The sequence below is a fragment of the Parambassis ranga genome, chromosome 18, assembly GCF_900634625.1.
Source record: "Parambassis ranga chromosome 18, fParRan2.1, whole genome shotgun sequence".
Lineage (NCBI taxonomy): Eukaryota > Metazoa > Chordata > Actinopteri > Ambassidae > Parambassis > Parambassis ranga.
This window is the reverse complement of record NC_041038.1, coordinates 9,238,309-9,289,978: the sequence shown is the minus strand read 5'-3', so window position 1 is coordinate 9,289,978 and position 51,670 is coordinate 9,238,309. Positions and strand designations below refer to the sequence as shown.

Here is a 51,670-nt window from a genome sequence, read left to right as displayed (position 1 = left end):
CTGTATGTTACTTTGAAATGTCATTTATTCTATGTTGAAACAAGGAAATTAAATTATAAATTATTTCAGCACTTTTCAACCTTTGTTTTTACTACGCCTGATTCAAACCAGAAAATAATCACTTTACTTGCTGCTCTGCAGTTCCACAGGGTGCCCTCCAGCATTTACTGCCAGTGACATTACTGCCATATGTCTAAAAAGCAGTGATGTCACAGGCAAACAAGTTCAGAGGGACCCCCTGCAGAAATACAGAACATATACGTAATATTTACATAATATATTTAACAGTGATTCCCATACATAGACCAATGCGTGGCGGCCCGCTATACAATAAACAATCACCGCCACATATTGATCCTGTGTTAAAATATAACTATCCTTCCGTTCATTCAACTCCACTCAACACACTCTCCTTCTCATTCTCGTTCACACACACACACTGACAGCTGATTCGCCCACTCCTCTCCATGTGTAATGCCTGATGCCTATAGACTACTGAAGGAAAACCTGAAACAGTAGGATATTTACACAGAGATGGTGGGTGATATCTGAAGTTCACTCAGTGTTATTGATAATAGAACATCCCGCACCCTAATTAAGCATAGGCAGAGTTGGTAATTTGGTATTTGTGGTTCTTCTAGGTTTAACATGTGTCATTAGATAAGCATACAGGTGTATATTTACACTATAGCAGTTTCTGAAAGTGTGTGTTTGAATTCCACGTCCTGCCAATTTCTACTCTGTCCGTGGGAAACACTGATTTATATATATATCCCAAATTGGTTTTACTTTCTATCAATTCATATTTTTTTTTACTAGGTGTTGCACTACAAAGCACTGAACCAAGTATCTGAGGTGCAGGCTCACCAAACATGCAGTCCTGCAGCAAGGTTTCCTTGAAGGGCCTCTTCTGTCCCTTTACCTTCCAATTGAATAGGCAGGCTAGCAGATAGCATTCTCCGGATCATGCTGTCTGAGTTGGTCCCTCCAACTACTGGTAAATGGGAAATCTTAACAGATATTAAAGAGGATTGTTAGTGCTACGTGAGCCGCCGTTATAAGCTTAATTTTACAATATTTGTCACACTAAATAAATAAATTTAATGCCTCCATACCTACAATTCCAGGCATTTTATATTTAAAAACTAAATTTACAACCTAAAACATTTTAAGGATGGCAACCCTACAAATGGATATGCATACAGAAATGAAACCTTAACAGATTAGGGGAAAAAAAGTGGTTAATGTAAAAATCCTTCACCATCTTTCGGCGGACTGATTCATCCTTCAGTGCATCTTCAACCTCATTAAACTGCTCCTCGTTGGTGAGTGGCAACATAACAGGTACGTTTCTCTGTGACTCAGGTCCAGCTCCATGAACATTCAATGTGGCGTTAATTTTTGCTTCACCTCCACAAGTAGCTCAGCAAGCATTGTGGTCATTTTGTTGGCTGGTCAACAGTTCTAGCTGTTGCAAGCTATATGCCTTTAATTACTGTCTACAGTGTTATTGTAAGGCAGGACCAATAATGTCCCATAGAGACACTGGCTCACAGTAACACAGACCTGAGTGAGCACATGAATGTAAGACTTATGTAATCATTACAAAGGTCAGATGACTGCAACTCTGCTGCCGCAAAAGCCTAAAGTGGTGGAAGACAAACCATTAGAATAGAATAGAATAGAATAGAATAGAATAGAATAGAATAGAATAGAATAGGAAACCCCTCAGAGTGCTACCTCTTCCCCAAGATGAAAAGAAAGGAGTGGTCACCAAGTTTTACTGAATGTTCCCACCTCCACAGTGTTCTTGTCATTTCCAGGACAAAACTAAAACTAAAACAAACGCAGACAGTCCCTGAGAGACAGACAGACAGAGAGAGAGACTGATAGAGGGCTGTTTAGTTTGGGGATTACCGTCAGAGTGCTACGTCACCCACTTACTCACAGCAGGGGGTCAGGCACGTTGTCGTTGTGTGTGTGTGTGTGTGTGTGAGGTCACACAGAATGAGTCACGGTTGCTTTTGTTTAGTTTCATCATTGTGCGCTCGTTGAGTCATGTGTTGTGTTTGGCAGATATTCAGCGTGTCTGGCAGGTTCTCAGATCTCCTCCTCCTTCCTCACACCCTGACTTTAAAGGTCCGAGCAGCTCACTTCTCACTTCATTCAAACTTGGTGCTGAGACAACATCAGGATGTGCTCAGAGCTCGAGTGCGGAATTTGTTACTGGACCTACAACGCAGGTCGGCGGTGTCCCCGGGAGCTCCGCTGCAAACACAGCTTCTGTGAGAGCTGCCTCCTGGCCCTGTCCAGGACCCAAGGACCCGGCGAGGCTTATCTGGGAGAAGACAGATTAATCGTCTGCCCGCTGTGTCGACACACCACATCCATCTCCGGAGAGGGGCCGATGAGAGCCGAACTGAGGGTGGATGAGTGCGTCCTGGAGCGCCTGCTTCAAGCGGGACTCCTCGATAAAGAAGAGGGAGAGGAGGAGGAGGAGGACGGACCAACTAAGGGGTGTGACGGCAAGGAAGAGGAGGAAGAGGGGACGCGTCCTGAGACACCAGCCGAGGAAAGCGACTCTACCGCGGCTCCTAGAGGCGGCAGGCTCCGGAGAACCTGGAGCAAAGTTTGGAAGAAGATAATTGGCAAGAACGCACGACAAAGAGAAGAAAGTAAGTCAACTGTTCTGCATGAAGTGGCTCATGCTGTAAACAATCTGAGAATGACACAATAAGAAGGAAATATATATATATATATATATATATATATATATATATATATCTCATCAAAAGTATCATCAGAAGTACATATCAATTCAATTATATATAATACAGTCAGGCTGTATTATATATAATTGAATTGATATATACTTGATGACCTGATGATATATATATATATATATATCATATATCATCAGGCTTCTACTCTGAAGAGCTTAGAATCTGTATTTACATATCTCAAACAGTCGTCCCTTTGTGGTCTAAAAAGCAGCTTCAGTGTCTCACTGACTGACATCTAACTTGTTTTCCTGTCCTTTCACAGACTGTATGCGCAGCGACGAGCTGAGGAGCTTCGCCTTGATGTCCAGCTACATGTTTTGAGTGCCCTCCTGCCCCCAACATATCCTGGACAATGTGATAATATACCACTAAATGATGATGACGATGAAATCAAGACACATGGATTCACATGTTGACAATGACATTCAACAATGACAGCTGTTGCACATTCATAAGAAAAAGCCATATCAGCCTGCTTTTATATTTGTATATTTATTTTCTACCTGACTGTATTTATTTTGTAATATTTTGATATGTATTTGTAGAAAAATAAAAGACTTGTTGTTTTAACTTGCTGTGGTGTTTGGTGTGCCTGCGTGCTGAAGCGTGGGGCCTGTCAGGATCACTCCAGGAAGTAGTTTACATAAGTCCAGGTGAACAGGATTGCTTCCAATCAGACTCACAAGCAGCAGAAGCAGCAGCAAGCAGCAGAGCAGGGAGCTCCTTCCTGAATGCACAACAGGGACTCACAACAACACCTCTGTAGCTAATTCTAAGCTGTCAGTCAGCCATGTTGAGGTAAACGGCACATTTTGTGCAGATAAAAATTTGAAAAGCAATTGATTGCACTGATTACTCCAGCAGTGGATCCTTCTCCCTGCAGACTCTTTGTGCTGATCTGTGCAGCTGTCATGTGGTTCGTCATGTGCTCGGATGCTATGAGAGGTGAGCTGACTGTCTTTGCCAGGCAAATATTGCCTCCGTCTGCAGTTTTGCTGAGTTAATGCTTATTTAAAATGTGTCAAAGAGAGAATGATGGATTTGTTTCCATAAAGCAGTGACAACATTTTCTTTGACGAGACAGTAGTCGTAGATTCCGGACAACAATATAAGTTTATATGTCTTTGTCCTTTCTGTTTCACCTGCAGCCGCTCCCATCATGACTCAAGAGCACACTGTCCTGACACGACTGCGCACTCCTTACACCCCACAGCCTCCTTTCTCTATTGGTCTGCCGTCAACAGAAACAAGCGGAAGAACTCTGTCAATCACTGATCGTCAGTCAAACCCGGATCCCACGCAGTATCAAGTGATAAAGGTGCGGAGAGGTCACAGTGCAGGTAGAGCAAGGCCAGCAAGCAGCATTTTCACTGCTCAGCCCCAGCCCAGACAACAGAAAGACAATGAGCACTCTTATTATTCACACTCAGGGATTAGAAAGTCGTCTCAGAAAATAAGCTCTTCACAAATTTGGCAACATCAGAAATCCCCAAATGAAGGAGTACCTAGAAGGGACTCTCCAAATGAAAACAAATCATTTTATTCTTCCCTGCCTGCTGGAAGCTGGAGGACTCCTCTCACACCAAGAGGCAGCTATAAAGAGACGAATCGGCTCCCTGCAGCCGTGTCGTGGAGCACTTCCAGTGGGATCCAATCAAGCGCATTTCCCAGCTTCAATCCTCCAACTTCAATCAGCAACAGAGTGGAGGTCGCACACAGAAACCCAGGAAAAAGGACACCATCCATCAGAGATTTCTCCCACAGACCACGGAAAAAGGTGCACTCATACATCTTCAAGGACTCCCAGACTTCAGTAAGTGGGCTGAGCAATGTCGCCACAATGACACATAAGCAAAGGCAGGATAGTGTCTATCAGCTCTATCCAGGTCAGGCACAAAGTTTCAACAGATATCAGCCCCCTTTAAAGCATTCTTCTCCTGTACAAGGCAAGAACATAGAAGATTCTGCTCTCACATCTGTTCTAGGAGGCATCAAACCAGACCAATCCACAAAGAGCATCTTTGGGTTCAAGGAGTTTAAAAGTTCTCCAAGGAAAGCTGTGACAGAGCCCTCCGCTTCCAAACAGAGGTCCACCTCTCGACGATACAGCTTCCTTAAAGGAAAGGATTATCTGTTTAAAATTGCAAATAAGTTTCCATCTTTATCACCAAAATACAGCTTTGGACGGAGAGAAAGGCCGGCTGCTACCACACCTGGCACCTTAACCAAAACTGTTTCACCTTCCACAACAAGCTTTAAGGAGGAAAATGACACCAGCACAGACGGAAACACAGACCATGGAATAAATGACCTGACAAGATTTAACACTGAACCACTAGGTGGCACCAAAGCAGAGAAATCTGACACACTCCAGGAAGGATTTGACCTCATGAGCTTGCAGACGCAGGGACCACAAAATGTCGATGTAGTAGGTAAAAGAGAAGAACTTAAACCTCTTCTAAAGTCTAGAGGAAGCACTGAGTCCATCAGCAGACTCAAACCTCACCAACAGACACACCAAACACACGCAGAGCAACAGTCACTCGCAGTATCATCATCTCACAAATCAGCAGAGGGCCTGAAAGCTGCACCAACATCCGAGCTGCTCAACCAAACCAAACTGGTTTCCCTGAGGGCGAACCTGTTCAACACATCCACAAGCACCATGGTGAGAGGCAGGCGTGTCAAAGCAAAACACAGCACCATCAAAACTGCCGCCGCTCCTACCAACATCACTGGATACACCATCAGGAGACTGCCAAAGCTCCGTGCCAGGGTCAAAGCTGTCGCATACGCTGATATACTGGGAAGTGCTTCGTTCAGTGGTGTCAGAGCTACAAGCCAGACGCCAATCACAGATAAGGAGAGTTCTCCAGCTACCACCAAACAACCTGATCATGGTGGGAAACACACAAGCATGAGTTCTGAAGATGAGACGGAGGAATTCATTAACGCTGAGGAAAACCAGTTCGATAAAAGGGCTGAAATGAAAACATCTGATTTATTTCTAGATAATGAAGGAAGTGGAGGTTTTAACATGTCTGATGTTCTATCAACCAGAAGTCAAGAGCTTGGTGAAGATCTACTAGAGCTAAATTACCTTCGCACATCCACAGGGAACGTCTCCTTCAAGTCAGTGTGGCTGTCTCAGACAGAAAAACAATAGAGATGTGCAGAAATGTCAATAAAAGCTGGGAAAGTGCATGGAATGTTCTTGAGTTCACTGTACTGTTTGTGCCCCAGAAATGGCAGCAAATGTTTTTAAGATGTTGAGAGAATAACAATAATGTTAATCAAAAATTGTAAATATTTAAAAACAAAGCTTTAGAGTGCAGTCTGTCCTGAAATAACCTTCTTTCATTCACTGTGGTAAAAGCATTGATTTGGCATGACGGGCACATTACTGGAACGCTGGGAATGACACTGGGAATGACACTGGGAATGTTGCTGTAAATTAAACGTTTTCCATTGAAAGACACCCCCTCCAGCTTCGACCTCAGGTCTCCTCACTCTGCTGGAAGAAAATTATGATGAGCAGGAGGTCAAATGTGCGTTTAAGCTTCCACCTCATTTGCTGAACCATTAGCATAATAAAACACCAAGTATGACAGAGAGGGGAGAAAAACGGAGCAAGGTCATCCTTGAGGCTTTTTATAAAGCGATTGTATTCCCATTTCTTGTGTCCTCGTTCCCATGCAGACAGCGGCCGCTGACACAGATTTTCCATCGCCTCTCTTGAGCGTACAAGCTCAGCATGCTGGTCTCCAGGTTCAGATGGAAAAACTCCCTTTGATACGCAGCATAATTGAAGAAAACAGGTCATTATGTGGTTTGTTTGTCTTGATTGAATTCATAAAGAAAATGCAGGCACTGATGGAATTAGTGCAATCACAAGAATGTGCTCGTCATATGTGGCTAATCTATTGGAATACTGTAGGATAGTGACCTGAGCTGCACAGATCCTCCACTAGATGGCGTGATGCATCAATTTTTTTTTATTACTCCACAGCAGCCTGTAAAACTGAACTGCACAATTATTGTTATGGATTCTGTTCACTTATTGTTCGCTATATTGCTTACAATCAGCCAATCAGGTGTTGAGCGTCAGGGGCACCGGGTCCATGCTAAACCCTTCACAACAGGCCCCATTCACACCCCCTCTGACCTTTCACCTTTTCCCCACTCCACCTAAATACCAGCACCATGCTTGACCTCAGTGTAAAGGGCCTCAAAGCAAGGAGAAAGTAGGATTTTTTTTAAAGGGGATCTGCCAGTTAAACACACTGGATTAACAGTAGCAATACCCGTGGAAAGAGGGGCCATTCACTTTCTCATAGAGCTGAAAGGCATTAAGGTGATGTGATGTTTGATGTTTCTATGTGCACAGGCATGTCGAGGCGTTGGCCTGTCGGCTTCTTCAAAACAGTCCACCACCACCACCCCCTTTGTTGTGTGTCAGGTTCACACAATCCCTTCTTTTCCAAATGTGCATACATACACCAGTGCCTGTAATATTCCCTGAGTGTGTGTGTGTGTGTGTGTGTGTGAGAGAGAGAGGGAGAGAGGGATCGCAGACAGCATGGTGTTCTCTTGCAATAGCTGGCCCTCCCCTCCCTCTCCTACTGTGAGGGGAATTCTGTACCATGTGTCTGCGGTTTTCAGGGAGCTTTCAAGGAAAATAAAGCACAGAGGCCTCATAGTCCCCCCCACACACACACACACCCACCCACCCCCTGCCACCAGCACCACTACCACCTTCACCCGCCTCCTCTTTCTTCTTCTTCTTCTTCCCCTTCTTGTTTTACCACTCACATGTGGCACTTTTCTTGACCTTCAGCTTTTGCTAAATTTTGAGCTAATTTCACCCATTGATGCACAGACGATTACAAAAAAAAAATAAAAAATCACGACAAACACGAGGCTGGACAGAGAAAACTGTTAGCGTTGGTTGGTGGTTGGGGGGAGAGGAGGGAGGGAGGGAAGCAGAGACAGAGAAAGGCTTTTTGTTTGGCTAAGTACACTATGTGAAAGAGGGGGCGGTGAGGAAGAGAGAGCTGGAAATACATTAGAAAATGGTTGTGTCGGCTGTGGCATTTGTGGCTCAGATGACTTCACATGCCTCCACCATCAGATCCACTCACTTTGACTGCGACTGTGTGTCTGTGTGAACTAACTTTATTCAGTCTGCCGTGATTATATTTTCCTATATGGAAGGTCTTTGAAGGGGGGGGGGAGAAAGGGAGTAGCTTGCCGTGTTCCTTTAGGTTTATAGCCTTATTTATGTGGTCTATTGTGCCTAATTGCAAAAGAAAAACAGTGGGAAAAAAATCTGGCTCTACACTCGAAAACATGTGAATGATGGGAAGGAAGTACTTTAAACAAGGAATGGTGCAGATATTGACATTCCCACATCTGCTATGGGAACAAAAGCTACGTCCGTGTCCTACATCTAGCGTGCTTCCTGTGGCCTGCGCTGCGGAGGAAGTCATAAAGACAGGAAGACTTCCTGTATTGTTGCCAACATGCAGCGGCATGAACCGTACATGATCTGCATGGCCGGTGGAAGCGGTGATGTAAAGCAATAAAAATAGCACTCTCAGCCCCATCAAAGAGGCCAACACACACATCTGACTGGAAATTTATACCACTCCTTTGTACCAGTGCTTTTCACAGCTCAGAGCTCTGTGTTTTCACCGTGTTTAGCAGATGTGTAAAGGCTCCCAAGTGGAGCTATAACTAAGCTGGTTTTGCACAATCGCTCACACGCTTCCTTTTGCAGTGTCTTATGCAACACACTAAAGGTTTAATGAATTTGTCTTAGGTACAGACTAAAAGCTTTTCCAAAGACAGATATGGAAATGTAGCTAAAAGCTGGGTGCAATGATTCCCATTCAAACTTGAATTTAATTAAAAATTGTGAAAACATACCAAATGATGACATTGACAGTGGCAACCTCCACGGATGACGGAAGTCGTGTCCAACTCTCCAGCAGAAAAACGCGTTTACAACCTAAACGGTTAAAGTCTGTATTGAAAAGTTTCTTTTTTGTGACAACCCTACTCAGTTTAATTGTATTTATAATGGCCTACCTGACATACTGACAGGTGGGTGTGGGCTCATCATGCAGGCTTTCTGCTGACTGAACCCCTATCTCAGCTGTTTGCCTGTATTTGGATTAAACAGGAGCTTAGTCAGACTATGACGCAGCCAACAAAGGTGACATCACATACGATTTGTACATAGATGTCTGCAGTTGAAACTTTGGAAAGCCTGCAAAAAGAAAGCCTCGCAACCAAAAAAACAATGGCTACAGGTCAGAAGCAGGAAATCATGGATACATCGTCGTCTGGCCCAAAAAAAAGCAGAGAGACCATCTGGGCTGTTGTTAGCACGCAGTTCACAAACCAGCGTCTGTGGACATGGCGCATGATGACTTGAACATCTTTGAAGGTTCAATTATTTATGAATGACGTACAGGTTTTAGAGATACCTGCTGCCACACAGAAGATGTGCTCCTGCACATTCTGCTGGTGGTACAATAAAACAGTACGGCTCCACTGTAAATGCTACAGTGACCTGAGCTCATTTTAAGTGTTGTGTAGCTGAAATCCCAAAATTAGGCAAAAATAGGAAACCAGGCTGCCCCTCTGTGTCAGCCTCTCCTTTAAGTTTATTCCAAAACCTCAAACTTCAGCTTTATAGTCTCAGTTGTATCAGCACATATCTGAGCACATGCTGAGGTTCACACTACATTCTTGACCTTTGAAACCTCAGTTTGAAATCCACAGTCTCACCACATAGTCCTTTATTGACTTCTCTGAAGTTATGATCACATCAGATGATCATCAGCTGAAAGAGTTGACCCAGTTGGAATGGAAAGTTCAGGTTTTCTTCTCTACAGTAGGCCTTGTTTGAACAATTCACGCCATGTGCAGACTGCTGTGGTGTTGAAATGAACAGCCTATAGGCTATTTCTGCTTGCAGGTGTATGTAGGTGTGAATCCTTACACTGAATACATCACAAACACACACCGTCCACCTGCTCTTTTTTTATTTTATTTTTTTAGATGTTGTCACTAAATCCGAGGTGGGCATTTTGACTGGGTGTTGCCATGACAACCAGATCGCACATCTCCTTATCAAGGCTGATAGAGCTCTGCATATCTGGCATGGCATGGCTTGGCTTGTCCGTTCAAATATTAAAGGGGCAGTTTGTAAAATAAATAAATAAATAAATAAAACTAAAGTAAAGTTCTGCCTTTCCCCAGAAGGGGTCACTGTTGAGCCAGATTCATTGTAATGAGCTATGAATGGTATAAATTTATTTAGAATACACACACGAACACGCACTAGCTATTGACGTCAGCCCTCAGATGGTCAGCAGAGCTAAAGGTTTTTTAACCTAGCATGCCCCTCTAGTGGTAAAAAGAGGTTTTGCATGACAAAAAATGTACGAAGTGTCCCTTTATTTTAATCAAATGTGAGTTTTTTTTGCTTCAAGCAGAAATACATGATGGGAAGAAGGATGCGTCAGTGCTCAGACCAGCAAGCAAGAAGTCAGACGTAGGGTTTAAAACTCCTTTGGGAGTCACTTTGTTTAAGATGCATGTGAACAAATGTTGAAGAAAGACCAGTCTGAATGGGACACTGTGGCTTTCAGTTTCCTTCAGGTGTGGGTGTGGGGGCTCGGTGTGTCACACAGGTGCTAAGCAAGCTTATTATTGTCCTCAGTAACCTTATTTTTACTCAATGAGGGGGAAGTGAGAGCGTCTCTCTGCAGGTGCAGGCCTGCATGGTGTATGTGTACCTATGTGTGTGTCCTCATCTCATTTCTATTAATTCCTGCACAGACGCACAATCGCACACCCGGCTCGGGTTGAGTTACTTGGCCATCTGTGGGACAAGGATGATACAAGATCCCGCACATGTTCACAATGAGACAAGAGAGAAGTGCAGATTTATCAAGGCCCAGGGAAAAAAAAAAGTATTTAATTAAAGCGAGTGTTGAGTGAGAGGGTCGTATCAAATCAGACAGAGGGAGGTCTTTGAGCTCGCCCAGCAAACACCATGTTGGTCAAATTCCCGGTAAAACGAGAGATTAACTCCACAGGCTGGCTGCCAAACTGGAGTGCAAACGATCTTATCAATGGGAGTGGTGAACACAGCTACAAAGGCTTCTGTGGATAACAATCAGGCAGTTTTCTTTTTCCACATTACAGTGTGACATCTGCGCTGTGGTGGCAGCCAGGGTGACACAGGCATGAGCAAATTCTTCTTCCCACTTTGTTTCAAGAGTCACTTTATCGTAATTACATGACTCACAAAAGAAGCTGCAAACCTTGTTTGTTGTTTGAATTTTTTTTTCTCTTTCTCAAGCAATAGAAGTGTCTACATCAATGGCAAATCTCACAATATTCCCATTCGGTACCATCACTCAGGGGAAAAACAAAAAAAAAAGGAGGAAAACAACAACAACAGCAGCAGCAGCAGCATTTTCCTGCACATTTTAGAAACATAAAACAATGAATGAAATCATACAGCCACTCACACTCACAGTGAACCCCCCCCTTGTTTTTGTTTTTTTTAGTTCGCCCGAGCTCTCAACTCATGATGTTCGCCCCACAGGCGAAGGACTGCCAGGTGGTTGTGGAGGCGCTCGGAGCGTGAAGAAGAAGAAGAGGAAGGGGGCTCTAAATGGCAGGATAACAACATCTGCTCATCGGGATTGTAAGCAAGTCTGTTTGTGCGCTACAAGTACCTTCAAGCATTTGTGTTTTGGCTGAAACGTGCTATATAACATCTTCACTCATCATCATCATCATCATCATATGTTTGCCTGCGAGACTGCTGAATCCGGTTTCAAGCCCCAGTTGTTTTTAACGCCACTGTTAGGAGCAATTCCAACTGCAGATCCCAATCTGCTCATAATAAAGCTGCATTGTTATGCTCTAACACCCCCCCCCAAAAAAAAAAAATGAGCTTTGTCATGTGACCAGAACCAGAATGAGAAAGTTCATGAACTTCCCAAAGCAGGCAGACAGGCAGACAAACACATGAGTAGAATTTGCAGCTACACACAGACACGTGTATTCAGACATCAGGTTTGTGTTGTTTCATGGAGGCCTTTTCTTCCTTTCTTCATGCTTTTCTTTTTTGTTTTTTTTTTATTTAATCCTCTGGTCAAAGTCACAGGCAAGGTTAAAGCATACGCAAGTCTTCGCCTTTATCTCTGAGAGTCACATAAGCAGACTGGTGAGGCGAGATATGTCACAGTCCTTCCCCCCACGCTGCAGAAGAAAAACATTGCGGGGGACAATAACAGATTACATTTATTTTAAAACTAAACAAAAAGCACTGAGTCCAGATTCTTCTTGAGGTGCTGTCGGAGAGTTTTTTTTTGTTTATTCATTGTTGTTGTTTTTTTTTTTGTTTTGGCACTGACGACCCTGCAAGTCGTCCATTACCGGTAGAGAGAAACAGTCCAGAGCCCTGAAGATTAGGGGCCACGGCTGTCGGTCAAGTCGTCTAACGGATCATTGCCTCACCGCACAAACATAAAAACAAGTCATTTTATGAGAACTGTACAGCCAAAAGAGACAAAAATATACACACAAAAATAGTCTAGATATATACTCTGCTGGGGCGACTGTATTAGTGCTAGCTGCTGGGATGGGGCATAGAGCGACGGACGAGTAGGACAGACAGGCACTTAAGTGCTGATGCATAGCGAGGGTTACAGTAGTAGGAGCTAGAGCCAAAGACGGAAAGGAGAAAAGGATTTCAGTCTGTAGCACTTTTTACTTTAACTATGTGAAAAGTTAAAAACATTGAATGTTTGGTACTGTATAAAATCATTTGATCGTGATGGAACTGACCCCGTTTCCCGTGCTTAGAAGCAGCAGTGTGCTGACTGCTACAAAGCTAGTATTAATTAGCATGGCTATTGATAGGGTCTCTGTCCTTAACTGTATGTACTGTATGTTTGTTTAGCATCCTGAGACGAAGGGGATTAAGTGAGACACAAGTGTCTGGAGCTAATAGCACTAATGGGATTGCTTAGCTCTATATCAGGGGTCTAACCCTGCGCTGTGGTCAGCAGGACGGTGAATTTACATCCTGGCCCGATGCTAATATGTTAATCTGATCTAGCTGGCCTCAGCTAACTAGCTAAAAAGCAACAAGCTAGTTTTACTCAATGCTACAAGTGCCTTTTATTTCAAACATGTGCGTTTAATACTTCATTTATGGCTCATTAAATGTTAGTAAGCGAATGAAAATCAGAAGAAAGAAGAGAGAAAACGCAACACCGTAAGCTAACAGGAGCTATGCTAATATTTCTCACAGTAGAAAGGAAGGCTAGCAGAATGCTAGCACCATTATCAATGATGGAAATGCTGCGTTCATGTCCCATCAGATGTCATTACAAGTTCTAGACTTGTAAATAAATTATCAGTAGTAGATTTTTTTTTTTTTTACAAATTGGTGTGCACACGCACATTAGCATCATGATTTTTAACTTTATCCTGGTTTGAATCATATTTAGGATATTTCTAACTTTATTAATACAACTGTTACAAATTGTCATTTTATCACTAACATCCATTGAATGCGACATGAACGCAGCAAACACCGCCTCACACCTCCTCACTTTCATCTCCTTGCTGCATGTTTACATCATATTAAGCCATAAAAATACAACCAAAAGCCTCAGTGAGCTGAAGATCTTTGTAAAATGGCTACAATCTGAAAATGAGGCACTTTCTGACCAGATATATATATATATAATTCTACATTTTTTTTTTTTTTTTTTTTACAGCCGCCATTTAATTCTTTGTTGTTTTTTTTTTTTCCCAATACGAAAAACAAAATGATAAAAACACAAAAAAAAAAACAACAACACACACTTTTCTCCATGTTCATACCCTCCTCTGATTGGCTTTCACTCCAGGAATGAGAGCAGCAAATAGCTTTTTAAGAATGTCATTTGGCACACATCCCCATTGGTTTCTACAACCAACTGGAAGAAAGCGAACAGAGAAAGAGAGAGGAAGAAAAAAAAAAAAATGTTTCCGTCAGTCTCTGTCAAAGTGCTTCGAGGCTGCAGCCCATCCAGCTTCTCTCTCTCTCTCTCCCCGTGTGATTGGCTGTCACAGAAGGAACAGGCGGAGCTCTGAAGCCCTCTGAGTGGTACCAGATTGTTTTCCCAAGGACGGCACACCGACATCAGCACTCTGGAAGACACACACACAGAGAGAGAAGCGGCGTGGTTAGATGCAGAATAAACAATAACCCAGATATGAAGAAGAAATAAATATTAGGACATGTATATACAGTGTTTCTATCTTATCGAGTTAATTATCGTGTAATGTGACATATCAGTGTGTGTGTGTGTGTATCGGGCCTAGAGCACACAGTGACCCTACCATGAACAACAGGAGTATACGATTTGCAGTGAGATTCAGACAGGAAGAGAGTGATAAAGAGAACACAGCAGGGAGAGGGAGAAAGTGAGGACACCTATTGCTACAGGCGAACAGTCAAGTGTGTGTGTGTGTGTGTGTGGCAGCACAGATCCTGTTCCACGTCACACGTTTTCTTTTCCTGGCAATTCATGCACACTGCATCCTGTTGAACCTTTGAGGACACAGGTATGTGTAAAAATATCACTGCCGCAATAATTCAAATGTCACTTCAAAATGTCACACAGCTGATAGGCTTTGCAGGGATGTGGACTTGATGATGATTCTACTCCTCTGAGCAGTAGAGGCAGCAGTAGAATCACTTGGCATCACACAGTCATCTGTCTGCCTGCCTGACTGTCCGTATACTTATTTTATTTTCACTTGTCCTCACTGTGGAGCGTGTGCCGACTTTAGTGTTTCCATTCTTTTTTTGAGCTTCTCTTTTTTAGATAACCAGTCATATGTGCAAAAATCATCACCCTGGTAACCAAGACAATGGAGAGGTATCTGCTGTATAGAGGCTGCATTCTTTGAAGGACACAGTGTGCGGAGGCTGCACCGACGGGCCTTAAACGGGATGGTCTGTTCTGTGGAAGACTTCCTGTTTATAATAAAAAAGTGCTGCCCCCGTCACCAGTCAACATAAACTTCAGCTGTTGTCTGTCTGGGGTCCAACTATCACAAGTGCAAAATGACTCCTAGGATAGTTAGGTGCATCCTTTAATGGGAAAAGAAGCCATTAATATCACTACAATTAGGATGAAAGCTCATATTGGAGATCCGAATGTTGGAGCGTGTTGTCTTACTTTGAGGCACTCCTTAAAGGTATGGTAGGAGATTTTGAAAACCCAGTGAGAGTCAGCCAGATTTCGAAAGTAAACACACGCCCCTTTTTCTCGGAGCTCACCCCGAAGCCACGCCTCCCAATCACATGGACGCGCATCACCTGAAGATGAGCTGCAGGTCTGTGACTTCAGCCATCATGCACGTACCTCTCTGGTGCACACAGAGCAGGAAGAGAGTGACAACCAGCCAATATTCCGCGCAGGGTCCACCCAGAGGATTGGCTGATGTTTTTAGCGTTTTTTAGCTTCCACAGATGATTCATATTCTTTGTTTTAATGCGAAACTGCCGAACTAATTGGTTGCTATCTGATTGTAAAGAGAAGTTACACTAATTTAACAAAAAGTGCATCAGAATGAAATCACCTACCCCACCTTTAATACATTAACCAGTGCAGAAAATTAGTTGACAGTTTGCATGGATGTCATGCTAAGCTAAGCACATCAGCACTAATACCTGTTTGAGTTCATTAACCAAGCTACAGAGTAGACAACAATGATCTCATCAGTGCCATAAATAATGCATAATATGTCATATATAAGCTTTAAATTCTCAAATCAACCAATCAGAATGTGGCCTCGTACAGCCTGACAAACTGTATTAGACCCAGCTGATATGCAATTAACCTTTTAGACTGTGGTTATCACATAGTGTTTCCAGATTAATGTATTGTTGAGCATAATTACTGCCTACAGTCTGTAAAGGTCTGCTGTGTCGCTGTGAAAAATGCTAAAGTGGCTTCTTTCAGTTTGGACTGAAGAAAAAAAAAAGGGGATCATGATGACCATTAAGTTTAGCAGATGCCCTTCAAACTGGGTTATGTTGTGTTAAATATGATGACTCACACTGAAGGCACTCAGGCTGACAAAACAACCAGCGCACAGATCTAGAACAGAGAGCAGGCTCAGAGAGAGTCTTTCCCTCAAATTTCCCAGCAGTGCTCGGACTCTCTAATTGCATGAGGGTACTCTATATTTACGTCCCTCCCTATTTTCCCCCAGTTTGCCTTCTTCCTGGTGCAGTGAGCTATATTTAGCCCCACAACCAGCCTCCCCCCCTCCTCAGCAAAGACGGTGCCCGCCAGCCGGCCACGGCGGCCTAAAACAAAGCGAAGCAGCCTGAAAGCGGCAACAAAAAAACAAGCCATCCAACCGAAGGATCCAGAGGAGACAGGCTGGACACGCACTGCTGCTGCTTTGCCATGGACACACAAACTCTCCTCCTCCAACATGGAGGAAGATGCTATAATTATGTGGATGACATTCACTTAATAATCACCTTTCTCCGAAGCAGACGTAAAATTATACACAGAATTATACGAAATGCTTTAACCTCAGTGAACTGATCCACACATGTGATCTGTCCTCTTCTGGCGGCACTAATCAGATTCTGGCTACCCCATCCATCGGGCCTGACCCTCCCGTCAACGTTTTGTGCATCGATCTCATTCATTTCCTTGCATTGCTTCTCCATCTGAGCGGCAAATCAATACAACAATGACTACAGTAGCGATTGTGCGAGTGTATGTGTGTGTTTCTCTTCCCCTTTCTCCCCCAGACTGTTTAAATCAAGAGGTTAGACGAGGCTATCTGCCTCCGCACTCTGTGTCTGGCCAATAACTGTTCTCTAGCTGCCTGTGTGTGTGTGTGTGTGTCTGTGTGTGTGTAATTAGGAGAGTCTGGGTCTATGTGATGTCTCAATCGAGTGCTGCCTAAAATTGAAAGCCACCCTGTTCTCCGGCCGTAAATCGAGCGTGTCAGCCTGTCATTTTCATGCCGCCCAGGCTCCCACAAGACACAGGGCCGGTCTGAGCAACACTACGTGAGTCACTGAGGCCACCGCCGGTCAGTCGGTTTGTCTTAAATCATATTTTACTTTAAAGAGAAATTGGGCAGAACCACACTAGAGGTACTACTGTATGTTAACAGTAAACGGAAAAAGAGGGATAAAAATACCAGTAATGTTGGTTGATGCCAAAAAGATGAATGAGAATCCCCTGAAATCTTATCTTTTTACAAGCATCTCACAAGCCCCGAGGGCGGAAAATTCTCCTCTTTGCGCAAGATACTCTACGACTAGCCAACCTTTAACCCACACACTGCATGAAGAAGCAAAGAATTTTCTTCTGGAGACGATTAAAGAATTAAAAATGACAAAATCTCTGCAAGTTTTTTCCACAGTGGCAGCAACTTTTCATGCCAGCAACTTTAGCTCCTGAAATCCATGCAGTACTGTTATTATTCCTTTTAAATCATTCATCCTACGAGCCGGGCAAGAGAACATGAGCTGAGATCCAGCGTCAAGACAGCTGCCGATGGGACGGAATGAAAACTGTCAGAGTGAAGCAGCGGGGCAGCTCCTGTGTCACCTCATTTAATTTCTTCCAGTGACGCCAGAAAGTCTGTCAGCGATGAACATATATAACGTTTGACCACAGTGTCTGATTTCACACTGCAAATTTTGTTACTCCACCCAAAAAAAAAAAATGTATATGAGCGTATCAAACACGGGCCTCCTATGGGCTTCAAAGGTGGATTTAAAGTTTGGAAATTGCTTCTTCATGGAGAGCAGCAGCTGCAGTGGGCTCGGTTTCACAATAGATCCAGTGGTGACCCAGTTTCACAACCCCTGCGGCACTGCTACATATAAATAATGCTGATCACATTCTAAACATCATTTTCTGTTGGAGGCATTTTAAGCAGGTTTCTGTGTTAATTTTCATTTTTCAGTGGTTGAATAAACCAAAACAATATCTCATTGTAACTCCTCCTAAAATCTGTCCAAACTGTGCGGTCAAAGGACCGACGAGGGTTAGGTATCGCCTAGTGCAGCAGTGTAATGAGAAGCCATGCAAGCAGATAATTGGGCCCAGCACCAAGCCTTGAGAAGAAGACTGGGTCTTTCATGTCACACTGGAGAGTGGATGGACTCCCGTAACCCCGCAAAGCCCAACGTGTTGGATTGACACAACGCAGCCTGCAAGTGCTGTGATTGGTTGGCTTGCAAGTAGCAACATATTTCGGACTAGGAGCTCCTGCGCCGGCATTTTTAAAAACTTTTTGTTTACTACAAACGTGAGTATGGACGATAAGGATATTCCAAAAAAACAACAAGATTAGCGCTCTCTCGACTGCCACTGTTTACTGAAACAGGAAGTGGCCGAAGCTAAACAATCGACAAGAACACAATCCAACTCATCTGATCGCTCTAGCGGCGAATTGCACCACAACAGGAAACCGACGCAATAGTGACGCAGAAGTCATTTCATGAAGTTCGTGTCGGGGCATCATTTCGACACACCGGTATAAACCAGGCTTTAGTCCAGAAGCACATAGCAGCTGGTGTTAGCTGCACCAACATCTACTGGTTATTACTTTATTGCTGGATAACCTGCCTTTTTCACAGCCTTGACTGATGTTAACATGATTTAGCAAAGCATCAACAACATGTTTTTCCAGTGTGTTACATCTTTTTGTGTCAGCACTTTTAGAATAAAATGATCAGATGTGACGGCAATAAGAGACGATGATCGACAAAAACCACACACACAAAAAACAAACAAACAAAGAAATGTTCAGCACTTCACTCCTGGCTAAAGTGAGCAGAATGTGTGCCAATTTGGAACTCTCTTATTTCACTGTAGACAGCGATCACTATCAGGAGCTACTATAATCTACTATAATCCCACTGCAGCACTTTCCCCATGTAAAGACTGAAGCTGCAGTTCAATCTTTCTAAAGCCAACTTTAATGTCTATAAGGACGCATGATAACACTTTGGGTGGAACACTCCTGTTCCAAGGCTGGTGATTCAAAGAAAGCACTGAACCATTGAATTTCCTCTGATGATATAACAGTGCTGTTTATTTAACCTATATTTACAGTTAATCAAAACCTTTCTGTTTCTGTGAATTGACAGAACATTTGACAGACGAGTGCTGGAAATAATCACAACCACTTTAAGGCATTAGATTCATTGTCATCTTAAACATCCCTCTTATGATAACAGTGAACGCAGCACATTTGCCTTTTATATCGAGCAGTAAATGTCCATATATTACAGCGTGCAGCTGGCAGAACAGGTTATGTGGTGTTGAAAGACAAGTGGTGTGTATGTGTGTGTGTGCTTACTCACACCCACTCCATCCCGTGTTTTACCCTGCCGCCGTCAATCACACTTGCAGCAGCTATTTAACCAAGAGTGTGTGGATGTATGCAACACATATATGTAGCACAATGTGCAGGGGTGTACGGTTACAAGGCCTACATGGAAAAAGGATTCTCACACACACACAAAAATGCTAGAACAAGGCGTTAAGATATCTGAAAAGAGAAAACATGGCTACAGGTGTTTTTTTGAGATGACTGGATAATGATCAACAGACAAAGAGGCAGCAGATAGTTTTCATAATGCAGCGACACACTGGGAGAGAGAGTGGGTGTGGAATGTGTGGGGACAGGAAGAGACAAGGCAGCGCTGCAGAGTCAGGGGGGGGAAAGCAAATTTGTGGGAGAAGCGCACTCACTGCCCCGTGTGCAGCTTCACATGCAAGTATTTTTAGATCATCCGCGAACAATATCTGAACAATCGGTTTGTTATCCCGTCGTCGGGTTATCAGCAGTGAGAGCAACTTATGCAAATTGAAGCGACTCGGGAAAATGAAATCAAGCTTTGATGAAGACGGATATACACACAGCTGTAACTATCCCTTCATATCCACTTGGGGAGCCCGCCATCTTGCACCCTCATCTTTCTACAGTAGCCCAGAATGCACAAAAAGAAGCAATATAGGGCCTTAAGTGTTGAAGCTATTGACAGTAAAAACTATGGACAGAGCTTCCGTGACATCACCCGTTTGTTTCTGAAGAGCCGTTTTGAGGCTCGGTGGGAGGCTCCGGGACGTGATGACCGCCGCCAAGTTGGCAGCGTCACGTCCGCCAAAACTCCAAATATGGACAAAGAGGGGGAGCACGAGCGGGGTTTAGGGGCGCGGGCGATCGTGGAAGCAGGAAACTCATGCTGTGATACGTCAACTGTCTGTCACTCAAGCGGCAACGCCCATAATTATGCATAATTTTAAGTCCGAATACCATTGAAATGAGTGAGTTGTAAAAAAATTCACCCCCTGTACAATCGACACCAGAAGAGAACCTATCATCTGAGACCAGAGTGGTTTTTTGTACCAGGCTGTAAACATGTTCTTTTCTGCTGTGAAGTCGGCCATTTTAACATGGGAGTCTATGGGAAATGACTCGCTTTTGGAGCCAGCCCCCAGTGGTTGCGGCGTGAATTACAAGTTTTGACACTTCCGCATGGGCTTCAAGTTTGAGCCCCGAAGGTTGCCGCTTGGTTGAAGTATGAGGAATTCAGTTAGTTGCAATCTGCAAACTCACCAACAGATGTCACTATATCCTCCATGCTGCTCCTTTATGTCTTTGAACACACAATAATCTCCAATAACATAATATATTGTCCAGAAATAGAAACTGTGTCAGTTCAAATAGTCTGTTATTATGGGAACAACCTACTGAGTCAGAGTGTGCACTATAGCTGCATATTAACCTTTGACCAAACTACTGCAGATAAGAGGCCAATACAAGAGGTCTGTTAAAGTAAGAGTGTGTGAGGTTTAGTGACAACTTGTAGTGAGGCTGCAGATTGCAAATGAATATCAACATCTTTGTCCATCCTGAGCTATGGAGGAAACAAGGCAGCACAACACTGGGGAAGAGGAACTGCTCCCTTTCTTTAGGCCCCAAAGGTCATAACATAAAAAGACAAACTGGACATTTTTGGAGTAAAACAGGCACATCTGCAAAGCCAGCATTGGTTGTAAATATAGCATTTAGTGTGGACATCCCTGTGTGACAGAAGTCTGACATGGAACATCCTGTCTCTGGATGGGGCACACCACACAAGAGTAAAAGCTGGCAGGGCAAAAAAAATAAAAAAATCTGGGGGGACGAGCTGTCGTTCATTTCCTCTCTTCTCTTTCTCTCTCACTAACGCACACACACACACACACACACTTGGATTCGGTGGAGTGATAGCATTAGCAGGTGGAGTACTCGTTTCTGAGTAGGGCTTTTCCCAGAATGCCGGTGGCTCTGGTTCTGTTGACGCGGTCTGCGACAAACAAAAAAAAAAAAAAAAACAGAAGAAGCAAGAAGCTGTTGCACCATCTTTAACAAAGGCAGCTGAGCAGCGGGGCTGCTGTTGAGACACTCTTTTCTTTTGTTGCTTCACTTTGTCAATTCACAGGGTTAATTCTTGTGTTCTGAATTGGAACTTTAACAGTTAAGGTTTTAGCGTAATGCTAACATATTCTGACAATATGGCATCTGTGGGGGCAGCTTGCATGGAGATTTCTCATCTTCTCATCTGATTGATTGGGATGTGATGATCCTCATCCTGTTGTTCCAAACTGACTCCATGTTGTTTGACTGTCTGAGTGTTTCGCAGTCTGAGGGGTCAGAGAATGGCTCCGAGTGGGCTGACTGGATTGCATTTGCTGTCCCGTGTGTTTAGAAAGTGATGCCAATCAGAGTTTCACAGTGCATCTCAGTGCGTGTGTGTGTGTGTGTGTGTGTTCATGTGACACTCCGTGCCCTGTGTGCCAGTCTGATGATAAATTGTGTAATTATTAATAGAGACGCCCCTGCCGATCCTACAGCAACAGCTCCCGCTGGTTTTAGGTTACTACTTGTTGCTTTATTAAGACCAGTGCACTATGTTTAGGCGGTGGAACAACCTGGAGTGTGACTGTATATGATTATGTAGTGCAAACACTGAAAAGGAGTGCGATTGACTGTGCAGGCATGCACATGAGTGTAGGTGTGGTATGTGTGTGTGACTTGTGGGTAGACAGCAGACTTGGACAACGTGCCTCACAGCAAATATTTATCTACAAACCTTCTTGAGGTTCTGCTAGCGACGCTTCTCATCTCCACAGGAGGAAAAAAAAATGTAGTAAAAGAATCCTCTCCTTCTACTCTTCCATCTCCATTTTGGGTCCAGCCACCTTGTCCCACTTTATCCCTGAACATTTAATACATTCAGCTTGACGTTTGCCTTCCCTGAGCCAATACAGAATTGCAGATGAAACCAGAGTTAAAATGAGAAGCTGGTCAAGAAACATGAGTTCTAATGAATGCAGATCCATGTCAGCTGAATGTGTATATAAGCTTGCTCACACATCAGCCCCCATAACAATGCATATAGTGACACTATGTCAGCATGTCTGCCAACATTCTCCCCTATGGAATATTGACTAATTCACTGAGAGAGTCATTGTATTCCATGTATGAGCACACACAGAAACACAACGACTGGACTCATTCACTGTTGAGCCATAATTAAAACCCCTACACAGCCCTCATAGTCATCTAACTTCACATCCAATCCAATGTGCTGGTTCATAGATCCAAGAAAAGGGTAGCACTGAATGCATGGTGTAATGCTGTAATGTAAAAGTATCTGATTTGCAGACAAAGGCAAAAACCACAGGAATGGAGCTGTGCCTGTTAAATATGTGTACACATTATGTTTCAGTGTATGCAGGGTCAATCCACTACTCTACAGGCAAGTAACTAGAACCTAACATGAGGTTGATGTAAACGCTGCAGCCACCACCATGAGTCATTCTGCACAGAGCTGTATCTAGGAGTCAAATGTCTGTTGGAGTCAAATGTAATTCAGTTTACTAATTAGGGTACAGACTTTTAGAGGATTTCTTGCAATGCACAGGCTTCTACCATCCTCTAACACCAGGAGACGCCTAAGGCTGGAGGCGATTCGAGCTTAACTAGCAGATCATCATGCAGGCTGGTTGTTGGATGAGTTTTATACTAGACACAAACACAGGTTTAGATCATTTTTGAATGTTTGAAACCATTGTAAGAGAAAAATTGTTCAATTTCTCCTTATATGTGAATAAATTGAATTCAACATGAAGGCCTCAGATGAAGGGAAAATGCTCGTGTGTGTGTAATGTATGAGTCAAGGGGCCGCGAGCCATTTGGAAATGTGCTCGTGTGGAGCAGTGCTGGGCAGCAAGGAACAGTGGTGGCTGGATTACTACAGCCTGTAAGTGAACAGGTGCAGGCACACAAACTATACTATAGAGAGTGACTACACAGCCATGATTCACAGCTATACCTTTACACGTAAGTATGATCCCTGTGGACAGTGCTCATGTCATATAATATAAATGAGCAGCGACCTGACGCAGTAGCTGTGTGTGTGTGTTGTTTTGCACAGCAGGCGGCGATTAATATTCAGGTTCTGCTAAAGCTCTAAAAGCCTTCAGCTCCACCGTCATCTGCTCATTCAGACACAAGGTCTAATGACGCTCACACACCTGCAAACAGCCCCGTGCAACGTGGCACACGTGCGCAAAAAAAACTCACACCACACTTCCTCCATCTCCCCTGGATGACAACCGGCCATGAATACAAACAAATCTATTAAGGGCTAATGATTTTCAGTGGGAGTGCAAATAGTACTTGCGCATATAGAGACTGTGTTACTTCTCAATCATCCGTCCTCAGCTCCTCCATCCTCCTGATCGTCCACGTGTATTTTGTACTTGTTTGTTCTCGACCAGGTATGACTAATGAGTAAACAGGAGCACATTTCATTTCCTCTGCACAGCCAAATCAAGGCTTTTAATGCCCCGGTTAGGTGCTGTGACGCTAGCAGAGGAGAAGAACATTGTGTTAACGGACATGGAGGTGTGTGTGTGAGGGGAGATGGGTATTTGTAGATGCTACAGACGGTGTGAGAAAGAACATTAAGTTTGCACAAAGCTGCGCTCATGGTGAACATCACTCAGCCAGCAGCACATTGAGTCCACCTGGATGAAGTGGATTAAAAATGGATACATGCATGCATGTAGACATTCAACAAAACCGTCTTGACACACGCTGCGGTGCTAGTTTGTGCCGGACGGGTGTGGTTTCCACATCATTTAAATCTGGCGCAAGAGAACGCACATGGAAGGGAAACAAATCCAGGCAAACTCAAAGACTTAAAGCCTGCCAACACCTCTAAGTTGTCCAAGGACGGAATTCAAGTTTGGCATTGCTGACAATCAAATACACCCCAGGCTTATATGATTTATATATGCGCTTAACTAGAATTACCCTGCCTTGTTTATTCCCACTACTACCTGTCAAAGTCTGATCATCAGCTGACTGGGATTTAATTTAATCCCTGCTGCCAGCGAGCAGTGTAAACAGTTCTCCTGATGGAGCACATAAAGCCACATTTTGCTCAGCTCAAAACTCGAGCGTTGATGTCGATTTACTGCTAATAAATATTTTTTCCCCTTTCTTAATTATTCGCGAAACAATCATCAAAAGCTGGCAAACAATTACTGAAAGTGTTCCCTAAACCTGTCCAATGACAAGTCACGGCAGGCTTGTTGAATGTTTGATTTCTCTACATACTAGACGATCCACTGAAGGTACATTTTGTCTTTAAAAAGAGTAAACCAAATTAAAGTAGCTTAAATCATCAATACGTTAACGGTAGTTATGTATTGCAGAAGTACAGAAAGACACAAAGCAGCTAGCAGAGGCTCGTGCTCTCTGTAATACCACTTTCTGCCACAAGATGGTATAGTGAGTCAATGTAGCATCTTGCTTTCCCAATCAAATGCCAATTTTTTAATCCATCTACCAAGCTAACGCTAGCTGCTGCAGTCTAGAGTTTTGCTAACTTATGGATGTGACAGCTATGAGTGACAGGTGGGCGCTGACAAATACTCCATGTCGAAGTTAAAGAAAGCATGGCTAAAATTTAATTGGCTAATGATGCAACACTACAAATTAAACAACTGAAGCAAGCCATTCTGTGTACCTAGTGGCCTCTGCAACACACACAAATCTGCAATCATTTGGGCAATCAAAAAAAAAAAAAAACCTGCAGAGAAAATCGGTTTGATCTCTCAGGCCCAGTTATGTAGCTGATGCCGAGGTGACGTAGGGGTGAGGCAGCACTCTAAAGGTTAATGACCATTCTCAAGCCAATAATGGCAGCAATAAGCAAACATCTGTGCTCCTTCATTCGATCTGATGAGTTACATAAGGCCGCTCCAGGGACTGTTTGTTCTTTCTCTCAGGCGCGTCTTACAGAAAATGTAAATGCCCTAGAGACAGGGAAGTGTTCAGGTCGGGGGGGCCCGGATGTTGAGCAAACCTCAACATGTGGAAGGAACTGAGAGTAAAAAATCCACATGTCCAGGATGGGACGTTGAGGTGGTCGTTAGTCTGATATGAAAACTGACAGTTTGGCTTCCTGATCACAACGAACAGAGCTGCAAAGTGCGTTGACCCTTGTCTTGTGTGTCATGATTAGGCAACGTATGTGTGTTTAGCCTATAGATTCCCTCCAGGCAGTCAAAGTTGAGCAATCCATACAGAAGAGCTTCTGTGATCTGCAGTTCTTAAGATCACAGTTTCCAAACTCTCCTCTGCAGAAAAGCTTTCCAGGCTCTGTGTGGCAGGAGCACGGCGCTCAAACTGCCAATAAAAATCCACATTTTCACTTATTTACTTAGGCTTTATTTAATAGGGAATAAAGAAGGAACAGCATGTTGACTTCAGGTTACTGCTGTCATAAAATAACCAGCTCCACTCCTCTGGTCCGGAGACATAACTGCAAACAAACCATTACTGGTCAGCTGCTTGAAGACCTCGCCAGCATTTCTTTTAGTTATAGCACCTTAAATTAGACATTTCTTATTTTAAAATGTAAGATTTACACTCAACCAGAAATGCTTATAGTGTTTCAATAGCTCTTCCAGTTAGCTATATCACTGTAAATGAGGACAGATAATGAATAGTTAATTAAAAATGTTAGGTTTGTATTTAATCTAGTAAAAAAACCCATTTGCATGTCAGAGATTATGAATTTTCAAAAGAGGGAGTGGGGGAATGTTGTAACTCTAGTATAATCTCTGTTTGCAATCTTCCATGTACATTTTGTTCTTCAAACACAGACAGCTGTCAAGCTTAAAGTAGCTGCCGTTGGTGCGGCAACTAAATGACTCAATAAATACAGAAACAGCTTTCATCTGATGAGAATATAGGAGCACGTACTAGCAGCAGAAATACATAAAGAAAGAACGACATCAAAATAACCAGTTGAATTTCGTTTTGGCAGCAGGTGCACAGGATTGAACACACAAGGAATCAATACAGTGCGTAGGACAATAATGTACAACTTTGTTTAAAAGCTGCTACTCAGAATCAGTCACCTGCTTCAACATGGCTTAATTGGATACAATTCAAAGAGTGTAATCACAGTGAGGCAAAGCTCAGGTGAGGAAAAAAAAAAACAGATTTTGCAGCGACTGAGAATAACTTGACCCTCCCTGCATGAGTCTTAACTTGATTCTGACCCTGCTGATCACTTCAGCTGACCCCCGGATAAACTCTGACCTCCTCCCCCCCTCCCTCCACCCTTATCAGTGCAGCTTAGGTCACGGCATACACAAATATGTACTGAACACACACACAAATAACCAGTATTATACCCAGACAGGAGTCCACACACAAACACGGTCTCCATGTGAGAAGTGGCTCGTTAGTAGACGCTAATCAGCTTAGTGCTCTCCAACACCCACCGGCACTAAGCTCTTTACAGACAAACCCAGTTAGAGAAGTAGCAGCTGAGCGATGGCCACGGCGCCGAATCTAACGAGACACATACACTGTGGGAGACACACAGATCATGGTGGAGACATGGGTCGAAACACTGCTGCGGTGCTGACATCAACACAATCACCTGCGATGTGTGTGTGTGGTAGAAATTTATATGGCAGACAGAGAGACCAGGAAACACAACTCTGAGTGAGAAGAACGCAGAAACTGGCACACAAAAAACTTAAATGCCTTCCTGGGAGAGTGTGTGAGGAGGGAGGGAGGGAGGGAGACAAATAAGAATGAGTGAAAGGAGGGAAACACTCCCTCCTCCTCCTCCTCCTCCTCCTCCTCCTCCTCCTATGCACTCAGTAACCCCAGTAGGTTGGTGGGTGGTTGCGCCGTTCTTTTAGGCAGCGCCCGACCCGCTCCGAGCCCAGCATACATCCCATACCACAGCGCACAATCAGCGCTCTGTAGCCAGGATCACACTCGTACAGGGAGCTGGCATGCTGCCAAGCACACACACACACAGGCATGTATACACACAGACACACACACAGAAAAGTAAAGTCTGTCGGCTGAACCTGAAGAAACTCAAAAGACTAATCAATCACTGAGTACATGCAACACTTTCCCACAGCGCTATGTGACTGAAATGACTTGAAATCAAGAGAATTCACCATATAACTGTGTGGCTCCATGAACGCTCCTGAATGTGGGTCTGCAGCACTGTCTACTGCTGAGATTAGATTAGAAAATAAATACAAATAAATTATTCAAATTCAAATTGAATCATCATTATGAACAGCCCCCCCCCCTGAAAATCACAAGCAGGCATCATCCTAATTCTTCTTCTTCTTCTGCTAGAACTGGACAAACAGTTTCAAAGGTGTGGTTCAAGTGCTAAAGGTCAGCTGAGTTGATTGGTCGACATGAGCAAAGGAAACTTCTGTTCGGATCTCAAGTGAAGTTTAATAAACACACAATTATTGTGTTTCGCCGTAGGTGTAAAAGGAGGCTCTACTTAAAACTCTATGAAAACAGTTTAAGGTTTAATAAGGCGGCAGCTCCCAGGCCTGAGAAATGAAGCTTGCCCACCTCAGCTCTATTTGCACTCCTCCTCTTTGCTTGTAGTTTATAAAGCTGCCAGACTGTCGGAGCCTCCCACAGGGACTCAAAAACGTGATATGATGAAAGGTTCATCCATTTGCTATTAATGTGCTCCATCTAAAATCCACATATACAAACAAATTGACTAGAAAAAGCTCTGTACACGCGGACCTGCTTTAAAACTTCACATCGCATCATGTGCTGTGTATGATATCTGACGGACGGCCTTGGTCCGCAAGGACTCAAACACCTTGTTCACAAACAGCGCTCACACACACACACTCACACACACCCCGACTAGGTGGAACATGACTGTGAGAAAGAAAAATAAAAGTCTGGTGTGGAATAAAAGGAGAGAGAGCAAACAAAAAGTCCAGTGGGAGAAAAGAGAAAAGACAGGAAGAGGAGGAGAAGAAAGAGGTCTGGAGAGCAGAGGAGGGGGGAATGGCGTGGCAGAGGGGCTTTGTTCGAAACAGTATGAGCAAAACAGTATTGACAAAAGGGAAGAGGTGTGTGTGTGTGTGTGTGTGTAGAAAGAGAGAGAGAGTGTGTGTGTGTGTGTGTGAGAGAGAGAGAGAGAGAGAGAGAGACCACAGCCAGGTCAGTGAAGGTTATTTTGGCCATAGTTGAGAAGCTTTTGATTGATCCCTGCTTCCTGAAGGGTGATTGGCTCAGATGATCTGTTTAGAGCTTTTCCTATTAAGAGCAAGGCAGTCCTGAGACGTGTGTGTGTGTGTGTGTGTGTGTGTGTGTGTGTGTGTGTGTGTAATTTATGTGTTTTTTCATGCATATGTGCAAACCAAACAAACTTATTTTTTGTGTAACTATAGAGCTGTGAAGTAAAGCATTCACAGGTGTGCCAATCAAACGCTCCTCTGTCAAACCCAATGACAGGTTCAATGGTGAAAGTCCTCAGAGCGCACACACACACACATTCATTCACACATACACACACTTCGTCTGTCCGGCGGCGCCTCTTTGACTGACCGAGCTGCCAATACAATTCACTCCCCTGCCTCTCTGCTCTTCTGTGTGCCAAATGCATGTGAATGAGGCACTAGTCAGTCAAAACATGACTAGCGTACAGAGCCATTAGTCGAGGTTTTACTATCTAATTACCATTCGCCTGGCTGGGTAGCTCACCACTAACGCACACACATACAAAAAAAGAACCACAATTGAGGTCCTATCTATCAAGAAGCCCTTGACCACCAGCCGGGCCAGTTCGTGTAAGAAATTCACAGCATCTTCTGGTGTGATTGATCTGAGAAGATCTCCAGCATCACACAGACTTTTCTCACAGAGTATTTCTGTTCAGTTTGTTCCCATAAAATCCTCCCAAACACCTCAAATCTTTGTTTCAAGCAGCGAGTTTCCATTATTCAAATGTGGTGCTGGATAGCCGTCTGCTTGGTAACGTTGATGCAGATATGTTGTGCTGGTGTTGCACTTTGACAAAAGCCTTTTTGTTGTTGTTGTGTGGTGTCCTTGTGGGAGATGGATGCACCTGTATGCGCTACTGTTTTATTTTAAGCTACCTACAATGTGTCAGTATCTATATATCAGGAACAATATTGCTGCAGAAAAGTTCAGTAGTGGAGGGTCTATTTACACCCAGATGAGAACAGTCACATTGCAGGTGCTCTCAAAAGCCAGGTGAGGTTGTACAATGAGCAACAAAGGCCAAACATTCTTGGGAGTCTGAAGCATGGGCCAGACACAGTTTTCACCCAGGTGATTGCATCCCATTAAGAAGCTTTTCTGTCAGGTGAAAATAGCATTGTTGGCAAGACAGACCTCGTCTCTGGCAGTCTGAAATAGTCACATTACATATCCCTCTAAGCAACAAATAGGATTATTATTCTATATGGCGTAACAACTATTTGTGTAAATAGCTTTTCACTATAAGCTCACATGCAAATAGCCACATTAGCTACACATGTTCTGCTTTTCTTTACCACAGTACAGCATTTCTGGCTACAGGTACCCGTCATACAACACACTATGGTAAGATTGACCTCAACCTATTCTCTCACTCAGTCCGAAAGCCCCTCATCATCAAACACCACCTGTGCTGAATTAACCTATTATTTGATCTGTGACCTCACAGGAAGTTTGTACATGTGTGTGTGAATACAGCAAGTGATAAGGAATCGATGGATCAGGTGGTGCTGTTTGCATGTGAGCAGTAAGTGATACTTGTAAAGTGCAACAAAGGATGGATGTGTTACATTCAGGCCCGGAAACGAGATATGATTGTATTACTGGAATTACACACAGACACACACACAGGCACAGACGCACACACCTTGTCTTATCAACTGATCTAACTTCTGCTTCATGTGATGAGCTCAAGAATGAAGACACTCAGGTCTGCTGCTCTCACTGTGACCTCGTGAATAGTCTGTAAAGTCACGGTCATTCATGACCCACGTGTCATTTTTTGGACTCTATCAGCAAGATCACACAGAGCTGGATCCAGCTGTGTGTGTGTGTGTGTGTGTGCTTTTAAAAATATGGTATGTGGTGGGTGCTGAGTAGCAAAGCCTGGTCAAGGTCTTGGGAGGAGAAGCTACTCAAAAACAAAACCAGGCAGATCATAATGTTGTAGGCACAGAGGGAGAGAAAGCAGTGAACAAATACGACACACACCTCCCACTTTTGAAACAGTTCTAATTGTATAATGTCTGTTTTTCCACCTTGAGCCACATAAATTAACTCAATCCATAACTGTGAGTCATCATCTCTCAACAGCTCATTTACACTCCTCCTTTTCTCTACCCTCACTCTGTCTGTGGCCTAGAAAAAAAAACATGAAAAGCATCCTCATTCGTTCTCCACACTTTCAGTGTTTGAGAGTCAACAGTGCTTTTTGAAAAGGCGTTTTGATGTCAGCAGAAATTAGGCAAATATCATGAAAGCAAATATGCACGAGGGACAGTAAATATTACACGGGCACGCACGTCATCATCAGAAGAAATTTCCATCCAAAGAGAAAAGACATATTTACAGTGCAGTCATCAGTGGTACAATTCAGTTTAGTTAGCAGAAGGGTGTGTATGATGGTTCAACAAGTGTGCAGACAGACACACACACACACACACACACACACACACACACACACACACACACACACACACAGAGTAGAGATTTAGTCTCTATTCATCCTGCAGAACCAAATCCTCCCATTTCCTATCCAGCCTCACACTGCACTCAATGGAAGAATGGAATGGATAGTCTGTGGCAGAGTGGACCTCAGGCAATGACACACACACACACACAAAACTCATAACAATTCATCCTATAAAGCAGTGACACCATTAATGGTCAGGTACATATAAACGTTTAAGGAAAATTAAAAACCTGAATTTTCTCTTGCACCTGTTTTCCAGGTGGCTCTCTGTAAATTTATCACATTATTATTATTGCAGTGAATTTCCATGATGGCTCCAGATGTGGGAGATTTGTCCGCCAGCAGACTTCCCAGCTGAGATTTGTACACTCGCTGGCCTGTACCGCAGCGCACTGAATTCTGCATAGCGAATGTGAGTGACAGTCACAAAGCTGTGTGTGTGTGTGTTCACCTCAGATTGCCCTCGGATTCACCTCATTAGACAGGGGCAAGGGGCTGTAATGAGACGATGCTGCATCACATGACCAGCGCTCATCGTGAGTGGGAATAAGAAGACCTAGGCCTTCGAGTCCTCATGGCGGGACGGACATAGAACCATCAACACTCCCTCCAAAACCCAAACGGAGGAGGAGAGATGTTGCCGAGTGTGGTGCGAGTTCGGTGACCTCCTGAACAGACCACCCAAACACAGAAAACCGGACTTCAGAGAAGGACACATCCTTGCTTTTTAACAAAAACAAACCGCCATCTTTGTGAGAAGAAAAGGAATCATTTTAAATAAACACAGAAACGTGGAGTAAAATAAGTCTCCGCTGTCCTCATATGACTGTGTGTCCTTTTTCTGCATCGTCCCATAGGGGCCAAACAGTTGTGTAATGCTGCAATTAAGCAAATGAAGGAAAGTTGAGCTTGCAGCGTGTAGAAATTCAATCTAATTTCCAGCTTTACATGGATTATATAATCATAAAAAGCAGGGGTGTACCTCCCACTTAGTCCTGTTTTTCATATCCATACAGTCCATTATACAATAGAGGGAAATCTTGGAGGCTAATTAGCAGCTAAAATCTGATATTATGAAATTGCTGTAACTAAAAGCGCTGCTTGATCTCAGAGGGGTCACACTAAATAAATAAACGCTAATCTAATGTACAACTGGCTGCTGAAAATAACCGTCCAAATTCCTGAAATGGTCCGAGAAATGCAGAGGTCGCAAAGCTACCTTGGATTTAGCCTTCTGAACACATCTGTGTGCGTTTACACCATGCATAAACACAAGCATAGCTATGTGTGTGTCAGTATGCAGCAGCTCAGTCTGACTCCAGCACAAATGAGGTAAAAAAACAAAAAAAAAAAGAAAAGCAGATAAACAAGTGTGAGCACACACACACACACACACACACACACACACACACACACACACACACACACGTGTCCTGAGCCTCACCCTCTTTGGGGGTCATGTCCCATCCACGTGGTTGTGTTTTATGTAACACTACTAGAGCCGTCAGTCTAACCTAGTGTTGGCTTGGATTACACACCCAGCCAGACGAGCCAGTCAGACACAGGAACACTGCTGTGAACGTACAGTATGTTTTGTTTGTTGTACGGTCAGACTCATTAAAATATTTGTTGTCTGTTAATGATTAAATGAGACAATTATTAACATATTTTTATATCGGTGATCCTCTTTTATTGACTACAATGACACAATAGTCACAGGAGTGATTGAAAAGTTTGTGGCCTAAGTCAATTTTGGTTCCCTACGATGTTTATTAGGTATCATCACAGTCAAAATAGTGACCAGTGTATAACATGTGCTCACTTATCTAACTGGTTAGTTATGTATGAGCTTTGCCCAATTGGGCAACATTAAGCATGTAAACTGCATCACCTCTCTGACATGGTCATCAAATTCAGAATCATAACCAGTACAATATGTGCTGCTGGTTGCAGCTCAAGAGACTGTGTTTATGCTAAATACTATGCTAAAGATACACTTGCGTTTTTGCCCATAAGAAACTTCACCCTTAAAGGGGAAGTGGTGCGTTCCTGGAAGGAATTTTAAGAGCTGTGATTTATTTTGAGACTGGCATAAAGGTCCCCCAACAGATGGTAAAGAAATACAATAATTAGCTGGTGAGGGAAAACTGGTAGTAAAAATTCTCTCACATGCTTTTCTAGGAGGGGACTGTGGGAGTGGGCAGATTTCATTAAAATTAACATTTTGTCCCCACAAATCCTGACCACATCATAAAGCTTTGTTGCACTCGGTCAAACGGATCCACTGCGAAACATTACAGTCGCTTCTCATAAAGAAGCAGCACAGGCGCTCACATTGTCTGCATAAATGTTTGCTACAAAGCCAAAAATGCTAATTAGTTGCAATTGATTTTATTCGATTTTTTCTTCTAAGAGACTGGATGTGTGTGTGTTTTCCCCTCATTATCTCAATCACGAAGTTATTTTTAAACACACTACATATTACATAACCGCCCTCCAATGGGATTGTTTCTGGCACATGTCCCACTACTGATGTTCAATCTTTGGCCCGCGGTACCACAAAGACCTCACCCCTGGGACATACACAGCCTTTTCCTATACAAGCTGCATGTTAGTGCATGTTAGTGGAGGACAAAAAAAAAACCCTGTAATTACAGTGGATCAGAACTCTTAAAAAACACACACACACACGCTGGATCTACGCAGACAAGATAATTAATCGTTTTCTAAACTGTGTTTTTGTGTCGCAGAGGATAGGTCTTTTTTTTATTTTTCTATTTTTGAAAGTGTTTAAAACACAATGTGGAAAGAGGGAGGAGAGCAGGAGGCATGAAGGCAGCAAGGTTTTCATGAAAAAACGCTGAACAATAGTATGTGTAGTGAACAAGAAGGGAGGGGAAGAATTCCAAACATCCATCAGCGGAGATGTCAGACTAGGACAAAAAGAAAAACAAAGATGCAAACACAGTGATAAAAAAAAAAGAATAGAGAAAGAGAGAGAGAGAGTGATAGAAATGAAATTATAGAGAGTGTAAGAGAAAAAAAAATTAAGGAGAGTTCACTAGTCTTGGGGCTTGGCCCTGCTGAGGCCCGCCAGCCCACCGCGGGCAAAAACACCCGAACAAAAGGATCATTTATTGGAGGAGGAAAGAGGGAGGGGGGCCGAATGGAGGGATGAAAGGAGGGGGAACACTGTACAGAGGCATTTGAGAGCTGTGTGAGTGAAACACTGGCCCCATCTCAACATTCACAGCCAATGTGTAACAGTCTCCCCCACGCTGCCCTGCTGACGTTCTCAGCAGCCAGAGCCCATATGGTCCCACTGTGGTAGCCTGCTAGCATTTCTATTTAAAATACACCCCTGCCTTCCACCAACATGGCCTCCTTGAACCCCCCCCCCCCCCACCACCACCACCACCAATAAAACCAACACAGTGATGTATGGATGCAGACTGATGGTTCATTTCCATCTATGAAAACCAACTGTTGAGCTAAGCCATGCTCCGCTCACCACAACATCCCAGGATGAACTTCTTGCTAATGCCCTAAAATTCTTCATCAAATCCAAATGCTCGATGAAACCACACAAACCCAGAGAGGTTTAAGTCTAACACAACCTACGGCGCAAATCATGTGGAAGCAAGCGAGGGTCACATAAACAACGAGGCTTGGCAGGATGCATTCATCACAAGAGCCCCACTGTGGAAGGTTAAGCAAGACTACTGAGGGTTTTACTGATGCATATAAATCCACATCTCCATTTAAACGCTGCTCTATCTGCTCAAACTGCAGGCGTCGATTTCTTAACGGGCCAATTTAGTGCAGACAGCGGTTCAAAGAGAATGTTATTCTATGAGGAAACGTCTCACAGTGAGTGAGTTGGGAGGCATTGTTTAGTTGCGGTGGTCCCCCACAGCCAGAAAATTGCTGCGCACAGTAGGAAAAAATGTAAATAGACTGAAAATTCATCATCCAGCCTTACTGACCTCCACTCTTAACCAAAGAAAACATAGACAGCGCAGCAGATATGGATAAATAAAACACTATCTTTAATTGCCTGCACTTTATTATTTAGAGGAAAATGCTCTCAGCGGCTAATTTGAACACCCAAAGCTTCAATTAACTACAGTACAAATCATAACAAAAAGCCTTATTTGCATTATTTCGTTTATAATTCCGGGAACTCATAAAAAAAAAAATCCTAAATATTTTCCTTGTGCACTCCTTTTTTTCTCTTGTCACAGTGCCAGATTTCAAGTTGACAGGTCAATGAAAAACAGGGTCAAAGTGCAGCTTTATTGACCTTGGGAGGAGAACGCTTGAATGGCAACTCTGAATGCTTTCCTTTGCTAAGAGTAGCAATGCAGCGAGATGTCTGTGACAGCTCTCCTCTTTAAAAACAACAATGGCTCTGCCGGTGCAGAATGATTCTGATGCTCATCATGTATGTATGTATGAAAACAGCTCATGGTTCTGCAGACGTGATGCTGTAACACTGAGAATGCTTACACGACATTCATGAAGCCTCCAGACGATCAATAGTCATTTCCAGAACATCGATATTCATTGATATTCCAATAGCCTGTCTGGTCTTCAACACCTCAACTAATCACATCAGGTAAAACCTGCACAAGCCACAAGCAAGGAAATCAATGTATGTATCATTAGGCCAGTCGGTCTATATCTCATATGGTGGATTATGTAGACAGACAGTCATACAAATCAGATGTTTAATCTGGCGCCAGCTGAACTTTAACTACAAGCAGAGATGGAAAGGGGGGCTGTGCTGCATGGGATTATCTTGAGAGCATATTACTATATATTCCAGATGAAGCAACACACATACAGCGGAAGAGCTTATACAAACGTGTTTTAAAAACCCCTCACCTGTTCCCTCCTTGTTTCCATTCTGATGCGTCCGCAGCTCCTCTGATTTGTAGAAGTCGATGCTGGCGTACGTGTTGAGGCTGGAGCTGTTGCTGCTGCCGACTGCTGCACCTACTCCCCCGACTCCAGAACCTGCACCCAGTACAGAGAAGAGGCGAGATGGGGCCTGGCTTCCTGAGGGCCCGTCCAAGCCCAGATGGGGGCTTTCTTTGTTGGCCAAGTCTAGGTCTATGTAGTTAAGGCCTTGCTCTGTGGACGAACTGTTTGTGGGTAGGGACTGGAGGGGAGATTGGGCAGGGGAGTCAGTTATAGCACCATTCCCCCACAACATGCTTTCGAAGCCCAGCCGGCGGGCCACAGCCTGGGTGTGTTCTGGAAAGAGGGAGGCAGTCGAAGATGAAGTAGAGGTAGTGGTGGGGAGGGATGGAGGGGCAAGAAAAGTTTCTGAACAGTGCCGTCGACGGCCTTGGGGGTCAGCCCGGATAACTTTAGCCCCCTGGTCTGGGTTGGGTCCTGATTTTGCAAGGGGGAAGTCTAGCCCCCGTGACAGCACTGGAAGAGAAGGATCAGTCCTGGAGGGAGATGGGGCTTTTGGGGATGATGGCCGAGGAACAGTTTTGCTACTTAAGGTGAAGGCCATCTCTGTGTAGTCTCCACAGGATATCGGGGACTCGGACTCGCTCACAGATGGAACGCTCTCTCTGCTTTGCCGAAGTGGGGCCTCGGCCACTTCAGGTCTCTCTTCACGAGGATCAGTAGTACCCTCATTACAAGCTTTAGGTGCATGAGCAAGTGTTGGAGGTGTGGGTGGGGTGTGGAAGGAGGGGAAAACTAGTGGGGTAAGGGAGAGGGGTGACGGGGAAGGAGAAGGGCCCAGGTCCATGTTGACATATTCAGATGCAGCTGGGGGAGTGATGGGAGCAGAGGGGCTACGAGAGAGAGGCATAAAATTCCCTAAGCAAGAAGTTGGCCTGTGTTGAGGATGCTGGCTGCTTGAGCCATGGGGCAGTGATAAGCCATGCCTAAGACCCCTTCCCCGCCCTCCTCTACTCCCTGCCTGGTTGCACTTCTCTCCTTTGAATTCAATGCTTACATACTCCCCGGGGCTTTTAGGTTCTGGTGGCAGAGGGTTCTCACGGACCCTGGGAAGGGTGTTAGCTTTAGATACATCAACAAACAGGCTCACTGGCCTGCTTCTAGTATGGCTACCTTGCTTGGATAACCCACCAGAGCTCCGTCTCTGCTGGAGCTTACTACCGTCTTTGGACTGAGATCCCCCAGCCACGTTACTCCGGTCCTCGCTCTCCCCGAGGCTCTCACTGCTGGCTGAGCTGGAGGAATATGAGGAAGAAGAGAGCGACAGGTGGCGCCCGACCGCTGAATTACCTGCTGCTGGTTGCTCTTGACGCCCTGTGATGTTTCTACCTCCTCCCATTCCCCTACTACAACTCCCGTTGGGTCTTCTGCCTCGTCCAGGGCCATCATCAAAGTGTCCAGCAGAGGGATTATGTTTGTACGACCGGGGAAGGGAATAATACGAGTACACCATCTTGGGTGCTTGTTGTTGCGAACTGTTCTCCAAATGGCAGGTGTGCTCAGGAGGTGGAGGGCTGCCATTTACAGAACGTGCACTAATGGGAGACATGTTCATATAGTCACTGCCTGCCCTACTGTCTGCACTGCCACTGCCCACCCAAGCACCTCCAGAGAGACCTCCACGCTGGTCAGGGGAGCAGCTGCTGTTGGGGGACATAATCATATAGCCGTCAGAAGAAGGTGGAGGTCTGATCTGTTGTGGAGGAGACACGCTGTTGTTAGGAGTCATGGCCATGTAATCGTCAGCAGCTTTGGAATCAGAGTCAGGGACACAGACAGCCAAAGACTGGGACAGGGACACAGGAGGCTGAGTGACTCCAGGCAGCATAGACATGTACCCATTGTCCACACCTATATCTACACTACCGCCTGCAGCTCCACCCCCTTCTGTTTTGAACTCCCCTGCCACATCTAAGTACCCTCCTCCTCCATCTGCTGACCCAGCGCCCACACTAGAGTCCCTCTGTGTGGAAGAGCAGGTGGATGTAAAGGACTCTCGGCTAGTGCTCCTGGACATGATGGCATAATCAGCTGAATCTTCTTCTGTGGGCTCCTCAGCTCTGCGCTGACGTGGAGCCAGCCTTTCCAGGGCCATAGGGGGTAAGGAGGCCCGCTTGCTTAGCAGCCTGCGTTCAGCTTCACATTCACGGCTGGAGGAGCGGCGCAGTACTCTCCTGGTCTGGGGCTGGGAGCCACAGGATGATGTCCCAGGTGCAGACATGGAGCTGGACGTCAGACTCCCTTGGTTGCTGTTGCCACCGCCACTACGTTGGCTCATTAGGATGTAGTTGGCTCCATCTTCACCAAGTGACTGGCTGCCAACACTACCAACAGAGCTTCCAGGAAGGCTTGGAGAGGGCAGGAGTGTGTGATCCCCAGGACTAGAGCCATACTCATCTGAGGAGCCATAGTCACTGGGTGAGCCCGAGACAGACGCACGATGAGAGGGGACACGACTGTAAGCACCACAACCTGGACCAACATTGGTTGAAGAATTTACACCTCCAAACTCAGAGCCATGTCCTGAACTTGAGGAGAGACTTGGGGCAGGGGAGGGTGCCGGGGTGGAAATAGAGCGCATCAGCCCAAGAGGAGTTTTAGCAGATGTGGTGGGGACTGAACGGGCTGACTTTGACCTGAGGATTGGGGTGGTGGAGCAGGAGCCATTGGCGGAGGGGCTGGAGTTCACACCATGGTTTGGCATTGTCCCTGCTAACCCATCTTCACCATTTCCCCCATCACTGGCTGTGCGAGACCTCGGGAAGCTATGTCGAGGGGTGGGAGAAGCATTGGCGCTGGTAATCCCTGCTCCACCATTACCTCCTCCTGGAGGCTCAGTACGAGGTCTGCGGGTGAAGCCGACCTGACTGGGAGGAGGGTTTGGGTGGTGGCGGCGTGAGGGAACACTGATGGGATTTGAAGCAGTAGCACCGCCTCCAGGGCCGGAGTTCGACTGAGACTTGCTGCGTTGGCGGAACTCCTCGCTCAGTGCCTTCATAGCCTCGAGCAAGGTTTCATGCATGTTTTGGGCGACCACTGAATCATCCACCTAAGACACGAAACAAATGTTCCCCTTAAATTTGAAATGTGACCAATTTTATAGTGCAAATTAATAAAGCATCAACCTACTGACACTGCCTAAGACATAATGCAGGGTTACATGAAGCCTGTGTACATTTGTGACTAAAGGTGAAGCCCTCTGTATATAAATGAGGCTGTAGATTATAGGCTTACCTGCATCCAGAACTCGCCAGGGCCAGTCACAGCAGAACGTCCCACCTCCACAAAAAAGAAGTTTTCTGAATGTCCGCAGCGTCTGACGTTCATCAGCTGAAGCACCACAGCAGCAGCATCAGAGTTGAGCTTCACAAAGTTAACCGTCTTCTCGGTCAGGCAAAGGCGGTAGATTCCAACCAAGTTCTTGGCCTGCCCCAGGCCTTTGGGCCACACCTTCACCTGCCACACTTCTTTGAACGCAGGACCAGGATTGGGCACTCCGTAGTCCCCTGCAGCGCCGCTCTCGATGGGATTCTTACCTAAAAGGACAGGACAGAGACAGAAAGAGATAAGCACAACTGCTGCAAAAGTGCACCGACACGACCTTCATGCACCTGTGAACAAAGGAAACGCCAGGTCAACGCACCCATATTTACCCCTTAGTGGAGGACATGGTGCCATTATTATGCAAGGTGCTGATACTGAGCTTTTCACAGATTTTCAAACCAGATCTGAGTACAAACAGAGCATGCACCAGCCTGTGAGACCGGCTAAGTGTACCTGCAGGCTCCATACCTGGGGTCTCATTCTTCAAACTACACACATGCCTTCTGAAACACACCACCAGTGTGGAAAAATGAAGCCGCTGACAACTGAAGCGCAGCACAAGAATGATGACTACGAAAGAAAAGCAACAGTTGTGGGGGAAAAACTGAGGTGAATCAACTTGGAAAATGCTTAACATGTGAGTTTTGTCCAAAAACCAAAGCAGACAATGCTAAAACCTGCATTCAAAGGGCTTCTCAAGAGGCATTTTCCCAAGCTACTCCACTGACAATAAACTGGCTTTGTAAACTAATAAATTGTAGTGTCTTTTAGCGGCAGTACAGACAGTCTATTCATCCTTTGTGTAAAGTGTGCTGTATTCAGACAGTAGGGAATTACTGAGGCGATGAAACTCAGGAGAGAAAGGCCTCTGTGAGATCTGATCCTAGACTAGTAGGGGCCAAACAAAGGCAGGGGACTTATTTAACTGCTTAGTGTTTGCCTGTCTGTTTGGTCCTTTAAAACTCTATTGTTCACAGATCTGAGGAGAAGAGTGCGCATTATCCCAGGAAAGTACCTTAAATTTATCACGCTGTGGAGCTCACTGTCAGCAGCAAGTGACACTACCTCCGAATGCATCACAGATTTCCCTCTAAGCTTATTTACTTCTAGAATATCACATCTGTTCACAAAGAGGGATTATAACAATACCATTCTGTGACTCATGTTAAGGGTGGATTCTTATTCTTCTTTGAGGAACCACCCTGAAAAATGGCCCCTATCCTCCCATGTACTACATTTCTTAGTTTCCTCTGTCATATTGCCAGGTTGGATAGGTCTCAGCATGATGACTATCTACAAAAATCAATCAACATAATGACAAGAGTGAAGAAACAAAACCTCCGCAAATAGTCTCACCTGGCCCCCGTATGGGAACAGGACGTTCTTTGTGCATTGACAGAGAACTGAAGCACCCGACATATTAGCCTGTCACAAGTTTTTTTTTTTTTTTTTTACAAACTATGTATAGACAGTACTCAGGTCTGATACTTAAACTGTCCCTGTAATTCCATTTCAGGGGGCTGCACTGTACATAGTTCTTAGTGGCACTGAAAAACTGTGGTGGCAGAAGTTGACAATAATTTATGTTGTTCATGAACCCCACGAGAACTTAAAAGGACCTAAAAGTTCCTGTAAAAGGAAGGACACACCACCTAGTGCCTGCCTGGAGTTCCTAGGTGACTCTGTGTAGCTAACTGCTAAAAGCATTGAAAAAAATGTGGGGTTGAGGGTTAATAATGATTTATGTCATTTATAAGGCCTGTGAGAACCTAAAGGACCTAAATTCTTTGAGGCCGCATCACGCATTCCACAAGTTACTTTAGTGGAAAAACACCTGTAGAAAAAAAAATAACAGCCACGCTCTACCCCTTGTGACATCATACAGGGCTGTACATCTTATTGACTCATTTAGAAGCCCTCGTTTTGATCAATGGAGTAAGCAAAAAAGAGAAAGGCCTTTCCTCATATACTGTATGTATGTCTCTACGCACACTGGTAAGAAATGATTTGGCACAGTCTGGGTAATCACAATGGGACCTGACCACAAATCTATGCTTGTATGTCTGCGTGCGTTTGTGTTTCCTTTCCCATGTTTCTGCTGCAATCACAAACACATGGAGACAAGAAGCCTCAAAATGCACAGCCGTCCCTATATTAACTGAGCTTCCGTTGTGACAAACATTTCCCAAGATCCTCATCACTAAAACATTTGTAGTTGTGATTGCAAAAGAGGGGGAGAAGTCTGACGTGTCTTGTTCCCCAAAAACTCGGAAAGGGGCCCAGAATAGATGTTTTGTTGAAAGCCTGTAAGACTGTGGCTTAGTGGCTGTGTGTGTGGAGGCACTCCCCCTACATTAGATGACTCACTCAAGGCCAATGCATGGCTGTTTTATGCGCTGCTTTTCTCTGCATGTGTGAGGATCTCTGTGTTGGCTTCCTAGATTTAGATTTACAACAGGAAGAGATGGTTTTGGGGGACTTTTCTGTGGGGAGCAAGGGACGGCAGGAGATCGCAAGATATCATTAGAGCTATTAAGAAGTGGAAAAGGGACATTTAAGAGATTGATTGGGTTAAAAGCAGGTAATTACAGGCTTTTTTTTAAAACTAATTTCTCAATCATTCACTGCTAAACTCGTATTGCAGAGCAGCATGAGTATCTTTTTCCCTTTCAAGAACCCATTTTGTCTTGAAGAGAGCACAAGTGTGTTGTTTGTTTTGAGTACAGTGCAGCCTTAAACCTAAGCTGTGCCCTCAACAGCACTTAACACACACGCACCCATGATCTCAGGGCCACTCTGGCAGTGCACACTTATCGACAACTCTCAGACGCACTCAAAACTTTAAGAGGTTTTACTCATGTAGAGATGCCTGATCACACATCGGAGATCTTTGCTCGTGGGTTACATAAAGCCTTGCCTGATCTCACCCAGTATGAATTATAGATCGGCCCTTGCTTTCCTCCTGAGGGGATCTTTATGGTAGTGAGATGGCTGCTGAGAAAGTGCTACACTATTTAAATCATTTTAAGGTTATCAGCCGGTCAGCTTCCGTCTGTCGCCACCCGCATACAACAATAAAGAGCCCTCAGCAAAACAATGCAGAATGGCCCTCAGCTGCAGATCAAGCTAAAGGGCTAAAGCCGGATGCACATGAAAGCAAAAATACACCTGGAGGTAATGAAGCATCCACATTAAACGTGCTGGTGGAATAACAGCAATGCGTGCAGAGCAAACATTAAGCCAACCTTGATAGAACCTTCAGGGAGCGAGTATTTCGGGACGAAAAGAGATTTTTGTAAGCATCATATTTCCCCCTTTTTTCGCATCATAAAAAACAAGGTACACTGACTAATTCAAGCTCCAGCCGTTTACTTCTCTTTCTCCACGACCACACATGAAAGTTATGCGTATTTCTTGATCGGCGACCGGTTCTGGCAACACTGGTGTCTATTCATGCCAACTGTTGAGCTGCAGCCCTTGAGATCCCAGACTGTAAGTACTGAGACCTAGAATCCAATTTTTTAACTGCAATTTTAAATGTAAGGATTTATAGGTCACCTCTGCCTAATTTGGAAGTGAGTGGTTAGATGTTACAAGGGTGCCATTTTTACCCAGCATGATGCCATGTGACACCTAATTATTGTTACACAGGAAATAAGGATTCTAGCTTAAAAAGGGCTCGCTTTTTATCTGCACCAGAAACGACCTTTAAGTGGCCTTTTTTGTGACAGGATTTGTTGGAGAAGGAAGTTAAATGACTTAAATTTATAGCGAGACGTCTTCTTCGGTTAGCTAATGCAGCCTGTAAATCAGGGGAAACTACTCTGGCGATGAACCGGCTGGCTCGCGATAGATTCTGTTTCAAGTTTCTGACCTCATTGCCCTCCACGCTGCGCCGCACCATAACACCACAAAATCCTGCACAGAAACTTCTGAGGCCTAAACCCCCAATTCTCTTCCCACCCCCCACCTATCTCAGCTACTGCGCTCCCCCCGTTACCACCACCACCACCACCGCTCCAAGCACAGAGAGATAGGACGCAGCTGTGTGTCCTCACAGACTTTTCAGGGAGCCACCCAGCAGTGAAAACAGTTGGTGTAATCTCTGGCTGCGATGTGTACCCATTTTCCTCTTTTTCAACTCCTCAACTTCCGAAAACCCCCCCAATCGGGGCCCACACTCAGGGACACAAAGCGAGTTCCCAGCATCTGCCTAAGGTTCCCAGGAGTGCGCACAAACACACACAGAGACAAAAGTGTACAAACGTTTTAGTGGCACATTCAAAAGTTTGTCTCCTGAAAAGACACACACACACACACAAAGCCGAAGCACTTTCAAGCAGCCATCTTGGATATTTCTCAGCAAGACATGAAAGACTTATCTTCAAAAATATTTTTTTAGAGATATATATTTTTACTGTGGGACTCTGCATCATTTATTTATCTGAAAAATACAAATCATTTCTGCTGCTTTCAGTTTATCCTCTGAAACAACGTCAATCCGAGTCGATCCGTACAGTCCTCCATGTTTAATTGACCCAATTTACAGAAGGAGTACATGGCTCAAAACTGAATTTATATATTATTTACATTATTTGGAGACAGGAAAATTATACAAAAACCCCTTTAAGCACAGGGCTATAAAATAATCCTACTATAAATTAACCTTATGATACTGTATGTTTCTTTGTTTAACTGAAACGCACTGAGAGAATACAGAGAACGCTAGGTCTGTGAGGCAGACTTCCTCTGATACACTGTATAATGGACCTCTAAGAGATAAGGAGGAAGGGTTTTCGTTCATTTCAAGCCATATTTCTAATGCATTCACCGTCAGGCGGATGAACTTCCTGACCCCACTACGACAGCAGTAATGGTCTACCATCAACCAACAGTAATCAATACAGCTCAAAAAGGTTACTAGGCATCTAAAGCCCTGTGGCTCTATGATGCTCAACATATTGGCACTCATTGACTAAAAGGATTATGTTGCCCATGGCCTTACTTTGCTGTCGATCAAACGGGAGCACTTAATTGATAGGCTGCTTCGGCAGACCCTGACCCACCACGGCAGCTCCGACATGAAGCAGAGAACTCAAGGCCGTTTCTGACTCACAATATTTTACTGTATGCCTGACGCAACGAGCTGCAGCATCAACAACAAGCCAGAACCAGCCACGCTAAATCCTGACTGGCCAGCACTGCCCTTAATGAAATTAGAGGGTGATAATGTGCGCATACTATTTATGCAGAGGAAATAGCCTGCGGCAGCTGGACGCAGGCTCTAATGGAGCTTTAGTTCAGAGGATAAAACTGTATTAAAGATGGACACGAAGAATGTTCGACAGCATCCACCCATCTTTGACTTCGTTAGCACACAGCCTCTACTGTGCCACCAGCGGCTGACCCTCGAGACCATAATTACTGCCTAATTAGGGAGATGAGCAGTGCTTAAGCACGGCTTAACATTTAATCGGCCGGCTCAGTGAACCAATGTCGAGATCCAGATCTCGTGGGGCAGAGCAGCCAAATGACAGGATAAAAACAATCCAGAGCCACAGACGGTCTAACGGAGAGAACCAGGACACTTTCTCCCGGGTTGGTTTTGGTGAGGTCCTCTTGAGATTTGGAAGCTGTAGCTCCAAAATCATTTGCATGCATTTGTTTGGTGGCAGTAGAAGTGTCAAAAATTACACAAAGATAATCCCCGGGTCTAATAGATAGCAGGTTTACAGTGAAGGAAAAACTGGTCTGTGGATCAGCAAGAACAACCACATTATTATATTTGGAACCAGATGTGGCTCCTCAAGTGTTTAAAACGTCATTTATTTGGAGCTTTGAACACGGAAAACTAGATTCAATCGAGATTTACTGTACTGCAGTGATGTCAACAAGCCTCAGAAGATCATAACTGAAAGGATCAACGATGCTCACGGTTAGAGGAAAGAATGACTATTTCCACTATTTCCACTATTTTCTAGTCCAAATTGAGAATTTAGTTTAGTGGGCCATTTGTCCAGATTTTTTTTTTCAATATTTTGGGGTAGAATCACAGCCTGAATCACAATTCTCCCCTCAGATTAGGTCGATTTAGTTCTTGATTGAGATTTTAACCTTGCAAACTGCACAGTCGCCTTTGTACTAAAAATGTGATTGAAATGAGACGTTTTCTGCGTTTCCTGCCGTCCCTCATTTTCTCACCTTTCCCTCATGTTGGCTTTCTAGCGGCTTTTCGCTTATTTGCATCTCCCTCCCACCTGTTTCTTTCTGTGTGTGTCCTGTGCGCCTCCCCGTCCTGCAGCCAGACGCGACCACACATTGTGGAGCCGGTTCCAATCGTTCACTTTAAAAAGGGAAGTTTAAAAGAGCCGCTTCGTTCACGGCCCGACACGCCACTACATCCGACTTCTTCCATGAATCCCGGCTGGTTTGGGGGTTTTTATTTAAAGCTCTTTGCCTCCTGAAACTCATATGACTGAAGAAGCCTTTAAATAAAAACCTGGAACTAGCTTTCACGGAACTGAAAGTCCTCAAGTCCACCCCGGTGATGGCTGCCTTCCAGGAAAGCAGATTTGAACTAGTCCCATTCACCAGGTTTGCATTTCAACCTCTTCCCTGTGATGATGAAGGAAGGTCAGCATTCATCACTTTGACTGTGATGATGACATCATCACTGCTGTGGAGTAAGACTACAACACAATAAAAACAAGGGATCCAAAGGCTCGGCGGCTGACGGCCAAAGTGTGTAAATGTAGGAGAGGGACGGGCTTCTCTCGGCGAGCAAAGTAAATCTTTTAATGGTCAGATAATAAATAACACTGTTTGTGTTGCTGAATAACTAAAACAACAAGGTCTCATCTGATTCTGAGCGTGTGCTGTCAGTCTGTATCTGCTGTTTATGTTGGCCTGTGTGTTAGTGTGTGTCTCCGTCTCATTTAGTGCCGCTGGCTCCAAAGTTTGACTTTAACATATTCCTTTATTGAGGTCAACAACAACTCCCGAGGTGCCGCCGCCTAAGCTGCAGGAAGGTTTTTCTGGCACAGAACTAAACGGTCGTGGGCCGCACCTCCGCCCGTTTCGTCGAGGTTAAACCTTTACACACTCGACTGACTCCTAATAGTTGAGCAAATAGCTGCCCTCAAGCCTGATACTGTACTCGCTGCCTGAAAGGGTCTTACTGGATTCAGCTGAATAAATAGCTGAGATCCTGGCCTGCACAGCAGCTGGCTCGTGTTTAATTACCGTCGACTCGAGGGGAGGCTGTGCCAGACTGGACGGGTTTCTCGGTTGCTTTAGGTGATTTTCCCAGCCCGGTAGCACCGTATGACGGCATCCACAGTGTTTATTGCACTTCCACTGCATGTATGTGCTCCAAGTTATTCCAAAACAAGCTATAAAGGAGGACTGGTGAGCGGTACACACACACCCCTGCACAGGTATCAGATTGAGGGAGTGGTCCCCTGGAAACTATGTGAGACAGACAGTGCAGCATCTCTTGGCTCCCTGCCGCTCAGCTTCACCCAGTTTGCAGGCTGTGAATTCTTCCGTCTCCCTACCGAGACAAGTGGGGACAGAGACTTTGCTGTAAAGTGTGTGTGTGTGTGTGTGTGTGTGGACGAGGCAGGAGAGAACAGAGAGGTTCAATCAACATACAGACACCAAAGACTTGAAACTGCTGCACATACCAGAGGGGGGGGTTATTACTGGCAGGGATCCTAAAAGTGTAGTTTTGTGGTGTGTGAACTATTTTCACACATACAGGTTTAGGCAGCAATTGGCTGTGAACCTGAAACGTACTCTCTCCTATCGGAGCTCTCCCTGGACAACTTTCCAGTTTCCATCACGATCTTGATGGAACAGCAGTCTTAAGTCTGACCCCGTTCATTTGTTTGTTAGATCCCGGTTAAAGGTCAGGATAAGTCCGAACCACAGTAAAGCATTGGTGTTTGTTGGCATAGCTCTCATTCCGCTGAGGATTATGGGAATTCGATCAATGCCAAGGCTACAGCATAGCGTCACCACTGTTGGGAGACGTTTTGCAGAAGTCTCCAACAGTGGTGATGCTATGCAGAGTTTGGAAGCACCAAGAATTTATACATAACATTCAGATGCTTTTCTGGAAAAAAATAAATAAATATAAAAATGCCTGAGCAGCACCAATGCAGTACAATGATCCATGCTGCAGCCTTTATGCATTGTGCTATAAAATCCAGCTTCTTTTCAAGTTTGCAAACAGACAAAGGTTCCTCAGAGAAGTGCGTCTTCTGCCTTTCAAGCTGTTTTTGTAAAAAAAAAAAAACCATTTCCTTCCCATTTCCACCAGCTGAACTCCGCTCCAGTGGCACCACCAGCGTCTAGCCTCCAGGGTCCCGTCATGTTACTTGGTGGTTTATTCAGGACAGGACTCCGCCTCAGTCTATCTGTTCACTGTTCTCTACTTCCAAATGATCCCTCTGCATATCAACACAACACACATCATCCTTTAAGGAACCAAATCCTGGTCCTGGTGCAGGCATCATTTCTGAGGTGAAGAAGTGAGGCATGATGTCCTAACACAAAATTGCTGCACACACACACACACTCAGTGTTTATGTGGCCTGATTTTTTTTTTACATGTGCACAAGCTGCAGCAAAACTCCAGCAACAAAATGCCTGCCAGCGCACGGGTTTATACACAGCAGCCAGCCGCAGCTCTTTGTTACTGTCAGCGAGCGTGATTTACAGGAGAAACCCAACACTTGTAACAACAAAAGGAGACGTGAGCGGCCGCAGAGCTGCACACCGATCTGACCTGTTATTTGTAACAGACACACGGGTCATGATGATGGTTGGCTGTCTGGGTTTTTTTTTTTTTTTTTTGGGTGAAAGAGGGCACTCACCTGCAGATTTGTGTGCAGACGTACACCCTGGGACTGTGAAAAAATAAAAATCAGATTGTCTGAAGGTGTTTCTGGTTGGAAAAACTTTCCCAACATCTGTGTCTTCACTCTGCCGCCTCACAGACACTTGTCAAATACTTGGAGTGGGCTTGTACACACAGTCACAGCCTCGGCCGGAACAGAAAGAGCTGCTGTTTGGATATTTGGAAAATATATCGACTCTGGCTTTGATTATTCGCCCCCATCCGCCTCTCAGGTGCCTTTTTTTTTTCCTCTCCTCCCCATCACTAATCAGTGGCTTTATGTAACAGAGCAGCAGGTCATGTGCGAGAAGCACCTTGAACCCGTATCTCGGTTTGCCAAGATTGCATCATGTGTGTCCCTTCTGGCCCGTCTGGTCTCTCACACAGCCAGAGGAGGAGGAGGAGGAGGAGGAAGGCCGAACAGGTGATTTTGAGTTGCTGTGCTCAACACTATTGCTCCAGCAGCTGTGTTTACACAGCCGCCTGATAAACACAGAGGAAAAAAAAACATCTAAGTGGGTGATATTTAATTGTCTTTGCAGATGTTTTGCACTTAGAAGAGATCATTACGAATTAATAACTTTGATTTTTTGGGACGATTTCTTCACTCTTAGGATCAACTGATGTAATATTGCAGTGTCAGCAGAAAAAAAACGAGCAGGCAAAGTAAACAGGGAGGACAGGGTGTGTTTGAGTAAGCTGACTTTGGGACAGAGAGACAACACAGCTGAGGCCCAAACATCTGAGAAGAAGGCACAAATATCTTGACCTGACACCGCTGTGATAAGAAGTGTTTTGGAGGAGGATCAGCCCCACGGTGCAGCTTTTTCCAAGTGTTTACAGAGTCAGAGGCCATTTGTAAACAAGAAAGTGTGAGGAATAAGACACAAACATGGCAGAAATAAGTCCAGAAAACTGGTGTGAAACATGTCCCGGGCTGCAGTGCGCTTTTCTGCTGCTGCAGCATCTGCCACGTTTCTCCTTCTCATGCAGCGTGTGTGCATGCATGCATATGTGTGTGTGTGTGTGTGTGTGTGTGTGTGTGTGTGTGCTTACTTTTGCACTGCAGCTCCACCATGGCCTGATACCATTCGTCCTGGTCCGCGTCGTTCTCGGCGGCGATGGCGAAACTCTCGGCCCGGGTGTAGAGCACGATCATGTGCTTGTTCTTGGAGTCTGCCCGCTTGTTGATGTTGAAACACGTCTCCAGAGCCAGCACTTTCTTCGGGACGGGGGCCTTGCCGCGGAATTTCTTCTCGCTCTCGTAGTACTCCAGCCGGGCCGGACCGCGCTCCGAGGCGGCGCGGAGCACGAAGTACCGCCGGTGCATGGACTTCTGCTTGCGGAGGTAGCCGCTCTTCCGCACGTCCTCGTAGCTGTGCTGCTCGGTCGCTTGGCTCTCCATGACGCTCAGAGTCTCTCTCTCTCACACACGCGTAAAAATAAACTTCTGTTATTATAATTCTTCTTGCTGTATTTCTGCAAGTTTAGCGAGGTGATTCAAACATCCCCGGCTGCTCTCCCCTCCCTCTCTCCCACAGGCATGTGAGAGGAGAGGCAGAGGTCGGTATGCTTTGCTGCTACTTTGAGTCCCGGAGCTTAAACCTGAAGCAGGGTCTGTTTACGGCTGCAGCTAGCGTTGGTTTCCTTCTTTTTTGGGGGGGGTGTTGTTTTCCTCTCCAGAAGACGGACGACCTCAAGTTTTCCACACACAGAGGAGCACATGCGGCGCAGCTCCCCCTACTTCTCCACTACTACTACAACTACTGCTGCTGGTCCTGCTAGACCTGCTGCTGTTTCCAGGCGCTGTCTGCGCGCTTTAATCCCGGTTCACCGAGAGCTCAGTCCATCCCGCCGCACACGGTCCGTCCTGCCCTGGTGGAGCACGGCTCGTCTCGTGGCTGTGGCGCGGAGCGGAGCCACCGTGGAGCAGGACTGTCACTCAGCGCTGTACTAGTACTCTGAAACACGGTGCGTTCACGGACCACCGCGAAGCTCCGACAGCAGAGTTTTTCTTTGCACATGGCAGGGCTCTCTGTAGATTTGAATGCTAAATAGGGGACAGACGATGTTATTTATATACGTGGGAAGTTGTAGCAGCCAAATAAAGACATAAATAAACAATGTGAATCACAAAAGAATGAACACAAACAGAACTAAAAGTAATTATTATAATTATTATTATGTTATAGCACAAAAAGAGCAGTGTTCTTATAGAGAATTGTTACGTTTTATGAATATAATTTCACAAAACATCCTAACCCTAACATAAAAACGGAAAGCAAATTATGAATGAATGAATGAATGAATGAATGAATGAATCTGTTGGGAATAAGGCCTATAGTGTTTTCTAGCTAACAGACTAGCAATAGATTAAGCTAATCTGAATGCTGAAGTTTTTTATAATGCTAATTATTCATCATAATAACGTCCAGTGATGTAATGATCAACGATTTGTGCATCGTTACCTGCACATTTATTCTCTGCTTTACCTGGGTTGCGCTAAACTAACCTGTGTATTCAGGATTTCCCACTGCACTTGAATGCAGCAGCACCGTGTCAGCCTTGGCGCTTCCACCAGTGCATCATGTTCTATTTAATGTAGAAATCCCCTTCTGCTTTTCACTGAATATACAGACACACAAGTCTTATGCACTCAGTGATTTCCCAATAATATTGATTGATATGTAGAAGATCGCATAAAAGTGATCAAAGCACATAAGTCGTTTAGGATTACAGATAGATATAGATAGATATTGATACTTTATTGATCCCCGAGGGGGGAATTAAGTTACAGGTATGTGCATTTTTTAACATGATCATTATTGATGATTAATTTGCTGCATAAACTGCAGATTAGGCTGTTGTAGTTGGACAGATTATAGATTATATTGGCGCTTAATTCCAATAAACATTTTCAAAAGGTTGTGTTAAGGTGATTCTAATGGTTCGTGTGAGAGTCTATCTTCGTGCTGTATGCTTATGAAGTATGTATGTTGTTATGCAATCTGCATCCAAAAGTAACCTTGTGCACGAGGTCAGAGAAAAGTGATCACCACACGCCCCCTGCTGTTTAGGTGAGGTCACTGCAGCTTCGTTTCCACACCACCAATGAATGAAAACAGAAGTCAGTGTTAAGAAGCAACAAACTGATTTTATGAACATGAATACTTGTCATTACAAAGACGTTGTTACATGAATCTCTTTTTTTTTGGCAAAATAAGAGAAATAAATTTCGCCTCCATGTCGAATAAAAGAAAAAAAAACAAAAACATTTTGGTCCGGTACATGAAGCGATGCTTTTATACATATTTTTACGCACGTTATTCTGAAATTTGCTTTTACATTCAGTAGCATCTCCTTGTAGCCCTCTAAGCGCATGCAGCCTGAGTGTGGAAATCATCCTTGTCGAAATTAAAAACAAAGCAAACATGATCCACACACATGACAGAAACGAGCCCGCCTTCTGTTTCCACGCGG

General features: G+C 44.5%; 3 protein-coding genes across 3 annotated transcripts; 2 read left to right on the top strand and 1 right to left on the bottom strand.

The window, feature by feature from the left end:
- Positions 1 to 2,103: 2,103 nt before the first annotated feature.
- Positions 2,104 to 3,353, top strand: LOC114450804 (RING finger protein 227-like). The gene is made up of 2 exons (XM_028429196.1): positions 2,104 to 2,675; positions 3,046 to 3,353. Exons 1-2 carry the CDS (start codon positions 2,195 to 2,197, stop codon positions 3,102 to 3,104), a joined length of 540 nt encoding a protein of 179 aa, XP_028284997.1. The 5' UTR covers positions 2,104 to 2,194; the 3' UTR covers positions 3,105 to 3,353.
- A 104-nt stretch (positions 3,354 to 3,457) lies between these two features.
- On the top strand, positions 3,458 to 4,846 carry LOC114451218 (uncharacterized). Its single transcript, XM_028429796.1, has 4 exons — positions 3,458 to 3,581; positions 3,667 to 3,728; positions 3,932 to 4,596; positions 4,769 to 4,846. Exons 1-4 carry the CDS (start codon positions 3,574 to 3,576, stop codon positions 4,844 to 4,846), a joined length of 813 nt encoding a protein of 270 aa, XP_028285597.1. The 5' UTR covers positions 3,458 to 3,573.
- Positions 4,847 to 10,803: 5,957 nt separating this feature from the next.
- Positions 10,804 to 50,132, bottom strand: LOC114450767 (insulin receptor substrate 1-B). The gene is made up of 4 exons (XM_028429138.1): positions 49,247 to 50,132; positions 39,199 to 39,500; positions 35,869 to 39,013; positions 10,804 to 14,015 (listed from the first exon to the last, which is right to left on the bottom strand). The coding sequence occupies exons 1-4, from the start codon at positions 49,593 to 49,595 to the stop codon at positions 14,008 to 14,010; spliced, it is 3,804 nt and encodes a 1,267-aa protein (XP_028284939.1). The 5' UTR covers positions 49,596 to 50,132; the 3' UTR covers positions 10,804 to 14,007.
- Positions 50,133 to 51,670: the final 1,538 nt, after the last annotated feature.

Coding starts and splice junctions, on each gene's coding strand:
- LOC114450767 (XM_028429138.1), bottom strand. CDS start 49,595: ATGGAGAGCCAAGCGACCGAGCAGCACAGCTACGAGGACGTGCGGAAG. Junction 39,501..49,246: donor GGTGGAGCTGCAGTGCAAAA/GTAAGCACACAC, acceptor CTGTCCTTTTAG/GTAAGAATCCCATCGAGAGC. Junction 39,014..39,198: donor CTGGCGAGTTCTGGATGCAG/GTAAGCCTATAA, acceptor TTCGTGTCTTAG/GTGGATGATTCAGTGGTCGC.
- LOC114450804 (XM_028429196.1), top strand. CDS start 2,195: ATGTGCTCAGAGCTCGAGTGCGGAATTTGTTACTGGACCTACAACGCA. Junction 2,676..3,045: donor CGCACGACAAAGAGAAGAAA/GTAAGTCAACTG, acceptor GTCCTTTCACAG/ACTGTATGCGCAGCGACGAG.
- LOC114451218 (XM_028429796.1), top strand. Junction 3,729..3,931: donor GTGCTCGGATGCTATGAGAG/GTGAGCTGACTG, acceptor TTTCACCTGCAG/CCGCTCCCATCATGACTCAA. Junction 4,597..4,768: donor TCAAGGACTCCCAGACTTCA/GTAAGTGGGCTG, acceptor CATCTGTTCTAG/GAGGCATCAAACCAGACCAA.